The sequence below is a fragment of the Dasypus novemcinctus genome, chromosome 6 (assembly GCF_030445035.2).
Source record: "Dasypus novemcinctus isolate mDasNov1 chromosome 6, mDasNov1.1.hap2, whole genome shotgun sequence".
Lineage (NCBI taxonomy): Eukaryota > Metazoa > Chordata > Mammalia > Cingulata > Dasypodidae > Dasypus > Dasypus novemcinctus.
In genome coordinates this window covers 91038177-91107609 of record NC_080678.1, presented here as the reverse complement: position 1 = coordinate 91107609, position 69433 = coordinate 91038177, and the positions used below count along the sequence as shown (strand labels likewise).

General features: G+C 50.1%; 3 protein-coding genes across 9 annotated transcripts; 2 read left to right on the top strand and 1 right to left on the bottom strand.

Moving 5' to 3' along the window:
* Positions 1-15817: 15817 nt before the first annotated feature.
* RASSF4 (Ras association domain family member 4) lies at positions 15818-56419 on the top strand. 4 transcript variants are annotated; one of them, XM_004466808.3, is made up of 11 exons: positions 15818-15952; positions 26333-26427; positions 28546-28621; positions 40636-40778; positions 42014-42105; positions 43094-43236; positions 47671-47772; positions 48011-48062; positions 48664-48785; positions 49462-49559; positions 50760-56419. In XM_004466808.3, the coding sequence occupies exons 2-11, from the start codon at positions 26366-26368 to the stop codon at positions 50818-50820; spliced, it is 951 nt and encodes a 316-aa protein (XP_004466865.1). In that variant the 5' UTR covers positions 15818-15952; positions 26333-26365; the 3' UTR covers positions 50821-56419. The 4 variants fall into 4 exon arrangements, with proteins under 4 accessions (XP_004466865.1, XP_004466867.1, XP_004466866.1 ...); XM_004466809.5 differs by having other exon boundaries at positions 15874-16194; XM_004466810.2 differs by lacking the exon at positions 49462-49559 and having other exon boundaries at positions 15850-15952.
* Positions 35109-36501, bottom strand: DEPP1 (DEPP autophagy regulator 1). Its single transcript, XM_004466807.5, has 2 exons — positions 36363-36501; positions 35109-35737 (listed from the first exon to the last, which is right to left on the bottom strand). The coding sequence occupies exon 2, from the start codon at positions 35710-35712 to the stop codon at positions 35137-35139; it is 576 nt and encodes a 191-aa protein (XP_004466864.1). The 5' UTR covers positions 35713-35737; positions 36363-36501; the 3' UTR covers positions 35109-35136.
* Positions 56420-56844: 425 nt separating the features above from the next.
* On the top strand, positions 56845-67205 carry ZNF22 (zinc finger protein 22). Of its 4 annotated transcripts, none has more exons than XM_071215896.1 (2): positions 56845-56904; positions 65193-67205. In XM_071215896.1, exon 2 carries the CDS (start codon positions 65278-65280, stop codon positions 65953-65955), a length of 678 nt encoding a protein of 225 aa, XP_071071997.1. In that variant the 5' UTR covers positions 56845-56904; positions 65193-65277; the 3' UTR covers positions 65956-67205. The 4 variants fall into 4 exon arrangements, with proteins under 4 accessions (XP_071071997.1, XP_071071995.1, XP_071071996.1 ...); XM_071215894.1 differs by lacking the exon at positions 56845-56904 and adding an exon at positions 57640-57718; XM_071215895.1 differs by lacking the exon at positions 56845-56904 and adding an exon at positions 58240-58376.
* Positions 67206-69433: the final 2228 nt, after the last annotated feature.

The following is a 69433-nucleotide window of genomic DNA, read 5'->3' as shown; positions in this document are numbered from 1 at the left end:
GTCAGATGCTGGACTTCATATATCCTGCCATAACCCACTAAATGTACTGGGGGAGAGTGCAAACTACAGGGTAAACTATTATCTGTGTAGTGCAGTAATACCCCAAAATGTGTTCACCGAGTGCGATGAGTTTGCCACAATGATGAGGGAGGTTGTTGGTGTGGGAGGAGTGGGGTGGAGGGTTTGGGGGTATACAGGAACCTCTTATATTTTTTAATGTAACTTCTTTTTGGTGATGTATATATCTTCAAAAAAATGCAATATACAAAAATGATGTGGTGGGTGGTGGGGAGTGGGTTTATATGGGAACCTCTTATGATTTTTGTTTTTTAATGTAATATTCCTTATGATCTATTAACTTTAAGGAAAAAAACTTGCATTTGCTTCTTTTTTATAATTTCTATCTCTTTATTGATATTCTCTGTTTGGAGACACTGTTGTACCTTCCTTTAATTCTTTAAATATGGTTTCCTTTATTTCTTGGAACATATTTATATTAGCTGCTTTGAAGCTTTTGTCAAATATGTCCAACATCTGTGACCCCCTTCTTCTTTCCCTACCCTCGGGCTTCTTGTTATGGTTTATTCATTTGTTTATTTGTTTGGTGACTTGGCTGTACTAATTCTGTGAAGTCTTTACCTGCAGTATTCAGCCTCTGATGTCCCTGCTCATTTTTTTTTTCATTTCTTACCCCAGTTACCTAGGAGTTGCCCCTGGGTCAGGATAAGCAGCTTTTTGGGCAAAGATTGTGCTTAAGCCCCTGTGGATTTTTGAGGTTTTATAGACCCCAAAAATCATGTTCTGAGAGCTAATCCATTCTTGTAGGTGTGAACCTATTATAGGTGGGAACTTACTTTTGATTAGATTACTTCAGTAGGGTATGACCCAGGCTGCATCTTAATAAATGACAATCTTTATAAATTGGATGAATCCAGACAGACAGAAAAACAGAGAGAAAAGACACAGGAGCTCATGGAGGAACCCACAGAAGTTGAGAGAGAAAGCCACAGACAGAGCAGCCAGAAGCTGGAAGAGAAGGGAGAGACTGGCAGACTATGACAGAGTCCAGGATAGCCCACAGCCAGTCTTCAGGGAGAGAGCACCGCCTGATGATGCCTTAATTTGGACACTTTTCTCAACCTCAGAACTACCTTGCAAACCAATTAGCCCCCAGTGTAAGAGCCAACCCATTTCTCATATATTGCTTTTGGCAGCCATTAGCAAACTGAAACATCCCTCTTGACCAGATAGAGTGTTACCTTTTACCATTGGATCTGCGGGTGGCATGAATGCTATTTGGACAGTTCAAAGAATTTCAATTTGCCCCACATTTAGCCAAGTATGAGTAGGTTAGATGTTCCCTTTCTGATCACTCTTGAGAAGGCACAGCGTTGGATATGCAGACAGTATTCCAGAATCCCAAGAATGTGTGTGATTTTTCTTTTTGAGCTTGGTTTCCTAGGAAATATTACTGGACAAGTGTTTGGTCAGAGTTTGTGCCTAAGCCCCTTGTGTAGTGAGGCATCTGCCCTGAATTGGTAGATCTGTATGTAGAGTGGGAAATTTGGGAAATGATTTCAAGTCTCCCCATACTTTACTCTGACTGCTTCTTAGGAGGTGCAGTCTAGCATATGCGCACAGCTTTCCCAACACCAAAGGTTGACTGTGATCCCCGGACAGCTTTTCTTGACTGTTTTATTCCCTGATTCTCTATTAAACTTCTGGTTGTTCTGCCATTTTGCTTGTTTCTGCCAGTACTATAGTTATGAGCACCTTTTCAATTGTTCTCTACCAAGCTTTCCATTGTTTTCTATAACTCCCTTATGCATAGAATTCTCCACATTCTGTTATAAATAAAGTCAGATGCCTCAGGTAGAGTTGTGAATTCTACAGCCTTACTGTCACTTTCTTTGGGTAAAACCTCTGGAGCACTGCACAGGAACTGGAGTTGGGGACAGCCATCCACTTATCCTGGAGTGGTACTTCTCTCTACAAGCAGGGACTGGGGAAGAGGGGTAGTACCCCTTAATACTGACTTTCTTCTATCCTATGAGTGAGCTGAGGTAGGAAATTTAAGCCTGCTGTGCCTTGAACAGCTGCTGTGTCTTGAACAGAGTTTCTGATTTACCATCAGGGCTGGATAGGGGAAGTGAACCTCATTTCTTGTTTTAGTTACCCAGGCCACTCAAGCAAATACCATGAAGTGGGTTGGGTTAAACAATGGAAAGTCATTAGCTTATATTTTTGACACTAAAAGAAACTCCAAATCAAGTTGTCTTCAAGGCAGTTCTTTCTCCCTAAAGGTTGTGAAGTTCTGGGGCTGGCTTCTGGCAATCCTTGGCTCTTCTGACAAGGCACGTGGCAGTGTTGCCTGGCCTCTCCATTCTCTTCCAGGTTCTGTTGAATTTCAGTTTCTCACTTCTGTGGCTTTCTTTCTACCTGCCTGAGTTTCCCTCCGCTTATGAAGGATTCCAGTAACAGGATTAAGACCCATCCTGATTGAAGTGGGTCACACTGTAATTGACATAATCTCATCAAAAGGTCCTACTTACAATGGTTTCACATCCACAGAAATGAATTAACTTTAAGAACTTGTTTTTTGGGGTACAGACAGCTTCAAACCACCACAGTCCTCTTGGCTATGCCTGCCTAGAGTAGAACTTATATGACCCAGGCCTGAAGAAAATGAGAAATACCAACATCATATCCCTTTGGGGTAAAGCCATAGCCCTAGACTAGGATCTGGGGGGAAAGGGAGCTTTATGTTCTTGGCTGCACCCACCCAGAGTTGAGTTTACATAAGGCAGAGCAGGAGGGTTTGGATTCAAATGCCATAGCCTCTCACTATTCTTGCCAAGGGTTGGTAGATTTTCTTGAATGAGTGTTTCTCCATTTGCTATATATTCTTAGGATGATTTCCACTGACTTTAAATGATTGGTATTTATAATTTTCTCCAGTGACATGGTTATTTTATTGGGGAGAGGGCACCCCAAGCTCCTTTCTCTGATATTCCAAAAGCCCTGCTCTAAGGTGTCTTTTTTTCCATGACAGTGAAGAAATGGAATACATTTATGAGCACTTGGCCCATCAAGTAGAAAAGACCTACGCTTGAGTCCTAGATCTGCCCTCACTAGCTGTGCGGCCAGAGTATTCTTAACCACTCAGAGCCTCCACTTCTCCACCACAGCAACTCTGGGATCGTTTGTTCTTTTCTTGGTCAGCTCTGATGGGATGCAGGTCCCTCTGTATACACAAGTTATTCTCACCAAGCCCCATCTGCTCCTTTGGCTCAGCGTGGAACTAGTTCCAAGAAACAAACTTTGTCCAAGAAACAAACTGGAGCTTCTGTTCTTAGAGTTCTACCCCATCCTATCCCCCATTAATCTCTCAAAGGAAACATGCTTTTTGGTATATACAATGTAAAAACCTCTTGCCCATCCCCTTATAAGCACAAAATGTCAGGCTTTCCCTGCAAACTGGCCTTTTGGCTTTCGAGGCCCTGGCTGCAGATGGAATCAAGAGCTGCTGACCAGCTGGTGGACAGCCAGACTCTTAACCAACTGGAGAGGGAGGAAAAGGGGAGTGCTCTTAGGAGACAGAGGGACCTCCCCATTGGCTAGAACAAGTTGCTCCCAGAGGACCTAACTGGCTAGCTGAATGTCTTGTCATTGTCCAGAGAAGACAGAAAAAGACTGGTAAGTCATGACCCTTGCATTGGAGAGGAAGGGAATTTGGGGAAATTCCCTTCATTTAAGTAGAACGTTATACCCTGAGTTTCACAAAAAGACAAGGATGTAAGCAGCTGACAAAAAGAAGTACACCAGCTAGAAGTCAGGGTCTAGCAATATAGCCCCATTTGGCTCTGCCAGGTTTGGGACCTTGAATAATTCTTCATATGTAACTCAAAGGGATGAGGCCAAGCTATCTCTAAAGGCCCACCCAGCCCCCAACCATGTACGTTAACAGGGAGCATCTGTCCAGTCTCAGAGCAGGCCCAGGGAAAATCCAGCACTGAATTTTAAGACACACTCTGCAATGTTTGGATGGCACTAGCTGCTGGGAAATTTGCACAATCTCTTAGGGCAGAAAAAGCATCAGAATTGGAGAGGTTGCACTGGGGCTTATCCTGCGGCAGGTAAAAGAGCGCATCCAATGGAATTTTACCATCTAATGGCTATTGAAAGCCTCTGTGGGTCTCAAATTGCATTTCCCTTTAAAGAGCAAATAATTAGCCAAGCTAATGGGCAATTGTTCGATGATTCATCTGTCCCTAAATAGCTACTTCTGTCTCAGGGCACACATGGCCTCCGCACTCAGCCATAAGGTGCTTTCTGAGATGTCCAGAGTTGGGGAGGGGGGGATTGCCCCAGCTCACTGTTGCTTCAGTTTTCAGGAAACTCAGTGAGATGTTTATAGGCCCCAAGTCTTAAGTTCCTCTTTCCAGAGTGGAATATATTCCTTTCTTTCAAACGCAACTGAACCATGATAAACTTAGAGAATAGGTTGCTAGGAACAAAAGTCTGCTTAAATCAACAAACCTCTATTAAGCCCCTACTATGTGGACACACATCATGTCAGGTGCTGGGGTTGAAGGGATGAGTAAGGCATGCTGCCCAGGGTGAGGAGGAGAACACCACAGGGGGGCTGACATGAGGTAGATGTGAGGGTTATAACTGCAAACACTGTGCAACAATGGGGCGCACGGAAATCCAGGAAGGCATCTCAAAGGAGGCAAGCTTTGAGCTGAGCTTCAAAAGTGGGACTAGAATATTATCAGTACATAATTGTACATCTTGGGACAGGAGAAGCATGGCCAAGTTCACCAGCCTCTGAAGGGGATGATTATATTTTCCTCACAAAACGAAGTAGAAAGAGTACAAGGCAAAGAGCTTTCTTAACAATCACAGTAACAACCGACAGCGACTGAGTCCTCAGTGTGCCCCTGGCATATGGGCCTTGGCATGCTCGCTCCCATCTAAGCCTCACCACCTACGGGGTGGGATCTGTTGTGGTCACATTTTATAGGTGGGAATTCAGTGACTGACCAGTAGCTAATAATCAGCAGAGCCAGTGTCCATGCAGGGCCCAGGCTGAGTTCTCCATGCCTTCAGGAGTCCAGAGTCTGAGCCTGGGCCAGAGACCTTCCTTCCCCGTGGCCCCCGCCCTCCCTTCTGGGCCTCCCTCCTTTCATCTTTTGAATAAGGAAGGCTTGTCCAGGATTGCCCTGAGGTTTCTTGGGTCCTTGAGATTGGGTGGGACAGAGGAAAGGGGATGATAAAGAAAGCCGAATGGTGAGGAGCAATCAGCCCAAGCGGTGGAATAATATGCCCCCCTTCTGCTGGCTGCTCCCCCGCTTGGTGGTGAGTGCTATTTACCTTTCCCTCCTTTGTCTTTGTGCACCCATGCCCCGAGGTGATTTTTAATTTGAGCACTAACAACCAAACCCTAAGGAGCCAGAGCTGGTGCCTCCTAGTGCTGTCTGCCCCAGACACATCCCAGAGCCTGGAGCCTGTTATGCTGCTATTGGAGACAGTGTCTCGGTTCTTGGCTATGTTCATAACGGAATTTAAGGACATCTAGCTAGGCAAGGGAGTAAAGAGTTTATTAAGAAATTATAAAAGAGATAGTTACACACCCAAGACAGGGGTATGGGCAGTGCTACAGGGTGAGATACGTGTGTCCCCTCTCTGGCTTTTTAAAAAGATTTATTTATTTATTCCCCCCCTTGTGGCTTGCTTTTTGCTGTCTGTTCTCTGTGTCCATTAACTGCATGCTTTTCTGTGTCTGCTTTTCTCCCTTTGTTGGGTCATCTTTCTGCATCAGCTCTCCGTAGCGCACGGGTCGTCAGCTCTCCACAGTGCATGGGCCGTCAGCTCTCCACAGCTCATGGGCCGTCAGCTCTCCACAGCTCGCGGGCCGTCAGCTCTCCACAGCTCGCGGGCCAGCCTGCCTTCACAAGGTGGCCCTGGGATGTGAACCCAGGGCCTCCCATATGGTAGACGGGAGCCCAACTGATTGAGCCACAGCCGCTTCCCCCCCTCTCTGCTTTTATTTTCTGTCCTTGGGGGTTAGGGTTTATGCTGATTAGAGTGTTTAGGACAAAGAGGGGGAAAATTCATTGGGTGATTTGGTTTCTAGGGGTCTCTTTCCAGTGGAAATTGGCTTCTGACTACTGTCCTTGAGCCCTGAGCTGGTGTGAGGTGTTTATGGAAATATACAGGTGGTGATGGTGGGACTCTTTCTGGTTTTCTCTCTTTCTGTTGTGTGAAAATGTTGCAAGTTACATTCTGATAACACATCTGGGTGGGTGTTGCTACCTGTCTTCTGAAAACTTGTTTGTATTAACTTGTCTTTGTGAGCTAGGAAGCTAAAGGCTGTGTCTCAGGATTTTCTTCCAGGTGGTGCTTGTGTAACTCATTGGGTTGTCTGCCCATTGTCCTTATGTCCCTATTCTATCCTGCCTCCATTCCACCCTGAGAGAGTTGTACACCCTTAATCTTAAGAGGGAGCTGAAAGGCACTGGTCATTCTGTATATGCTTCCTGCTAATTAGGGATTGTAGTCTCTGCCTGATAGGGTGCAAAACTCTCTTGTTAGGCTACTGAGGTTAGGAGGAGGGATACTTGCTTTAATGGTAGAGACTGGGTAAAATTCATGCATGAGCAGAAGTTTGTTTTTGAATGTATTAATCCTGGAAGAGATAAATTGAGTTAGAAGCTTAAATATACAGGGACCTACTAAGAGTAAAGTATCACTTGTTAGCAACAGAGTGCCCCATTCCATTTTAAATTGAAGGTTAGAACACCATACATGTAGAGATGCAATCAAGATCAGGGGTCTGCGGGCAAGGTACAATGCAGCAAGAGGTTAGATTAAAGCCCTTCTGGACAAGGTGGAATAAAGGAATTTAAGGACACACCATAGGTAGGCAAGGGAGTAAAGAGTTTATTAAGAAATTAGAAAAAAGATAATTCTTGGGTGTGGGTCATGCTACAGGGTGAGATGTACAAGCCTTTGGGATATTACCTAGGGAATGGTGAGCCAGAGCAGAGCTGGGACCTCTGAACCTGAGAGCTGTGCCAAGGCCTCCTGCACTGCCCTCTTCAAGCCCAGAACAAGAGCCCCAGCCTCAGCAGTATTTGCCCCTCCTCCATACAAGCATGCTGCAGGTAAGCAATGTCACTTGAGGCTTTAGACATACAACATGAACACCCCAAGTTACCTCCAAAGTTTTCTTCCCTGAGCCTGGGTCTCTCCCTCCTGCTGGCTCACTCCAACTCCTGGGGTTGCTAGAGATCAATAGAGAGATACCCACCAACATGCAGCCATCTGAGGTCTCCTGCTCCACCTGACCCTGGATCTCCTTGGCTAAAGCCCCTGACAGAGGCTGGAGGCGGACTTCCTGCCTTAGGCACCCCCACCTCCACCCCTGACTACTCTTCTTTTCTCCAATGGCGTTTTCAGTTCCAGTTTCTTTGGCTTAGGCTGCACCCACCCTGTGTTCATGGCACATAGCTCTTATTTAGCCAAGGTTGCCTTCCCATTACCCAGAGCCCCTGCCCCTCAGCTTATTTTCATTCTCTTTCACTTTAGACCATGCTCACTCACCAGGAGATAGGGCCCACCCCCTACCCACCTTTGAAGGGACCCACCTTTCCTTTGGGCCTCCACAGAGCTAGAGCAAATTTTGTTGGTGGTCTTCCCAGGAGCACACATGACTCCCAGGCTTGCTGTCGGAGCCTGGTTCTCCTACCTCCTTCCACTTGCCTGCATGGCACGCACCTAGTCATGGTGGGCTCGTTCTCTTTGCAGAGAGTCTGAACCTAGTACTGGCCAATGAGAAGCGAGGGAGGGTGGCCTGGGACCTACTGGGAAATGATTCTTTTCTCCCGGAGTGAGGCTCCCAGGAGAAAACCCTTCCTCACCTTCCATTCAACAAGAACATGTCCGAAGGGTTTTATAGGAACCACCAGGGGAACTAGACCAACCAGCTGAAGATGACAGAGTATGAAGATGGAAAGAACCTGGGTATTTCAGGATTCTTTGAACATTAAACTAATCAACTCTGGAATTACCCATTCCTGGGAATTTTGATTATGCAAGATAATAAAATTCCCTGTGTTTGGGTTTTTTATTTCTCCTTGCTGAAAACATTCCAACCCAGGGAATACATTATTTATTCCCTGTGCCAGGTTTGACTGGAAGAAAATGTCTGATGTCACTCCAAATTCTCCTTTACCCACAGACCAATTCCAGCCCTCTGCCTGCTTTTAGAAATAAAGTTGTATTGGAACACAGCCATTCATTTATATATGTCTAAGGCTGTTTTTGCTTGAGTAGTTGTAAGAGAGACAGTGGGATCTGCAAAAATGAAAATATTTACTATCTGGCCTTTTAAAGAAAATGTTAACCAACCCCTGTCTTAGACATATTATGCCAATAGAGTAGCAAAGGTTTCTCAAAAATTGGCCCAGTTTATGTAGATGTGTGAAAACAGGAAATCCCTGGGGAAGAAAGCACATCTGAGCTCCTGTGGTCTGGGGGCCATACTCTGCTGTGGCATCTGTGCCAAAAGGGACATGACGGGGTCTAAGTTATAGGTCATACTCTCTGGCATAGTATATTGGTCATTCTAATTTCATCCCAGCGTAGTCAGCCGCAGATTTGTTACACTGTGGGGCAGTTTGCAAGGTGAAAATCCAAAAACAATCAAACCCCAAAGGAAGACAAAATTTAACAAGTTTAGCCATCATGTGGCTCTGTCTTTCCTTAAACACACAGGTCTTTAGTTCACAGTTATGTAGGTTGCTGTTTTAGTTTCCTGGGCTGCTCAAAGCAAATACCATGAAACAGGTTGGCTTAAACAATGGAAATGTATTTGCTCATGGTTTTGAGGCCAGAAATATGTCCAAATCAAGGCATCATCAAGATGATGCTTTCTTCCCAAAGATCAGCTCCTCTGTCATATGACAAGGCACATGGTGGTGTCTGCTGGCCTTTCCCTTTTCTTCCAGGTTTCATTGATTTCAGCTTCTTGCTTCTGCGGCTTTCTCTCTGTGTCTGAGGTTCATCCTTTATAAAGTCCTCCAGTAATAAGATTAAGACCCATCCTTGGAAGGGAATGTGGCTCAACTGATAGAGCGTCCGCCTACCATATAGGAGGTCCAGGTTTCGATACCCAGGGTCTCCTGGCCCGTGTGGTAAGCTGGTCCATGTGCAATGCTGCTGCGTGCAAAGAGTGCCATGCCATACAGGGGTACCCCCCACGTAGGGGTGCTCCACATGCAAGGGATGCACCCCACAAAGATAGCCACCCTGTGTGAAAAATGCAGCCTGCCTAGGAGTGGCGCCTCACACACAGAGAGCTGACGCAGCAAGATGACACAACAGAAAGAGACACAGATTCCTGGTGCCGCCTGACAAGAATGCAAGCTGACACAGAAGAACACACAGCGAATGGACACAGAGAGCAGACAGTTGGGGGATGGGGGAGAAATAAATAAAAAGAAATCTTTAAAAAAAAAAGATTAAGGTCCATCCTGATTGAGGTGAACCACACCTAAACTGAAGTAACCTCATCAAAAGGTCCTACTTACAATGGATTTACATCCACATGAATGGATTAAATTTAAGAACAGGTTTTTCTGGGGTACTTGTGGCTTCAAACCACCACAGTTGGTAGGAGATTTGGGAATCAGAGCCAGACAAGTGACTATGATGGCAGATTTGGAGGTAAAGGCAATTCAACTGGTACTTCTTCTTAAACAGGCCAAATCTGGCTTGTTTGTAGACCAGCTTGCCCCTTCTGCCTTGGGATGCTTCACATTCCTTGGACTGCCACATTCTTGGGAGAATAGAGAGTGTGACTGTTCTTCCTTCCAGCACATGGAAGCAGCCGCTTGTACCCACTTGGTTGTTTCCCCTGAGTGCCCGGGGGATGGTCTGTTTTGAAATGCACAGTCAAGGGGCCAAACAAACGGCCCTTGTTTGTGCAAATGTTCTGAGCTCTTTCAAGATTCCTTTTCTTTTCCCTCTGAAAAGTCTTCACTTCCTTTGACTGCTTTATATCCTGCCTTGCCGGGAGGTCCTGATCATTTATTACTTACAGCCTTGGGTCTCAACATTTTGCTCTTCACAGGAATTCTGGCTGCTGAGTAACACCGGCTTCTTTGTGGAAGAAACTCCTTACTTAAGCTTCGTGCTTTCTCCTTTGAAAAGCCTTACCCTTGTTTAAATCCCCCTGCATGCATATCGTATCACGCCTAGTACCCTGCATCGAGCAAAGTCCTGCTGCTTGTTAAGTACATGAAAATACTGAACAACCAAAAGTCAGTTTCTAACATTAGCAAAATTAGTTTTATTGAAAATGCAGTTTGTGCAGAAGTCTTGCATTGCCATAGTTGTTTTCATCTAATTTAAAAGATATTATCAACTCATGGCCATGATGATGCACATTTAAAATTAATTAACCTTTAGCAGCCCTCTGCTGTCAGCATCCCCCAAGAGCACAGCCCAAGTAGAAGGCAGAGGGATCCATGAAGTGTCAACTGATGGAGGGGTGGACTCAGGTCCTAGGGGGGGGTCTGGGAATGCAGAGAAAGCCTAGGGGGTAGAGAGATTCCCCTCCCCAGCCCCCTGGTTTGTCCTGTTGGGTGAACCTAACATAAACGCAAACACAGTAAGGAAGACTAGGAGGGAAGGAGAGTGAAGAGAACATGCTTTTGAATTAACAAGCAGGCCTGCTCATGCTCTCTCCTACCGATTTTCGCGGCATTCCTGCCTTCACGTATGTTTCTGCAGCATACCTGGTTTAGACAGTCACCCTTTTCTCTGAGACCAAGAGGAGAGAGGGCTTGAGCGAGTTCTTTATTCCCAAAAGGAAGTTTCAGCAGTAATTTTCAGCTATATCACTGTATCAGTCAGCCAAAGGGGTGCTGATGCAAAATACCAGAAACTGGTTGGTTTTTATAAGGGTATTTATTTGGGGTAGGAGCTAACAGATACCAGGCACAAGTTACTTCCCTCACCAAAGTCTACTTGGAGCAAGATGGCTGCCAACATCTGTGAGGGTTCAGGCTTCCTGGGTTCCTACGTTCCTGGGGCTTGCGTGACTCTGGCTTCAAGGTTCCTTCCTTCCTGGGGCTGGCTTCTCTTTCCTCTGTGTGCTGACTTCCCAGGAATCCAGTTTAGGTCTTCAGCACCAAATTCCAAAATCAAAACCAACATTAAAATCTCTCAACTCTTTTCTTTGCCATGCCTTTTACCTGTGAGTCCTCACCCACAAGGGGGCGGCAGGGACTGGGTAGGGACTCAACGCCCTAATCATAACTCAAACATGCCTAGGTACAGACTGGCTTCCAAGCATAATGCAATATTTCTTTTCGGAATTCATCAATTATATCAAACTGCTACAATCACTTTTTAAAGTAAGGTCCTCCCACCTAGGAAATACCCTGTACTCAAACAAGTAGCTTCTCAGGGTGGAACACAACAAGCTTCTCTAAAGCATAACCATAAAGGAAAAATACCAATTGTGTGTGTGTGTGTGTGTGTAATGAGAAGGCACTTACTGGTATACATCATTGAAATTTGTGTAAATTTGGAGAATAAATGATCCTTTCTAGCCTGCCTCTGGTATAGATTTTTAAAGTTCCGTATATCAACCAGAAGTTATTATTAATATGCTAAAAAATGGAGTTAAAGAAAACTATTTTACATAGGAAAGAAGAGTAGACAGCATGCTGATTTTTTTTTCTTTTTTTTTTTGAGAAATCACCTGAAAACTGACTGTAAACTCTCATAAGAGAGACTGTAAACTCAAAGTTATGTTAAGATCATGAGTGAGGATGACCTCATTCCTTAAGGATTCCATGAAAGTGAATGGTGCAAGATACATTCTTTAAGTGGCCTCTTCCTGCTGATGGGTTTAAAGCAAAACAAAGCTGCTTGGTTTAAACTCAGTCTTCTAATCAAATATGATCAGATTTCTAATCAAATACAGTCATCTTACTGTTTTGCTTTGCTTTTAAGAATTCTTAACTATATGTTTGGAATCACACAAACTTTGGAAAATTTCTTTTAAAAAGTCATTTGTTTTGAATCTTATGTTGGAGAGAGTGAAAGGCAAAATAAATCATACAAAGCCATCCATAGAAGGCCTTGGGAATTTAATTCAAAATCCCACTTACTGTTTTAAAGGAATGGCCTAGAGAATGGTTCCCATTATTAACATTATTTGTGTTAAAATACATAAACATGTTTTTCAAGACTCAAAGAAATCTAAATGACATCTCAGCAACATGTGTTTGTGCCCTGGCATTTTCACCCCTCGGTTTTCAAGCACCAGAGGAAGAAGGTAATTTCCAGTCTTCTTGGAACAGTGCCTGGTACCAGGGAACCTCAAACAAAGCTGAGCAGGTGTCCACCCCCTTTCGCCACCTTGACGGACAGACTAGGTCGTGTGGGTTCTATCAGCCCCTTAGGCTCCCTTAAGCTTCCCCACCAGCAAACCAAGTTTAAATTTCTTCTTTATGGCCCTTTCTTTGCTGAAAGTGTTGTATCATGAGCATTTTCTTGGCTTTTATGGACATTAGGAGTCAGTCTGGACTGTTGAAAACCGATGACATTTTCTACAGATGTGCTGATGAAGTCATGTTATAAAGAGTGAAGACAGCCCAAGTGGAAAAGGCTAATGCCCTGTTGCCTTAATGGACTCTCAAAGACTCTTTTTATTGGGGTGAAGCCTTAGGGCAAGGAATCTTGCAGAAACTTTGCTGTGGTCTCAGCTCCCCTAAGACCACATCTTTTGCCTTAGAGGTGGATGTTTTGTTCCTTACCCACTCTCCAGGAGCATAAATACATTGTGCCACCAGGGGTCAAATCTCAATTCTATTATTTGACTCACTTTGTCACCTTGGATGGGTTATTTGGCGCCCCTGAATCTGTTTTCCCACCTGTATCCGTCAGAAAGGAAAAGAATCATGCACACATCAAATATCTATTAAACATCGCGATAGTCCAGGCAGAGACATATTTGAAGAAACACAATATCCCTCCTTCAAGGAGCTGGAGATAGAGAAGTGGAATATAAGGCATGCCAGATAGTGCTAAGTGTGGGGTAGGGAGGGCTATTTTAGGCTTTCTGGGAAGAAGGCAGAGAAGGTGATGCATAAGTAAAGACCTGAAGGAGGTAAGGGAGCAAGGCCTGTTGGCATCTGGGAGAGGGGCCTTCCAGGGTACTGGAAGAGCAAGTACAAAGGCCCTGGGGCAGGATTGGGCCTGATGAATGGGAGGAACAGTGTGAACAGTGAAGGAAGGAGGGTGACTAGGAGATGAGGTCAGACAGCTACTAATGGCTCAAAGATCATCCAGGGCGGGAGTTGGCAAACACACGTCCCTGGGTCAAAGGTGATCTGCCGCCTGTTTTTGTTCTTTTTATAAATAAAGTTTTATTGGAACCACAGGCATGCCCTTTTATTTACACATTGTCGATGGCTACAACAGCAAACGTGAGTAGTCATGACAGAGAATGTATTGCCCACGAAGTCTATAACATATATATAACCTGGCCCTTTATAGAAAAGGTGTTCTGATGCCTGGTGTGGTGGTTTGGAGCTGTATGTACCCTCAGAGAAACATGCTTCTAAACTTAACCCATTCCTGTGGGTGTGAACCCATTGTAAGCAGGACCTTGGGAAGCGGCCACCTCAGCTGAGGTGTGGCGCACCTCAGTCAGGATGGGCCTTCAGCCTATTACTGTATCCTGTGTGAGTGGAAGGAAATCCAGGCAACTAAAGCCACGGGAAGCGAGAAGCAGAAGGTCAGGGGCATCCAGAGGAGACAGAAAGGCCGGAAGAGGCTCCATGTGTATCGTCACATGACAAAGGAGCCCAGGTCTAAGGATCACCGGCAGCCGGCCCCAGAATGCCACATTCTTTGGAAAGAAAGCATTGTCTTGATGACATCTTGATTTGGATTTGGATTTTAGCCTCAAAACTGTGAGCCATTAAATTTTCATTGTTTAAGCCAACCCATTGCCTGGCATTTGCTTGAGCAGCCAAGACAGCTAAATCACATGGCTTAAACAAATAGGGATTTACTTCTCTCACATGACAAGAAATCTGGAGTAGGCTGTGCAGGCGTAGTACAGCAGCTTCATGATGTCAATAAAGACCCAGACTCTTTATCCTTATGGTCCACCACCCTTAGTATATGGGTATGTTGTGCCATGATCTCAAAATGGCTGCCAGTGCTCCAGGTATTATGTATATATCCACATTCTGGACAGGAAGGCAGAGAATGAAGGCATCTGTTCCTTTTATCAGGAAAGTAAAACCTGTCTCCAGCCCACTTCAAATTCCCTGCTCCTTAGTGCACCTTCCCGTGGTCCTCTTTGCTCAGAAGTGGGTCATATAGCTCCAAAGGCAATGAAAAGAATTAAGATTGACGTAGTGAATTTCAAATGTTTTAGACAGTCTCCCACAGTAAGGCATGTTTTATAGCACAGCCTAGTACACATAACTGAAACCTGAATAATGCAGTTTCATAAAACACTCTACTATGTGTGCTATATGATAGTTTCTCCAATACTTTAAAAAATACTAGTCACATCATCCACTGAATTAATTTCAGGACCACGGGGCCAGTCCCCATGAATTCACAATGAGAGAGCCAGGAGAGTCCCTTGATTGGTCATCTTCAGCCTTTTGCAGGTGGGGAAACTGAGGCCCAGAGGGGTGACAACTGTAAGGCCACAAGGAAATACATGACAGAGCCCAATCTCTGTACCCCAAACCCAGCAGCTGTAACAACGGTTGGCACAGCCCCTCTAACCGGGGTCTAAGGAGGCAAGTCACACGTGCTGTTCACAGTTAAAGAACTTCTGGAACTTAGGGGGACACAGATTTTGCCTCCTTCAGGATGGAGGGACTGGGCTTCTGAGAACCAGACGGCCAAATGATTTGCCTGGGGCCACACAGAGGATGAGTGTCAGAGGACACGGAAAACGTCCTTCTCACAGAGGAGAAACTGTTTTCCTCTGGGGCAGAGGTTAAGACCCTTTAAAGGCTCCGCCAGGCCCAGCAGGGTGGAAGTGGTGTGTGTATGTGGACACAAGAAATGTTTCTAGGTCCATAGTTTTCATCAGATTCTAAAAAGATTAAAAAACCACGATTTAATGAAACCTGAGTGATTTGTGTTGGGGAGTGGGGGCGAAGTGGTCAGCAAGTTAGGGCGGGAAACTGAGACTGAACAGAAATGGCCAGTGTTTCCACCGGCCCCCGCCCCGCCTGCCCCGCCCCCACCCCCCGGGGACACACCCGGGTTCTGCGCTTTCTTTCCTCTCCCCGGCGCGGGCAGTCCCGGTCCTGGAGGCGGCGAGGAGAGCAGGTGCCTTCTCCGTCCCGGGTGGTGTTCCCAAACAGGAGATAGGCCGAGCGCACTCGGTTGCCCTGGGCAGGGAATAACATCGCCCGCGGCTCCTCTGCAGGCTCCGCGCTCTCCCGGGCCGGTCTCCCCCACCCTGCGGGCCGAGCCTGGGCGGGACGAGGACCGCGGACCCCTCGCGGGCGAGCGCCTCCTCACCCCTCCTGCACCGCCCTGCGCGCGCAGAGCCCCGCGTGGGCCCGGGGCGGGGCGGGTAGGCCAACGAGGCGGGGCCATGGCGAGGGGCGGGGCGAGGCCGGGCGTTGCCATTGGACCGTGCGGGTGAGGGGCGGGGCCACTATCGGGCGCGGGGCGAGGCTGGGCGTTGCCATTGGACCGTGTGGGTGAGGGGCGGGGCCACTAGCAGGCGCGGGGCGGGGCCGGGGCGGGGCTGGGGCGGGGCCGGGGCGGGGCTGGGGCGGGCCCTGGGCACCGGCTCGAGGTCCCCGAGAGCCGCCCTGGGGGCGCAGCTCGGCTGCAGGCAGGAACAGAGTGGGTAGCGGCTCCTGGACAGCGCCATGGCTGGACGGTGAGTGAAGCACGGGCAGGAGAGGTCGGGGGCCTAGTTCCCGCCGCAGCCGCTCGCTCCGGTCCCCTCCTCCCGCCAGCCCGGCCCCGGCGCCCCGCGTGAGGCTGAGGGGCTGGACGGCCCTTGCCCCAGGGCTGCACCGGAGTGCACCGCGGACTTGGGTTCAAAGCTGTGAGCGGGCACTGCGCCAGGCACCGTTTCCAAGGGGAAGGGACTTCGGGGGTAAAACCTGAGCAGGGCAGGTAAGCGCGGCTGCAGGGTACACCTTGGCCCACCTCTTGGCTCATCTCAACCAGTTTCCTAGCAGCACTGATCTTGGAGTTGGGGGAGGGACTCGAAGCGCCTGTGGCAAGCCGCTCTGACTTTGTAGACGGAAAACCAAAGCCAAGATAGGAGCTGGAGTACTTGCTTCGCAATCGCTGTTTGTAAAGGGCTTGCACAGTCTGTCACCCTGTGAGATTGGAACTTTTACCGTCCCCATTTTTCACACGAGAAAGCTGAGGCTCGAAGCATTATGGGGTGGCCCAGCTTTACCCAGATGAATCCGTGGCGGAGCCAAGATTTGAGCCCAGGGCTTGCTTTCTGACTTGAGGTGTCCTGCACTTCCCCCACCTACTCCAGGGCCACCTTGCCCCACCCACTCCTGAGGCCCTGGTCTGCACCTTCTGCTCTGTGAGAGGCCTCAGTGTGTTTATCAGTTGGCACCGCAGGGGAACCAACTGCCTGTGGGAGGGACGGCGCTCTTTCATGCCAGGAGCAGTGTCAGGCCTGTGCCCGTGCTTCCTTAAAGCATGTAAGGAGAATTCGAGAGACCCCACTTCAGAGGAATTAAATAAGGTCACTGCAGTAAGTGAGGGGATTCTGGAATTTGAGCCCGTCCTGTTAAAATCCACAGCTATTAACTTTGCGTTGCAGAGGAGCCTGCCTGCCTTCGCTGGAGGGTAACTAACTGCCCACTACCTGCACTGAGTGGTCAGTCAGGACTTGTTGCCAGAAGTCATAGTTTTTGAAAAAGCTGCAAGTAAATCGGCAGTACATGCAGATTTGCCTGCCCCCTGTTTGTAGTTCCTGAACAGCTGCCACCTGGGTGGAAGGTGCCCCACCCTGGAAAAGAGAGGTGTGGAGAAAGGAGAGGGAAGGGAGAAGGGGCAGGAGAGGAGGAGGGAGAGGAGAGGAATCTCCTGGACTTGATGGAGCTGCTCAACTTGGTCAGGTCAAAAACGTGCTGGCCAGAATTTGTGATGGAGTGTGTTTCAGCACTTTGTCAGGGCATGTAGAGTCTGTTTTCATTAGTTTTTCATCATAGTTCTCTCTCTGTGTAGTGCTGATGGCTCAAGACCAGATAGTGAAAGCGAGGTTGATGCCACAGGTGATGCTGTTCATGCAGAAGCCAGGAGGCAGGGGCTGCCTTTCCACCGGGAGGCTCGGGTGGGTGACCTGGAGCTCAAGGGCAGAGTGACCACCGGGAGGCCTGGGTCAGGGTCAGCTGGGCAGTGACAGGTGGAGAGGCTCCTAAGCCTCAGGCTTGCGTATCAGACCAGGTCTCACGACGGCATAGCCTCAAAGCTCTGATGAGAGGGTCCTCCACAAGGAGCCTGGACTGGGCTTTGGGGGGATCTGGTTCTGATTCTGCCACTGAACCAGCTCCGGGCACAGGGCCCCACCTCGGGTGGAGTCTCCGTATCTGCACCCCCCACACCTGCTGCCCAGGGGAGCCTGTCTTCTCTGAGCCCCACATTTCCATCTGTGGAGGCCCACACTCTCTCCAGAACCCCGATTCCCATTGTCAGTGATAACAGTCAAGGACGCTTCGGGTTATTACTGGTGAGCGCCGTCCGAGGCCCCTTACATCTGTCTCCTCAGCCCGCACAGCAGCCAGAGAGGATGATGATTATTTAACCAACGAGGAACCCAAGGTTCAGAGAAGGAGACAGACTTGCCCAAGGCCACACAGCTAGAGAATTGCAGAGCAAAGTTTTTGAGCCCAGATCCTTACAAAGGCTGGAGTGGTTATCCTGTCACAGGGGACCCTGAAGAAAGTTTCCCTAAACCATTTTTAAGTAAATGAAAATCATTAGGAGGTGGCTGTACTTCCCAGTGTTTCTGCAGTTCGTTCTCTTCTGCCAAAGCGGAACTTGCAGTTCTCTTAGTTGCCTTTTCCAGCCTTCTACCCTGAGATGCATTTCCCAGCGGAGTGATTTGGGACCACGCCTCCCTGCCCTGCCTGACCTTGGGAACAGGAGCAGGCTGTTTCATGGCCCCGTAGCTGCAGAGCTGGGAAGAACCCTCCCAAAACCTGGTTCATCCGAGGCCCGACAGAGCTCCACGTGCACAGCTCACACACCTCCCTTTGCTGCAGGAAATATAGCCCCAGACTCCTCTCTGTGACGGCCCTTTGCCTCCTCTCAATAGCAGAGATTCCTAACCTGGATCTGGGAATCTAGGGGTGCCTGGACCGGGATGCCCTGGGGCCATGTAAGGACGCGTGAATCCACTGGGCAGGCGCGTGCTTGGGTGCAGGTGCGTTGTTCTGGGGAGAGGGCCATCAGCTCTCTAGACGCCGAAGGGCTCCAAGACCCAGAAGCCTTGGAGCCCGCCGTTCCTCAGCTGTCGCAGGGACTGCCCACACAGCTGTCTTTGGCCCCTGGCGCTGGCTCAGGGGATGGTACAGGTGGGGGCAACTGCAGAGAGTGCTCAGCCTGCCAGGACTCTGAAACGGCCTCTTAACCCCCGAGTGTGGGGCCCAGGCCATCGGGGTATTGGCCGGTGGTTGCTCCGAGCACCAGCTCAGCCCCAAAAACGAGGCTGGGGGACACTGTCTCCCTACAGCTCCTCTTCCACAGGCAAGGTTGTGCGTTAGGAGGCGTGCAGGCAGCCTTTCTGCCGAGGTTGCCGTGCCTCGGGCACCAGAGCAGAAAGCAGCGCTGCTGCTGAAGGCGCCTGGGGGAGGCAGTTCCCTGAGGAAGGCTGGCAGGTGGGTGCTGAGGACCCGGCTCTCTGGGGAGAGTGGGCTGCCCCTCCGGAAGGCCCATGCTGGGAGCAGAGGACTGCAGAGGGGAGGGCTAGGGAAAAGCTGGGAGCAGATGAGCCCCGGGGCAGGGGAGGGGAGCTGGCTGGCTGCTCGCAGGGCCCCTCTTCTGCCATCACCTCCCACCTGGCCTGTGCTCCTGTGTCCTCCCAGGTGTCCAGGCCAGACTGTCCTGAGGCTGGGAAAGCGAGGGAGGTGGCCAAGCCAGCGGGGCAGATGAGAGCCAGTGTGGATGGGCAAGAGCGGCAGCTGCTAAATGGCTCCCTGCTGCCCGAATCAGAACAGCTGCTTGCTGGGCACAGCTGCAGAGCTGAGTGCAGTCAGACCCCCCTCCAGCGCAGCTGTGCCCGGCAGCCCTGCAGCTTCTTCTCTGGCCGACAGGTGTCTGGGGGACCCCCTGAAAGGCTCACGGCTCTCAGCGCCTTCCGCCTCTCCTGCTGGCATCCGAGAGCTGTAGCCCTGGGTCGTAGAGCAGGGAACGGAGGTGCTCAGGAATCGGGGCTCTGCCGAACCTTGGAACCTCCTAACAGCTCTTGCTTCCCATGTGACTTTCTTTACCTGCTCAATTTAAATCATGCCTAAAGGAAAAAATAAGGTTCAGAGTTTCATAAAATGTTAAAACCCACGTTACCCAGCTCTCAGATTTCGCAGAGATAACTTAAAGCATTTAGAGTTGGACACCAGTGCAGTTTCCATTTTGCCAAGTAAGGACCACCTAGCGTCTCCTCCATTATTTTACAAATGACAGGACATTGTAAGACTAAGTCAGAAGGACATCCCCTTAAAATTCTTTAAAATATCCTCCCTTTAGGTGCCTGAGAACCCCAGTGCACTGTCCTTCTTTTTGTCACTTTGCCATTGACCCACAGTAACCCAGCTCCTACGACCCTGCCCGCTCTGTGATACGCAGCCCCAGGGCCAAGCTTGGCCATTGCAAGAGCTTCAGCGTCCTTTGTCCCAGACCCCAGGCAGGGACAATAGCGAGGGCAGCCTGTGGCAGGCAGTGGCGCCAACTGTCCTCAGCAGTCGCTGCTCATGCCTGGTGGAGCAACCCGTGAAGTGGAAAGCAAAAACAACTCCTGCTGTTCACTGGGGACAGGTAATCTGGGCCTGGCACAGGGCCACCCTCCCCTTCCTCTGGGGAACAGAGAGTGCCGGCTGCAGCTGAGCTCCCTGGTCAGGCCAAAGGAAAATGGGGCAGAGCAGCCTCCAGCCTGGGGATCTTGGCGTCCTGAGCTGTGCCCTGGGGCTGGGGGAGGGGAGTAGGCTGGACCAAGAGTGCCAGGACCGGTGCGGGAAGCGTCTGCTGGCAGATCTGGCCAGCTTGGCTACTGACGTCTCCCTGTGGTTCTCAGACCCTCGGGGAGGCCCTCGGCCCCCGGCCCAACCCCAGCTTCTGCAGCAGGCTCGCTTTTACCAGTTTGCATATGGGGCTTCTGCCTAGGATTTTATTTAAAGATAAGATTGTGCCACTTATAAAAGTTCAGAAGACACTCCACTAGAGATTCTCAAAGGTTCCACCCAACACACCATTCAGAAGTCCAGGTTTAAGAGGCAGTTCCAGGGAAGCGGATTTGGCTCAACGGATAGGGCGTCCACCTACCACATGGGGGGTCCAGAGTTCAAACCCAGGGCCTCCTGACCCGTGTGATGAGCTGGCCCACGTGCAGTGCTGATGCGTGCAAGGAGTACCCTGCCATGCAGGGGTGTCCCCTGCGTAGGGGAGCCCCATAAGAAGAGCTGCCCAGTGCAAAAGAAAGTGCAGCCTGCCCAGGAGTGGCGCTTCACACACAGAGAGGTGATGCCGCAAGATGACGCAACAAAAAGAAACACAGATTCCTGTGCCGCTGACAAGAATACAAGCGGGCACAGAACACCCAGTGAATGGACACAGAGAGCAGACAACTTGGGGGGGGAGGGGAGAGACATAAATAAAAAATAAATCTTACAAAAATTTTAAAAAAGGCAGTTTCAGGAAAATGCTCCAAATGGAAGAGAAGTCTCAGTTTGCTCTCTTGCCGGGACATGTGTCCCTGTCTCTGTCCCTCCCCCTCACCTTCCCCTTCTCTTTCTCCCCTCTCTCTGTCTCTGTCTCCCCCTACACCCAAACTGTATCCTTCAGCATTTATTTATAGGATGTCCCTGAGTTACATGTTCAGTTCACTCTACAGCTCAACAAGACACTGGGGGTATCCGAATGAATGGGTCTTCTCTACCTTGCCTGGTAAAGGAGTCAAGTCACACTTGCTGTTCACACTTAGAGAACTTCTGGAACTTAGGGGGACACAGATTTTGCCGCCTTTGGGATGGAGGGATAGGGCTTCTGAGAACCAGACGGTCAAGTGATCTGCCTGGGGCCACACAGAGGATGAGTGTCAGAGGACACGGAAAACGTCCTTCTCACAGAGGAGGAACTGTTTTCCTGTGGGGCAGAGGTTAAGACCCTTCAATTCTTGGCCCGGCCCAGCAGGTGGAAGAACTCTGCTGCTGAGGTGAAGCCTTCGTTGCTCTCTCCCGACCCTGCCCTCCCCCTGCCGCCCAAATCTGATGCAGCATGCCTGGCCCTCTGTCCTGCAAGCTAGGCTGGGTACCCTGCCCCCGTCTCGCTCCACTCAGCCATCTGCGGTCGATGACCCTTCTTTATTTCCTCCTTGAGCGTCTCTGGGCAGCTTCCCAGTGGGTGGCACTCAGCATGTTAGTTATGTCCTTCAAATAAGCAGACTCCAGAGCGGGGTTCTTAGCCTTTTTTGTTCCATGGACCCGTTTGCCAGTCAGGTGAAAACCACGGACCCCTTTCTAAGTCCACATTGTGCCGTGCATTATTTCATAAATGTATCACACCCACACCAACACGTCCCCACAAGAATAATGTTTCTTTAAAATTTCAGTTCAAGCTCACAGACCCCTTGTTAAGAACTCCTGCTCTGGATGTAAATGTTACCAAAGCCAAAGCAAAGGAGGCTCCATATGCTATTCAACACAAGGGTTTTCAAGAGTATTATCCGTAGCTCTTGGCGAAGCCTGGACTGGGGGCTCCCAGCCACCCACCTCACTGTCAGCAGAGCAGCCCACTTTTATCTGATTTGCACAAATATTCCATCTGAACAAAGAATTCCACCTTGAGATAATTTCAAACCCACCTGATGTCAATGCTCATGTTGCAAAGATGGGAAAATTAAGGCTCAGATTGGAAAAGACATGCAAGCAGAACCACACAGCTCTTCAGTAGCTCCTTTGGAAGCATCTTCTATTGTTAAGTCCACAGGGCTTGACTTCTAGGGAATTCCACTTATAGGCATGCCTCCTACATAGAGCAAAATGGGCATATTCCCCAAATGCTGCGGGAGACTGAAAGAGTGTAAACTGAATCAAGTCACACAAACGAGCTCCACAAAGTGCGTCTGTCTTGCAAGTGTTCTGTCTATCTGCAGTATTTTACTGTCTGGATTATTTACTGCATTAATGAGGATATTCCAAGTTATGCTGCAGTAACAAATCCCTGAAATGCCAATGGCTTATCACAACAGAGGTTGGTTTCTCTTTCCTGGTTCAACCCAGGGTGGGTTGGCAGAGCTGCTAGTCCACAGAGCCACTCAGGGACCCAGGCTGTCTACTGGGAGCTGCACCAATGGGAAACTGGCTTTCTAGGTCCCCATGGCAGGAGAAGAGAGCTGGAGGATTGCATGCTGGCTCTTCAGTGTGCTGGCATTGCCTCACAGCTTGTTCATCAGAATTATTGTGTGCCCGCTCCCCCCCCCCCCCCCACTGCAGGAGGCTGGGGAATGAGAGACTTGCATGCCTCTGCCACAGCCACCTGACCCTAAGCAGTGGGACACAGCCCTGAAAAGTCCAGATTACTGGCTTTCTGTGAAATACCAGAAGGGATGTCCCTTTAAAAGAGGAGATTATCCCCTAGCTCCACTGACCTATATTTTTCAACCAAGTTGGCTTTCTGGCTCCTGGAGATGTTTACATTTTCATTCTTGCTGCAGATGCACAACTCTGGGAAAGTTTACATCCCCCTCCCCTACTCCCATGAGGCTTCTTGTATTCACTCAATAATTTAACAAATATTTGTGGACCTTCTACAGTGTACCTGGCTTGTGTGTTAGGTGTTTAAAGTCAGTGGTGAAGCCAAAAAGCCATGTCCCTACCCCCTGATCTCGCAGTGCTGGTTGGGGATTGAATTGTGTCCCCAACAAAAGACATGTTCAAATCTTAATCTGTGTGAACACTTTGATGACATAATTATTAGTTAAAGTGTGGACTCGTTTGCGACTAAGATCTTTAAAGATTTTGAGATGAGGCCAGCTGAATCAGGGTGGGCCTTAATCCATTTGACAGGAGGTCTTATAAAGAGGAAATTCAGATGTAGTTGGTGCAGGTTTGACACTGGTAGAAGCCAGGAGTCAGATCCACAGGAGGAGACCAAAGACATTGTCATGTGATGGGGGCAAAGAGACCAGTCAGGGAACTCCAAGGATTATGGTGAGACAGCTCCAGCATGCCACAGACACTGGGAGAAAGCATGGCCTGTTGAGACCTTGATTTTGGACTTCTGGCCTCTGAAACCCTGAGACCATACATACCAGTTGGTAAGCCAGCCAGCGTGTGGTATTTGTCACAGCAGCTTAGGCTAACTAAGACAGGTGACAGTTGTGCCATGAGCCCCAGAAACAGTGTGCACTGATTAACCCAGTCGCCATGGCCTTACCCTGGGCTGAGGTCAGCTTCTGCATTGGAAGTGTTTAAGGAACTGCCCAGAGAGGCCAGAACATCACTTTTTCCATAGGAGAGCCGAGGTGCTGAGGAACTGAAACCCTGTTTTGAAATCGGGGTTGCCTGGCAGAGAAAGATGCAGCTGGAGGCCCCTAGCCTGAGGCCCCAGGGGCCATGACCTCCCCCCAGGACGGGGTCTCCCTCGCTCTGGAGCGAGGAGAAGGGAGGCATTTAGGGGATGGTCTGTGGTGGGGTGAATTTTGACCCCCACCTCACCCCTCAAAAAAACCCCCACAAATCATGTTCAAGTCTTAACCCACATTCCTGGGGTGGGAACTCATTTGCAAATAGGACCCTCTGAAGATGTATTACCAGGTAGGCTGGAACTCATTTGTGAATAGGCACTTCAAAGATCCTGTCTAGATACGGCCAAACTGAGTCAGGGTGGTCTCCAAATGTATTACTGGAGACTTTAGAGAGAGAAGCCTGGAATTGGGGAAAGGCCCAGAAAGAAGCCAGAAGTCAGCGGAAACCTGAGGAGCAGAGAGAAGAGAGGCATCGCCAGGTGCCAGAGGCAGATGCAAGCCCAGGAACCCCAAGGAGTGCGGCAAGCGAGCACCGGCACACGACAGATTTCGGGGAGAAAGTGTGGCCTGTTGAGACCTTGACGTTGAACTTCTGGCTTCCAAAACCATGAGATAATACAATCCTGTTGTTTAAGCCAGCCAGTGTGTGGTATCTGTCATAGCAGTCCTGACAAACTAAGGCAGAGGGTGCTGGAAACCCAACTCCCTCAAATCATTCCTCTTCTCCATGCCAAACACGACCCCCACTTCTGAAATCAAATGCTCCTCCAGGACTGATGCCAACAGAGAAGGCTCATCATGTGTGTGGATATCATCATGCTAAGAGGGTACTGGACTGGTCAGAACCCGAGGGGACATAACACTCTGCAGAGATGGTGGAATTGAATCTGTGGACATTAACAGGGACAGCAGTTGGACCTGACCTTGAACCCTGTGATGACCTATGCACAGATACAGGATGGGAAGATGTGGTTGATCAGGGTGAAGAGGTACTGGCATTTTGTGACTGTGTGACTTTGGGCATGCAGAGGCAGACCTCTGTGGTGAGAAGGATGGATTTGGACCCCAGCTGTGCCCCTCCCAGTGGTACTTGTGATGGTTAATTTCAAATGTCAGCTTGGCTAAGTGGTGGTATCCAGTTTGGTCAGGCAAGCACTGGCCTGCTTGTTATTGAGAGGGTATTTTGTGAATTTTAATCATTTGTCAGCTGATTGCATCAATGGCTGACTGCATCTACAATCAACAAAGGAGATGGCCTTTAGCAATGAGAGACCTCTCATCCAATCAGTTGGAGGCCTTAAAGAAAGAACTGAAGAAGAATGTCTATCTCTACTTCAGACATCCATCTTCTCCTGGCGAATTCAACATCACCTTTATTCAAGTTTTTAACTTGTGACTTCTTCTGAGGAATTCAGCATCATCTTCATCAAGTTTCCAGTTTGTAGCTTGCCCTAAGAATTTGGACTTACCAATCCGCATGGTTGCATGATCTAATTCCTTTTATAGAGAGAGAGACAGAGAGAGAGAGACCCTTTCAGTTCTCTTTCTTTGGAAAACTGACTAATACAGTACTGAACCCTGCAGACTTCTGGCTGCACACTGGAGGATGAGAATTACCAAGTGGGTTGGGGGTCGAGTGTGTGTGGTGCTTTTAGCTCCCTGCCCAGCACATCAGGGGCCTGAATCAGAGTGATGAGCAACAGAGAAGCAGGAGCCTGTAGAGAAGATGCCAGCAGGATGGAGCAAGCTCTGCGGGATTCATCCATCAAGAAATGGAGCTGTGGAGGGCTTGAGAAGTTCTTAAACCTTTTGAGGTTGTGAATGGGAAGAGCTAGAGTGTGTCACGTGTGAATCCACTAATGGTCCTGTAGGAGAGAGATTAACTCATTGTACAGATGAGGAAAACATCAGGGACTTTAAGTCTCTTGTCCAGAATGAACATGGAGAAGGGGTTGAGAGAACAGAATCTGGGGCTTGACCACTGTGTTTGATCAGTGGCTTAGCCACTTGCTAGCTGTGTAATCTCGGGAAAAGAATTTACCCTGTGTCCCTGTTTCCTCATCCACAAAATGGGGATATAATGACACATCCGTCATAAGGACTAAAGTAGATAATTCACAGAGGGTGCTCCACCCAGTCTTGGGCATGCACTGAAGACTCAGGTCTGATCTCTAGCACTAGCACGGCTGGCCCAGACGTTCCCACTCCAAGTGCGCCATCGCACGCTCTACAGAGCTTTGCGGAAAAAACGGGGGAGAGAGAAGCCATCATTAGGTTTGTCCTCACGGCAAGGAAGAGAGCCTGGGGGTCGGCACCGCTGAGGAGATCGTCCACGATTGCCCAGATCGTCCTCCTGGGGTTACGGAGGATGATTCTGGGAGCCGGGGACCATCGGCCTTGCAGTTCTGACCTGGCCCCGGGGAGGGGAGCCTGGTTGCCAGTCATGCTCCCAGGCAGTGTGGGTCCCAGGACGTGTCGGCAGGGCTTTGTGTGCTGGGGCTGCCACTGCCCCCGACTTACCCAGCTGTCCCCTCTTCTTCCTGGCAGGTAACTCCAGGCGGCAGAGCAGAGGAGGAGAAGATGAAGGAAGACATCCCTCCCAGCTCTCATGTGCCCGTCAGTGACAGCAGGTCCATTCTGAAGTAAGCCTTGGTCTGCAGGGGATGGGGCCTTGGTGCCGGCTTCTCTGGGCATCTTTGGGGAGGGGTCCCCAGCACCTTTCTCTAGGTGCGGGGGTGCGTCCCTGGAGTCGGTGCTGGGAGGCTTACTTTCGGAGCTTCTCTATTTGGAAATCAAGGTGCTCTTTGGGGTGAGTGTTTGGCCCCAGCCACCTCCGCCCCTTTGAGCTTTGCTCGGGCCCGGCCTGGGCGTTTTGGCTTTGAACCGAGACTCTTGAAAATGCCAAGAGGCCAGCCGGGACTGCCTCGAGACAGAGTTTAATTTATTTAAAAGCTAGAAGAGTACTAACACTTTCATGGTGTTCAACAGTACAGAGAAAAGGAACTCAGAAGTGTTTTTGAGTTTTTAGTGAAAAAAAGTATATTTTATTGACTTGATTGTTTTAACTTTGCTTATTTTTATTTGTGTGTGCTCTGCCTCATTGTAAAAAATATTCAGAATATTCTTCAATATCGTTTTTGACCTAAAGGGAAGTATCTTCCTCATTTCACTTGCCTTTTTGAGTCCTGAATCAAAATATGTTCTAAACTTGGGCAACTCTCATCCAACCTGAGGACAAACCAGCCTTCTTGAAGTAGACTGCTTTTTGCTGACAACCTTCAGGCTAGGGTCTCCCTACCAAAGACACTGAGGAAACAGATATATTGTCTCATTCCTTTGTGCCATTTCACATCACTGCCCCTAGCATCATTTTCCTTATTTAAATTTTAACATAAAAATAAGTTAGTGATATTAAACATAATTTTGAAAAAAGTCTGAATCATAATCATAACAAGATTCATTATACTTACATATGTTTTCTGATAATTTTATGCTCAGCTTTTACATACTTTTAGCATAGTGAACACACATTTTGGATCATGTCTTTTTTTTTCTAAGGAGGTACTGGGGATTGAACCCGGGACCTCATACATGGGAAGCAAGCACTCAATCACTTGAGCTATTAATACATCTGCTCCTCATTAATCCTGTCTTTTTAATACCCTTGAATTCTAAGTCATGGCCCCTGTTGGTTATTATTATCCCCAAAATACACTGTGTCCAGCCATCACACACTGGAGCACTCGAGTGGGTTTGGAGCATCAGATGTTTTCTGTTGTGCCCCGTGTCCCCTGAATGTGGGCTAAGGTGCTACAGGAGAAGGTTCTAGAACAGTGCTGTGCAGCAGGGGAGCTCCAAGCCACCTGTTGCTCCCAAGCACTTGGCATGGGGCCAGCAAGGTGAGGCTAGCATAAAGGACCCACTGATTGTGAACCCTTAATTCAAAATAAAAGAATGTACAATGTCTCGTTAATCATCTTTTATGTTGATTACATGTGGAGAGGATAATGTTTTGGCTATATCGAGTTGAAGGACCTACATTATTAAAACTGATTTCATCTGTTTCTATTTTCTTTTTAAAAATGGCTGTGCACATTTCAGATTGCCTCTGAGGCTCTGATCACAGTTCTGTGGGACTGTGCTGCTCTGTAGAATTCAGCCTGCGTAGGAGGAAATGGCCTGGGCTCTGCCCACCAGCCAAGGCGTGGCTGTGGCTTCCTCCCTTATGCTGGGAGCTGTCATTTAGGTGGAGGGGCTGCTTAGGACCACACGTATTTTACTCTTAGCACATCCCCTGCATCCTCCGACAGAACTCCCTGGAGAGTCAGGAGTGGGAAGAGGCGGGCATGTAATGGAGCCTCACAGCAGCCACACGGGACCCTTGGAGAAAGCAGTGTGGGAGTGAAAGCAAAAGCCTGTACAATGCTTTCACCCTTTGACCCAGCAATCCAAGCCTGGGGATTTATTCTGAGGGAGTGACGCAGTGATAAAGTCTAAGCAGACTGTCCCTGGACTGCGTTCTGCAATAGTGAATGTGTGGGAAACTCCCTTCTGTGGCCTGTCTATGGGTTTCAGTTCCTTCTCAGCCCCTCCCTATGTTATCTACAAAGTCCCACATATGAAGCCCACTCTTAAAACTAAAGGGCAGGTAGGATGCTGACATAATCGGATGATGTGGGAAACTGAAGCAAGTGGAACAAAATGATTTTCTGAGACCTTGTCCACACCCCAGGAGTCCCTGTGTGTCTTTACCTTCTTAGGTCAGAGCTCCTAAGCCTGCTAAAAACCTACAACTGCTACCATGAGGGGAGAAGCTTCCAGCTAAGACACAGAGAGGTAAAGTCTACTTTTTTCTTTATTATTACGGTCACCATTTATCCTGGTTTATTGTTTCCAGTAATTATTAATGCCATTCCCTTTGCTCTCAGAGGGTCCAGTTTGGATAACAAATTATGTGGTCACTCTAGTTATTCACCCCCTGAGCCAAGGGCTGGGATACCAGCAGGCAGGATATCCCCCTTGAAGTCCTGCTAAGTGGTGCCAAGGACCGGAGCCTCCCGGTAGGAGCTCCAAGCAGGTCAGGTGCACCTCATGGCTCCTCCCTCCATCCTGAGCTTTTGTCCAGGTGAATTGCTGGGAGGTCAGAGTTTGAAGAACTCTTAGAGACTATAGATGAGTCCTTCCGTCCCCTCCACGGCACACATGAGGAGCTCTGCAAGGGCCTGAGCTTGCCCGAGGCAGCGGGACGATGAGGGAAGGCTAGGGTCTGTGCTTGCAAGTCTGAACAACCCTCAGAGGAAAGCCCGGCTATGGTGGAGGGGTTCCCAAAGAAGCCCTGTGGTTTCAATGGGGGTGGCGAGTCTGTAAGTGGTTGAAAGTCCCTCACGTTGCTGCTATGTAATCCGGCCTGGCTCTTGGACCCCCTTGGTGTCAAGGTGGCCATAGCAACCTCGCTTTCCCCTCTTACCTCCCTGAGCCACGTACTTCTTTCATAGGACTCCAGCCCAATGTGGGACTTCCCTCCATGGGCCTTTCCCTTCTACCTCCCAGAACTTCCAGAAGCTGTGTAATTAGACCAGTCGGCTTAGCAGAGAAAACTAGGCTTCCCTGGTACATGGGGTCTGTCATGCCCAATGCCATACTTAATGCTTTCTGCAGCTTCTTCATGCACTCCTTGTCTCACTGCATCCTCACAACGCTGCAAAAATCGGGTTTTCTGGTAGCAACCAACAACTCCCACATCTTAGTGGCTTAAAACAGCAGAGTTTGCTTCTCACTCATACCACACGTCCAGTGTGGGCCAGCAGAGGGGACCAGCTCATGGTCACGATTCAGGGGCCCAGGCGCAGACACTGCAGCAGCCAGGGGGGAACGTGGTTTACAGCTCTTAATCCAGAGGTGGCACATTCTAGCAAGCATTTTACTGCCCGTGCCCAGCTTCACTGGGGGTGGAAGTTCACTGCCCTGTCCACCCAGAAGGAGAGTGGAACTGAGGGGTACCAGTGGACAGCCCCTACGGCTTCCAGGAGCACTGATGGCTTTGTCTGGAAGCTCCAACGAGTCAGGCGCCTTTCCCCAGCTCACACATCAAGAAGTTTCAGAGGTGGAATGCGAAAACCTCTCTCTCAAAGTTCAGGCTCTTTCAACTTTCAGTTTAGTCCTCCGTTGCTTCTACAACCCCGAGCATGGGAAGGGATTTGTCCGAGGCCCTCCTCTAGGCCAGTGGTTCCCAGCGATGCTCCGTGCCCACTGTGGAGCTCCCAGGAGGTTTGGGGGATTAGCTTGGGGGCAGGTGAGACAACGAAGATCCTCAGGGGTCTCTCCACCCCCCACCATAACCAGAGCAGAGCAGGGGACCCTGAACAATTTAAGTGGAAAATTAACTTTTATTGCTTAAAAAATGAAAAGTTTGAGAATCCCTGGTAGGAGTTTCTCATCCAGCCTAAGCAGTTGGGGGCACTCCGCAGTCCCTCCGCGATGTCTCCTTGCTGGGAACGGCCCCGGTCACCCTGTTCTGGTGTTGAGGCCATCAGCTTTAACAGCTGACCCTCCTCCCCAGACCAAGCCCTTCCCTCCCCCAACAGCTCCCCGGCCTTGGGAACCCCCTTTCCCCACTGGACGGAGTGGAGTTCACATCCACCCCACTGCCAGCTGCCACCGATGTCCCAGGGCAGTTCTCACCTGTCTCCTCCTTCCTCGGTGTTCTCACCTGGAAAAAGAGGACACTGGCCTCCCCCAGGGCTTACAGGTTCAGAGGCCAGCAAGAGGGGCAGGGGCCCACGGCCTGGCACCCGCCCAAAGGTGGCAACTACCCTTGGAACCCAACCCATTGTTGCCACGCAGGTCTATGGGCTCAGGATGGCCCGATCCTTGCCGAGTTTCCTGTGAAATCCCCGATGCTTAGAACACCATGTGGGCTAGAGAAAACGTGTCCGCAGGCCACAGGCCGCCAGGGAGATGCTAAGGGAAGGTCCAGCAGGGCCCAGGCTGTGGACGTACATGCTGTGCAGGTCAAGCAGAGCCACCACCTGGCCGTGACCCAGAACCTCTAGGGCAACATGCCTGGGAACCTTTGTCGGGGCACTTTGCCCCTTCTTGAGCTAACTCGATTCGTTTTTTAAACCCAGTGGCAAAGCTTTCATCTTGGGAAAGGCTTTGTGTTGGTGATTTCAGCTCCTTGCACAGAGGTGGCCTCCTGGCCTTGCATCCAGCCCACCCAGGTATGAGGAGGGTCAGCAGCCTCCCAGACCTTCCTCCTGTTCCTGAGGATGGGAGTGAACCGTTCAGGGCCCAGGGACACCCCCACAGAGTCTGTCCTGGCTGAGGCCAGTCTGCTTATTAGCTTCCCTGGTTGGGTTATTCTGACAGCCACGCATCCGTCCACATCAGGAGGGCTAACCCCAAAGTCTGGGCAGTGGGGTGTTTGCCAATCCATGGTAGGGTGGGGGGTGGGCAGGAACCCATCCATGATGGCATCAGCCTGGCCAGAGGGGCAGACCCCGCGCTCCTCCTCTCCCTGTCCCCTTTCACTCCCCAAACGGGGCCTCCCGCAGGATGGCTTGTGCCCCATCCCCTCCGTGCTGCCGTGCGGCCTCCTGCTTCTCACTCGTGCCATCCCCTTGGCCAGGGTCGGCCTTCTCTGAAACCTCCTCGTCGCCAGGCTGAGACCCGGTGCCCCCGGCCAGTCCAGTCTTGCCTTTGGTTTTGCTGTCTCTTTTCTTAACTGTGCGGTCGGCCGCTCCACGCAGGGTGGGTGCCCTGCCTGGCCCCGCATCACCATGCCAGCTCAGCGCCACTGAACGACTAGCCAGCAGGGCTGGCCTGGGGCGGCTTAGGAGGAGTCCTGAGCTCCAGCATGCCCGGCAGATTATGGGGTGAGGGGGAGGTACGGGGCCGGAGGGGTGTGGATCTGTGTCGCTGAGTGAGCCACTGGCGCCCACTTCAGGTGTGGGCGATGCAGACATGGGGTAGCGTCTCTGGGCCGCAGGAGCTTAAGGACCCAAAACAGTGGTGGCTCTCTGTGGGTTTCCCACACCAGCGTCAGCTCCACTGGGGAATTTGTTGGACGTGCACATTCGCAGGTCCCCAGTGCAGACTTACCGAGTCAGGAACTCTGAGGCTGGGGCCTCCCATCGGCCCTGTCACAGCCCTTCGGGGATTCCCACGGAGGGTCAAGTTGGAGAAGAACGTGTCTCTGAGCTCAGCGCGTGGGGAGTCCCCAAGATAATTGCCTCTGTCGGAACAGCTGTGTGGGGAGAGGGGCTGGGCGGCCCCGGGCCGTGCCCTGTGTGGTGTGGGACAAGTCCTTCCCTGGGGAGGAGTGGGGGGATTCCACAGGGTCCCCGACAGCCCCTGCAGTGGGAAAGGAGCACCTTCTAGGCTGGGGATTTTCCTGTTTCCGAGCCCAAAAGAGGATGTGAGGCCATCTCTTGATCTCCAGAGAGACAGCAGGAGCTTCCAGGGACTTCCACAGTCAGAAGAGCCAGGGGGTGCCAGCCCAAGGAAGCATGCCATCCTGGGGGGTGACAGCCGCTGTGAAGTGTAGGCCGGCAGGCTGTGCGGCAGGGGCTTCTGGCCATGGCGCGCAAGGCCTGGGGCTTAGCCCGCTCCTCAGGGAACCACCAAGGCCGCTGGCCCACCCCGGCCCCGGGCCCAAGCCTCTGCAAGGTCTCAGACACATACCTGGCTCTTCCTGGGCCCCGGGGACCTCGGCAGCCCCAGGTGCGGGCAGGTGGGGGGGAAACTGAGGATGCCCCAGGCGGCTCCAATGCACCTGGCCCTTTACTTCTTAAAATCTCGAAAGACCTTTGAGACACAGGGACAACTCTTGCCATCCGAGTTCAAGAAACGCATCCCCGATCCCGGGGTGGTTTGTAACACGGCAACACCGTTTAAGCATTATGCTCTAGAGGTCTTTAGCATCTCTGCGGGATCCCACAACAGTTCCCAGGGACGCAGGCAGCTGTTTGCCACTCATGGTCCCCAGGTCCCCAGATCACAGCTGGCACAGCTCCTCTCTGCTCTCTCTCCCCTGTCCAGCGGCAGCTGCAGCCACGAGCTCTGCAGTCTCTACTGGCCTGGAGAGATTAAGTGTGTCCCTGCACAGCATTTCCCTGCAAACCTCCCAGCCTCCGAAGGGTTAGGGGGAGGGACTCTGCCCTCGGGCAAGCTGAGGTGTTAGCTTCCTTCACTGCAAACCTCACCTTTGGGATAGTTCTGCTTGAGTGAGATCTGCAAGCACCCGGGAGCAGCCATGCCTGTTGAAAGGAGCAGGTTTTAAGCAGGTTGCTTACTCTCCAGAAGGAAAAGGGTGCCGGCCTGTCACTAATAGTGTGAGCAGGAGGAAACCGGCGCCCGCCGGGCCCGGGATCTGCACCCACCCGCCCCACGCTCGGCCCTGAGGTGCTCGGGGGCTCCTCCTGGTGGCCGTGAGCGAGCACCACATGCTGTCCTGCCCTGCAGCCCCAGACCCTGCCGGGCCTGGGAAGTGGAGGGAGGGAGGCCTCCGCTCTCAGAGGCCCCGCCCCGCGAGGGCTGCCCACCCCTCCTCGAAGACCTGGAGGCAGCAAATGAGGACCCATCTCTAGTCTTCTGTCATCTGGGAGAGGATGCTTCCCAGCCTGCTCCCGGGGAGCTTGTGTGCTGCACGCCGTCCTCAAGCCATGACTGCGGAGACCGGCTGGTCTCTACGGCCCCTTCCCCAGGGGGACGTGCAGCAAAAAGAAGGCGAATCTGGGGCTGTTCTGTCCTGTCAGAACTTGAGATACGCCAGAGGCCCCTTCCCCCACCCCCCCCCCACCCCTTTTTTTGGCAGCCTCTGAAGGTGGCACTAACTTCCTTTGCACCAGCGGTGATAGTAGCTGAGGTGCCCGGAGCCCAGGGGTCTCCCCACCCCTGCCTGGCCTCCCTAGATGTGGTGGGAGCGGTTTCCGACCATGGGGGCAATCAGCAAACATCACCCCAGTTGCCAGACCACCTGCCTCTGACGCTTTCGTGCTGCTTCAGGTCCAGCGTGATCAAGCCTGGTCTGTCCTGCCACGTCTCGGTCGTGGGCAGTTCCCACCACCCCAGGACACTGGCTAGAGGCTACCCCGGTGCATTTACTATAGAAGGAAGGAGACCTGCAGGCTTGAGCTGACCAGAGCCCAGCAGGCTGTGACGGATACCATGTATTTGTACATAGTGCTTGTACTTATAATGACCTCTGAGTTTAGTCGTCCACTTTCCCCCACCGCTGCGAGATTGGAAGGCTCAGCACTGGTGTGCCCACTTTATAGATAAGAGAACTGAGTACCTTACAGGTCTGAAACTTTTTCTTAGTGTGTGATTTACATTCTGCCTCCCCACATATCACACATAAAAGAGGACAAACATTGGAAAAGTCCAAAGCAATTAAAACAGCCGAAAAATTAGAGATTGATAGTCAGGACAGTTCACAGAACAAGAGAGTGGAGGAAACACACAAGACTGCGTGAACTTGGCTCTGAGACCCCTCCCCTCTCTGAGCATTCTCCCCGACAACCAGCATCAGCCAGTTCTGGCCCCACCCAAGGGAACAGGGAGGGTGGCTTCAGGCCTGATTCCTTTGAGTTACGAGGTCTCACCCTGCTCTCTGAGGGAGAGGATCCCCTCTCCCCATCCCCACCCTCACCCCGACCCTTGCCAGACTCCTGTTGGGTCTTAGGATGCATGGAGGGAGCCTGCCTTCCGGTGGGACACTGCCCTGTGCTGACCATGCCCCACCCAGAGGAGGTGGGGAAAAGGGGGTGGGCACGGGCCCCAGGTCCAGGCATTGGCACCTGCGGGCTCGGCCCCTGCGGAATTCTGTACCAGAACACCTGGTGCCTTCCGCTGGGCTCATCCCAGCCCAGTAGGACATCAGGACTTGGGGACCAGACTCACTGGGGGACCCAGAGGGAAGGTCGCCCCATGCTTCTTCCCAGGCCTCGGGGACCACCGGCTCCACAGGCAGGGGCACGGGACTGACTTGGGCCAGGGGCGCGCTCTGAAGCCACCTTCCCTCCCGCCTCCTCCCCCTCTCCTGTGTGGGCTGAGGATAGGTGCCCCTTATCCCATGCTTGCTTGGTCGCGTGCTGCCCCATTGCCTTGTCAGGCCAGCCCTGGGGGCAGGGACTATTAATTACCCCTGCTGACCCTGGAGGAAGCAGAGGAAGAGTGACTCGCCCAAGCCAGGAAGTAGCAGAGCAGGTGGGCTCCTGCCCGCCACATCCGTGAAAGCGGGTGTCCCCCCCATAGACCTGCCAAGGACAGCAACCCACCCTGGGAAAAGGGGGCAGGCAAGACGAAGGGGAGCCCGGGGAGCTCGAGCTGGAAGCCTTTATTGGGAGGGGTCAGAGTTCCTGGATGGCCGGGAGGTGTGGGTGCAAGGTCCTGAGGAGGCTGTGGGGACGGGCTCTGTGGGGGAAGGCTGAGGCACGCTCGGAGCTCGGGGGCCCATCCCGCGGCGGTCTGGCCGGAGGGCGCCCAGCCGTCCTGGCCTTGCCAGGATCCATCTGTCTGCGCAGACCACAGGGGCCAGCAGTGGGGCCAGTTCTCCTCAGTGGGCCCTTTGGACTGGGCCGCTTTTCCTGGGACTCCCCAAAAAGCCAGTCCAGGGGGTCGGCAGAGCCAGGCCCAGGCGGTGGGGGCTGCTGGCCACTGAAGTGGGCAGTGATGTCCTGCAGGGATGTGGCAGGGCGGCCCTTCCTGCAGGCCCGGGCCAGCCGGTGCGGTCTGCCGGGGCAGCCCCCCGCCGGGGCAGTGTCCAGGGCCGAGGCGGGCTGCGCCAGCTGACAGATGGACCTCACATAGTCGTCCAGGCTGGGCGAGGGCGGGGGCTCCTGCAGAGGTCCTCCAGACAGCCTCTCTTCCAACGTCTCCTGAATTGTGGGCAGGTGGGCCACGGAGATCAGCAGCCGGGACCGCATCACGGTGGGGGGAGGGGCAGGCAACCTGTTGGCCAATAGCAGGTGGGTGGTGAGGGGCTGTGCAGCTCCCGATGCCCCCGCCCTCGGCCCCTCCCCATCCTGAGCCCTGAGCCCACGTCCACTGCGATGGGCCAGGAAAGACAGGGCTGGGGGGCGGGGTGGGAGACTGCAGACTGCTATCCAGAGGTGCAAGTCCCGCAGGCAGAGCTGGACCCCTGGGGCCACTCTTCCTGCTAACGTTAGAAACCCCCATGCTTCAGACATTGTCACTGCTATTCCTGAAGAACGTGTCAAATAAGAAAACTCAGACTATTGGACTTGGAGTCAGAGGGAGCTGGGGTTTTAAATCAGGGTCTGCCACTTACGACCTGTGACCCAAGGCGAGACACTCGTCTCTAAGCCTCATCTGGTAACCCGGCTTAGCCTTCCCTGCCTCTCAGGGATGTCGTGAGCAGCAGTGAGATGACACCCCATGTGAAATGCCCTGAAAAGCTGTAAAGCTCCACTGATGCCCCTTAGCGTCACTGCCAGGAATAGCACCATCCACTAAGGCAACGGAGAATGTCAAGTCCAGGCTGAGAATCACCCTCGAAGATAAAGCAAAGCCTTTTTGTTTTATCTCAAACCAGAAGTCAACTGCCTTCTCTTACCTGTAGCTGAAGGGTCCTGGAGGAGCAGGAGATGCTGGGCTCCTGTGGTGGTCAGCAGGAAAGCTCCAGAAGGCTCTGGGGGTCGAGGGGCCCAGGTCTGGAGTCCGTGTCGAGGGTCAGATTCCTGGGAGGAGGACGGTGAGGACGATGGGCCAGCCTGCCCAGCGGCTGGAGGGGAAGGCTGCTCCTGGAGCCGCTGGCTAACCTCGCCGCCCGCTGGAGGCATTTATACCACTCCACCAGCCATCAATTACTGTCACATGGGCCAAAAATAGCAGCGCTCAGGAAGGGCTCGGACAAAAACAGCTTGGCGGGCGGGGCCAGCCCAGCTGCCAGCCGGGAGCGGGTGTTTGAGCCTGGGAAGCTGGGGGTTGTTTACACTGCAGGCAGGGCTGGGAAGAGGTGGCCACCGCCCCGGCCTCCGCAGCCCACAGGGCTCCCTCGTGGGCCCCGTGAGTCCCAAGGCTCTGCTATCACCATCTGTTTCCCACCCTGTAATCACAATTGCACCCCATGACCCCAGCACTCGGGCCTTGTGTCCCAGCCGGGCTGTACGAGGAGAGCCCCTGGCCTGCCCCTGTGAGGAGTGGGCAGGGCCCTGGCGACCCTGAGGGACAGCCATGCACTGCAGCCCCCCAAGGGACTGGGTTTCCCTAGGCCTGCTCTGAGCTCCACCCCAGAACCAAGACCAAGGGCCAGGTCTGGTGCAGGTCGTACCACGTACAAGGTGTGGACTTAAAAGGGACGTTTAGTTATTTAGTTGCTCAACAGACCTAATTAGTGTGACTGCGTGCCCGTGAGCGTCTAGGTACAGGCACGATAGCAGTGGACAAAGCCATTGTCCCCCTGGGCTTAACTTTCTAGCGCGGGAGACAAGGACCTAAACGGAGGTGCATCATGGTTGCAGGTGCTAGAACGGCTTGAGAAAAGCAAAGCAGGGGGCTGGGATGGAGGGTGTGGGGCTGGGACGGAGGGTGGCAGGCTGCCATTGTGGGTGCAGGGCCGTGAGCGGATGAACGCAGGGAGTGGTGATTCAAGTGGAAATCGAGGGGTGGTGTGCAGGGAACGGCGCCTGCTAAGCCCCTGCCTAGTCCCGGGGACGGGTGTTGGGGCCATGCACGAGGGACTGGGCCACATGGAAGCGGGGGTCCAGGAGCAGTCGCAGACTCCGGGTTTCCACCCAAGTGAGGCGGAGGCCACCGAAGCACTGGACAAGGGGAGACGGTCTGGCTTCTCTTTCAAAGGATTGCCCGGCTGCTGTGCCCATGTGGGTTGGGGACTGGCTGGCAGGGCATTTGGGGAGCACCTGGGGAGCATGCCAGGGTGGCCAGCCAATGCAGGAGACAGCAGAGCACAGATGGGCAGACTGGGGGAAGGTCTTTGTAAAGAGGGATGCCGGGCACTTCTCAGACACCCCAATCTTTCACCCAGCACCCCCCTTCCCCCAGCGGAGCAGGGGAGAGAGGAAGCCATTCAGGTGGCAGCCGAGCCCGCTGGCCTGGCTGTTGGGTGAACCCGGGAGGGACTGCCTGGTCTGAAGCACCCACGTTTTGGGTGGCATGTTCCACGGGGGGCAAGGTGTACATTTGGGATGCCGGTCAGGATCTCAGTGAGATGTCAGCAATTCCAACCTCAAAGGCTCTTGACATGCAGATGCTTTTGTACAACCTTTGTCTGTTTTCCTGGCTTCCTTTGAATTTATTTTATTCCCTCCCCTGGTAACTTATATTCTATATTGTGGTTATGAGCTTCTTATTCTAATTATTTCATATAGCTGAGATTATACAACATATAATAATGTTGATTTATTAACAGCACACTAGCTAATAGGCTGAACTGAGGATGGGATGTGTTCATTTGGGTGGACAATTGAGACTATAAGCTTGAGGCCCCCTGTGAGGATGGACAGACCACCAGGGTACAGAACCCCTGGGTTCGAGTCCTGCCCTTGCCTCCAGGAGGGTTTCTGCCTCTGCCTGATTCAGGCCCCCAACAGGGGAGGGGCTGCATGACAGCCCGAGGGCCCCTGCTCTGACATCAGCCCAGGCCTCCCCATTTCAGAGGGCCAGGCTCGGTGGGGGTGTGTGTGGGAAAGGGGCACTTTGGGACACACATCTTGCCTTGGTGGGGATACCAGGCCTGGGCCACTTGGAGCTGGCTGGTCCCACTGCAGCCAGCAGCCTGCTGACGGCCCCATGCTCTGCCAGACGCCTCCCCTTTTCTTCCCAGTGCCCGAGTGAGCCCTCCCTGCCCCGTCCCCACATTGCCAGTGTCCTCAGAGTGCTGCCCCATGGGGACTTGCAAGGCCTGCTGCTCGGCACACCCGACCCTGGTGGCCCTGCCTCTCCCCCAGGGTGGTCAGTGCTCTCTGGCCTGGCTTCTCCTCCTGCTGCTTCCCACATGGCTGCCAGTCTAACCACTCCCCTTCCCCACCCCAAACCATCCCAGGAGCCTCCAGGGCCCCTTCTTTCCTCTAGAATAAATTACCACTTCTTTGGCAGCAGGTAGGGCCCACTAAGGAGGTGGCTTCACCCCGCTGTCTAAGCTCTCCCAAGGCTTCTTCAGACCGATCCACACTTGCCACTTGCTGCCGCAGCACTTGCAAGGAAACGCCCTCATCTGTTTTCACCACCTTGCACTCCCTTCTAGGACCAACTCCTAAAGCTCCGAAAACCCCTCCTCCAGGAAGGCACCGTGACTGCTGATGGAAGTACCCCCGTTTCTGACCTGCCTTAGACAGAGGGCGTGCCTTCCAGGCAACCGGTGCCCCTGCTGGCATCGGAGCCCCTCGAGCCCCCGTGTCTCCTGTGCTTCTGGAATGTGAGCCCCGCAGCGGCCAGGCCGTGCCTGCTTCCTCTCCCTTCTCCCGGGGTCAGGCTGGGGTGGTGTGTGGTGCCCCCGATGAACGAGCTGTCCTGACATGCGAGGTGTTCCAGGGAGCTGGGGCAAGGGGCCCTCTCTGGGGTCATGTTACGGTGAAGAACCAAGCCCACATTGGCTTTGCCTGCCCTCCCTCCGGGACCTTTAGCTCCCGCAGATCAACACACGCCTTTTCCTTTCTAGGGAGGGGTGCAATGTCTGCTGGCTTAGGCATGTGTTTGCTGCCTGTACAAACATCAGTGGTTATCAAAATTAGCTCTGATTCTTGTTTGCTTCTTTTTTTTTTAAGTGAATGGAGTGAGGTCATATCAGAAAGCTGTGTATTTTTGATAACCTTGAACAGATAAGAACCATTTTCTCTGGGAATTCAGGGCATTTTAAACTATTGCTAATGAAGCATCGAGTCGACGCGAGATGGGACAGCTCTGTAAACCCTACGGGGGATAGAAGGGCATCTCCACAAGGTCCCTCTTCCCGTAGGGTTTTCAATGCCAAAGAAGAGAAAAAAAATGGACTCTGAGAATCTAAACGTTGCTCGAGGTAGCAATGGGGCAATGATGTTTAAAGTTCATTGCCAAAAGACCGGTATCAAAAGATTAGGGACACAGAGCTGGAGGACCGAGGCTCAGGGGAGAGGGGGGCTTGTGAGGTGCCCGGCAGCCTGCTTTGGGGGTGCAAGAGAAGCAGCCAGGCCAGGGCTGGGGGGGTGAGGGGGTGGCACAGAAGGCCCTGGACATGCTCTCTGTTAGATACAAGCCTGAATCAGGCCAGAGAAACCGGAGTAAGGATGCCGTCTGCAGACCTGGGGAAACTGAGGCTGGTTTGGGAGCCGGGGTTGAGGGCTGCCGTAGTTATTCTGAGGGTGCATGTTCACTGCTGGTGGGGTGAGTGGGGGTGGGGAAGGCAAGATAGACCCCCAGGAAAGAAGCTGCTTGGGGAACTGGAGGTGGGTGGAACCCACTCTGTGGCATTCGTTGCTCATAGGAAGGTCATGGGCGGGGGTGGGGGGGCCGAGCCCTCTGGCCTGATGGGCACCGCCGCCAGCCCCCAGCCTGGCCGGGCACATGAGGGGCTCCACAGGTTGACGTGCCTCCCTGCCAACAGCCCGCTCCCGCGGGAGGCCTGACTCAGCCCACGGGTCGGGGAAGGGCACGCCTCAGGCTTCCTCTCCTCGGGCTGCGCAGCACGTAGAGGCTCATGGCTCCAGCGCCAGCCCTTTCTGGGGGTGGGATGGGAGCTCAGGGATGGGCGGGGGGATGTTTGAGGGACGGAGGGTCTGGGGGTCCTGGACAAGGGGCCGGGCCCCAAAGAGGCATGGAGAGGGTGGGCCGAGACCCCAAGGGGCTGGGGGCTCTGGGTGAAGAGACTGATGGAGTGTGGGGGCCCCTTGCAGGAGGAAGGGGTGCTGATCATCGAGGGGCTCCTCAACATCTCCTGGGGGCTGCGGCGGCCCATCCGGCTGCAGGTGCAAGATGACCAGGAGCGCTGGCACCTGCCCTCCCCCATGTGGACGGCCGAGCTGCCCGGCTACAACCAGTGAGTGTGGGGCAGGCGGCCTCGGAGGACACTGCTGCACCCGAGCTGGACTGTCGGGGTGCAGGGGCATGTCCTCAGCCTCAGGGTGGGAGCAGGAGTGTGACCCGGCCTGGTCACCAAGCCCCCGGGGAGGGATCCATCACTCGACATGAGACCCTCACCCCCGAGTGGTCTGTCATGCACACAGCTGGGTTCTGGGTCCCTGCCAGAGAATGTTTCGGGGCTTCCCTCACCCCCAGGCATGCTTCACCATGTGCACTGAGTCACCTTGTCCGCAAGGAGAGGGGGCTAAAGCCCTCTGCCTGCCTGAAATTTCTCAGCCTCTCCTGTATTGTCTTGAGCATTCGCTCCAATTTAGCATTCTCCTGCTCTGCAAAGTTTTTGTTTCAATGTCAGAAGGAGGTTTCAGTTGGGAGAGATGATTTCCTACCTGTGGTGCCATTTCATGGATTTTTATCCCACTTTCCCACTAAAAAGGAGCAGTTAGCTACTGAATTCTACATCTAGCAAATCCTTTAAAAAGGCAACAACTGAGAGGAAAAAAAAGTTCCCCTTCAAAGATTCAAGTAAAGTGAATGCCCCGAAAGAACTTAGCATGTCGATGCCCCATGCCACACACGCTGGCGTGAGTCCACGTGTCCGTGGCCTGGTGTAGCGAGCCTGGAGATGCAGACTCAGAGCATATCAGGCTGGGCCTCCTGACTGAGGCTGCAAGTGCAGTGGTGCCCTCCGTGTCGTGCCCCAAGGCAGAGGCGGCCTGTGGCAGGCAGGGAGGTGAGGCTCTGGGCGCTGTGTCCCGAGGGCGCTCCGCACGGTCCCTGTCTGCCCATCTCCTACACCATCACGTCGCAGGGCTGCAGACGTTTCAGGTGTGCCCGTTGCTTCTTAGCCGGATGCTAGCTGCCCTGCCTGGGGGCCACCCCATTTAAGCTGCCCATGCCCAGGACACCCCACCAGGCCTGTTGGAGCCTGGAGAGCCCTCTGGCACCCAGCCCCAGTGCTGGCCTGGTGTCCAGTGACATCCGGGGCACTCAAGTCTGCAGGGTCAGTTCACCCTCCTTCCGGCCAACACTGGGGAGGCTTCTCTGGACTGTTCTCATTGGCTTTCTAGGTATGAACCTGCTGCCTCCCTGAGCCTTGCCGTGTTCTGCCCACGGGCAGCGGCCTCTTCCCTCGTGCCTGGGGTGTCTTCTAGGCCAGCAGGCAAGCTGATTCCTGTGATGTTCTCTTTTCAGAAAGGAGGCCCCTCCTCGGGGTGGTGGGGACGGCGCCGAGGAGCCACGCACTGGGCCAGTGCCGAGGGCGGAAGGTTCCAGAGACGGTGCCGGTAAGTGGGGCCCACGGGCCGCCCAGGGTGCGTCCCGCCCCGGGATGGGGAGGAAGGGTTTCTCAACGGACCGCGATTTCCAAAGGTCAGCTCCGTGAGGCGGCAAAGGGCGCCCTTGTCAGTGGCTTGCGTCACTGACACCTGCTCAGAAGGAGGAGGCCCCATAGGCTCAGGCCCACCCATGCCCACCTCGCTGTACGGACGAGGAAGCTGAAGCTCACAGGGGTTACCCAGCTTCTCGGTGGCCCGAGCCTACCCTTCGTGCTGCGTCATAGAAATGAGAGGACATGGGCAGCCTGTGGTGGCCGGCCGGCCTGCCTGCTCAGGCCTGTGGGATGTCTTCCTCCCACTCTGGGATCCATCAGTGCTCCCAGGCTCTCTGCGCCCCCTCGGCATGTGTGACGGGGACTGCAGGACAGGGCCGGCCGGTGCCCGTCTTAGATTCTGAGGGCTGCCCAGCAAAGGTCCACGTGCCGGAAGCCGGAAGGCTGAACCCTGTCGGGGAGAGCCCCTGCCTGGCTTCTGGTGGGCTGTTGGCCATCTTCGTCGTCGCCCTGTGGCCTTTCCCCCTGTATCCCCTGTCCCCTTCTATAGGGACATCAGTCACTTTGGACCAAGGGCCCCCTACTCCAATGTGACCTCATTTGAGCTTGCCTAATTCCATCTGCAACGACCCTCCTGCCAAATCAGGCCACATGCGGAGGTCCTGGGGGCCGGGGGTGAGGACACTTCAAGCCCTAACTCTGGGGGCAACTCGCCCCAGATGGAGCCCGAGAGAGGCCCTGCGGCGGTGCCACTCACTCAGGCCTCGCTGGCCGGTGTCTCCTTCCGGAGCTGCAGAGTGGGAGCCCCCTCCCCCCACGGCGCCCCGCCCCCATCCCAGGGACGACACGGATGCACCCTCCAGGCAGCGCCCACCCCCGCCGAGAGCCCCGACACCGCGGCCTAACCACGCCGGCCTGACCCCGCCGGCCGATTCTCCCCGCAGAGCCCCTCGGGGAGGACGAGGCACCACCGCTCGTGCGGACACGGAGCGACGTGAGCTGCGCGGTGCAGCGGAGGCCCAAGTCCGAGGCCCAGCGGCTGCGGCGACACCGCTTCTCCATCAACGGGCACTTCTACAACCACAAGGTGACGGCCCAGCCCGGCCTCCAGCGGCCGGCGCCGGGGTCCTGCCTCCGAGGCTGAGGCGCGGGACCGGCCTCCAGCTCAGGTGCAGCCGGCACCCACGGCCGGCTCGGCGCTTTCCTCTCCTGGGGAACTATAGCTGACCTCCTTTTAACTTGCTTGTTTCCATCTGTAACGACCCCATCCGAGTAAGGTCCTATTCTCAGATATTAGGGATAAGGACATCAACACATTTGGGGGGGGGGCACACAAGTCATCTCATAAAACTGCCCTAGGTGCCCCAAGACAGAGACCGAGAGCGTCACCGTGTGACTTTGTGACATTGGAGTCAGCCCTCAGGGTGTCACCTTACCAGCCTGCAGTGGGTGTTTGTCATGTGCTGATGAGAAACTGGCTTGAGAGGTTCAGCAGCTTACCCAAAGTCACATCATGACCCTACAAAGGTTATATTATTTCCAAAACTGCCAGTCCATTCTCACAAGTCCCATGGATTCCTGGCAAGTCAAGTGTGGTTGACAGAGACAGTGATGCCAGATTTATCTTCACTAGGCAATTAGTTCTATGCAGTTTTCGCCAGAGCAGGACCGATTGTCCCGTGGGAACATCATGAGCCGGCTCCCTTTCTCTCTTGGCAGAGGCACCTCCCTAGCTTGAGGGTGCCTGGGGCTGCACGGATCTGCCCCCAGAGAACCTGGAAGGGTCCTTGTTCCCAGTCTTTGGCCTTTTGTCAAAGGATGAATTGTCCTGACCTCAGGAAAAGAGCTCTTTCCCCAGATGACCTCATTCCATCAGCACACTGAGCTGTGAAAAGAGAAGTCGATTGTTACTATAAATGGAATGGGTGGTGGGCCAGGACCTGAATAGAGTGTCCTGTAATAGGCTGTATCCTGCCACACTGGGAAATGAAAGCACAGGGTTCCCAGTTTAAGCAACTTCCCTTCTCTGTGGGTGATGACTCAGAAGGAGGAGGCATGGGAAAGAGTAGTCTCGGGTCAGAGCTGACCGAGCAGGTAGTAGAGGCGAGGCCTGCCAGGGGCCCCTCAAGCCGTGCTGGGGAGGCCCCTGGACTTCAGGCAGGAGAGTTCAGCTCAGCAGCAGAGGGGCCCAGCTCTGCCTCCACACCCTGCTAGGTTTGCAGTAAATGTCAATGCACAGCAACAGGGTTACCTCTGCTAAAGTCCAGGAAAATTCAGGAGTATTTGAAAGAAGAGTTTCCTGAAATAGAGAAGGGGGAGTTGGGGCTTAAGTAGAGATTTGGAATGGCTCCTATCAGAACCCCAAATATCACTTGGTCATTCTTTGTATCTTATTCCAAGAGTGGTTTAGCCCAGAAAGTGTTAACTAAGCACCCCTCATTGTTAGGATTTCAATATATATCTATGTGCCATTTTGTTGCATAATTAACAAATTTAAAAAGAGCACCTGCAAGGGCTTAGGGACAGTCCAGTTCTGGAAAAAAAAAAAAAAAAGAGGAAAGGAAAGGAAAGAAATCTTTTGCTCCATGGCTCAAGGCCCAACCAGTGGGACTTCTTGTTGCATTCCCATCCCTCAGGGCTCACTCATCAACAGGAGGGATGCCCAGCACAGTGACATTTAAGTTATGGCAAGTGTCACGGGAACGCGGTGTATGTCAGAGCAGTCTATAACCTTTGAAAGGAAGAGAATCTAACTGCCAGGCTCTCACCTCACAACCTCTAATTTGCACTTTGAACCATCCTGCAGAAGAGCTGCTCATTCAGCCGCTGACACTGGCTGTCCTGCCTTTGGTTGAGTCAGGAGGCTTTTCCCCATAATAGCACTGACCTGCAGAAAGTGAGTCCTTTCTCCTAGCAAACTGACTCACCTTCAGGGCGGGAAGTAATATCTTAGGCATTTTGGAGAGTTCATTCCTACATCTTGGGCGAGAAGAACTATTCAAAAGGCCTCTTTCCTCTCTCTCCTCTTCCTTTATATCCATACAAAATTAGTGTCCTTAGAAATTATATTTAAAATTAAAATTACACAAGTCATAGGTTACAATTTTTTTAAAAAATTCCTAGAATGAGAATATCTGATTTGCTCACCTGACACGCTAGTTGTGTGGATCAAATGAGAAAATGTACACGAGAGGTCTCTAGAAATCATAAAATACGTAAACGTTCTGCTTGCAAGGGGCATGGCTTAACGGAACCAGTCATAGATTTGGAATCAGAAGGAAAAAAATGCCAAAAATTGACTTCCTGTGGTAATTGTCAGTCATTTTGTTCCAGGGTTGTTTTTTGTTTTTTCTTGAAGACTGTGCAATATTACCTCAGCTCATCTCTTCCCGAAACAGTTCTGGGTCAGGTGACTATTGGTCTGACTTCCCGCCTGGGTGAACTTTGTACCTGTCCCCAGGGATCTGACGGGGGCTGTCGGTTCAGATGTTGTCCATCAGAGAGGAGTTCAGATGTTGTCCATCAGAGAGGAGTTCAGATGTTGTCCATCAGAGAGGAGTTCAGATGTTGTCCATCAGAGAGGAGTTCAGATGTCCATCAGAGAGGAGCCGTCTGTGGTTAAATGGGAGCTCAGCCACGGCACCTCGGCTCTTACCCGGTGTCCGCTGGTGTCATCTGGAGGAAAGGCTTGTTTGACAAGAACTTTCTCCTCCTTGGAGCAGTGGCTCCTCTGTTCAGCTCATATTTCTTGGGGTTCAGGGTCTGATTCGGAATGGTTTCTGTACAACCCCAGCCACTCCCCATCTCAGCTTGGAGGAGGCAGTTCCCAGTTGGAGTCGGGCTCTGGTGCATCTGGCCCAGTCCAGCTGGGGTCACCCGGCAAATCCCTGAAGTGCCCTTGAGCCTCTGTGCCTCCTCGGGAATGCAGAGCTGGGGCGTAGAGGAGGGAGAGTGCATTTGAATTTGATTTCGGGAGTCAAGGAGGCATTTGCTGCCGAGAAGAGGGGATGTTTCCAGTAGGGGCCTCACCCTGGCTGGGAGGCCCAGCTGTGAGGGGACAACCTGGGGTTTCGGGAGTCACGTGGCTGCTCCTTTCCAGGTGCCCCTGGCCAGCTCTATAACCTCCCCAAGCCTCAGGTTTTTTTCTCAGAAAGGGGAATTGTTACAGCTACTTAAAGGACTGTTGGGATGAAATCAAAGTTTGCATGTCAATTGCTTAGCAGGTTTAATGTGTAGCTAGTGTTTTATTGAGACATACTGTGTGCCAGGCAATTGCAGGTTCATCTCTATATGGTGTCTCACAGGCAAAGGCAAGACACCTGCGAGAACGTTATGTGTGCAAAAGTAATGTCAAGGAGCCCCATGTGGCTGTAGCATGGGGTGCTCACGGGGAGCTGGGTATCCGGTGTACGTTACCAGAAGAGCCATGGGTGGTGTTGAATGGGCCCCAGGAAGCCATCTGCCATAGCTTGCCAGGGATGCTCTGACAAATGCCACTCAGTGGGTTGGCTTAACAACAGGAATCTGTTGGCTCACGGTTTGGGAGGCTAGTCAAGGTGTTACGATTCTGCCCTCTCCCTGAAGGTGGAAGCATCCTGGCGCTGGCTCGCTCTCTCTCCTTCTCTCTGCCCTCCTGTCTCCACTGCCTTCGGACCTCTGGCTCCTGCCTGTGGCTTTCTCTGATTTACCGTAAACGGATTTCTTCTGCTTAGAAAGCCCTCCAGTAATCCTGAAGAAGGCCTGCCCTCATCAGCTGGGCCACCCCTTAACTAAGCAGAACATCTTCACGAGCTCCTATCTATATATGAGTTCACACCCCCAGGAATGCGGGTTAAGACGAAGGACAGGTCTCTCACTGGGGTACATTTTAAACCAGAACTGTGCTGTAACACAGCGCTTCTCAAACTGGATGCACAGATAGCGTCCCTGGTGTTCCGCTCAAAAAGCAGATTCTGATTCAGGATGGGGTGGAGGAGGGGGCCGAGGGTCTGTGTGCTGCTGCCGCTGGTTCCAACCCCACGGGAAGTGGCCAGGTGTCCAAAGGCTGTCGCTATATCAGAACGGCTGAGCCTTTAAGGCCGAGAAGCAGGTGCAGTGGGAACCGAGGCCTCAGCTCATTCAGGGCTGGGAGAACGAAGAGGAGGGGGCAGATTTGAGAATGTTCAGCCTAAGAATCAACAGGCACAGGATGATTTAATCTATGGATAGAGTGAGGGAGAGACTGTAGCCCCCATCCTTTGTGAATTACTCCCACCTTAATACTGGTTCCTAAAATCCAGAAAGCTGGCCCTTATACAACGTAGGAATCTTCCTTGTGGTATTCAGGATTCGCCCTCTTCACAGCTTCCCCAGCACCCCTAGAGCTGGGGGCAATGTGCCCGGCACAGGTGTGTCCCCAGACCCCAAGCTGCGGGCTCACCTGCCTCTGAGGTCCACGTGGCAGGGTCTGGCTGACAGTATGCTCAGACCCCTGTGTGCCCAGCGGGCCTGACCGGAATTGCCCCACTCCCTCCCCACACAGACCTCTGTGTTCACACCCGCCTATGGGTCCGTGACTAACGTGAGGGTCAACAGCGCCATGACCACCCTGCAAGTGCTCACCCTGCTGCTGAACAAGTTCCGGGTAAGGGCTGCGCGGCGCGCCTCGCCCTGCATGTGGTGGTGGCGGCTTCGCCGGGGTGAGGCTGGCGGTGGCGGGGGTGGGGCTGCCCCGTGACGCCTCTGCTGAGCTGGCCTCTCTGGGACTTGAAGCCAAGAGGGGAGGGTCCTTAGGACTTGGGGGTGTGGTATTAGAAGGCGCCCCTCTGGGTCCCTCTTAGCGCCACAGGCCGTGACCTGACTTCCCGTTCCTGCTCCTGCAGGTGGAAAACGGCCCCAGTGAATTTGCTCTCTACATCGTTCACGAGTCTGGAGGTATGTGTCTGGCTTCGTTTTTGGAGCATCTGGCTAGCTCCATGTTCCCTGCGTCTCTCTGAGAGGCCCCAATGGGCTCGCCATGGCAGCCCCACAGAGGCTTTCTCCTTGCCTTGTTCTCACTGCTTCCCTCCCCGCCAATGTGTGTCTCCAACACAATCCCAGGACCACGGGACATCTCTTTCACAAAGCCACCCTAAATTGTATGGGAAGCCAGCTGCAACTTCCTCCAGGAAAAGGACTGGTTCTCCCACTCAGGGCAACTCAGCCGGGGGGGATGGGTGGGGGGTGCGCAGGTGAGGGTGGGGGATGGGGCGCTAGCGCCAGCGCCGTCTGGAGCTCCTGCCACCCCACCCCTCAGTTTCGGGCAGGCCCTGCCTCCCATCTCAGCTCCCCCCCACTCCTAATCCCACCGCGAGCTGCACCTCGGCCACGTGGTCACGCGCTCCGGCGGAGCACCTTCTCAAGCAGGTCTCCAGAAGATTCCCTGGCACCCCCCACGACCGTTTCCTCCCACGTTCCGGTGCCGCTTCACAGAGAGGGCATTCTTATGTCCCGGGAAGTGTGCAAACCACCTCCCCATCCCACCGCCCTCCTCCAGAGAGGACTAAGCTAAAAGACGGCGAGTACCCGCTGGTCTCCAGAATCCTGCACGGGCCCTGTGAGAAGATTGCCAAGTTATTCCTGATGGAGACGGACTTGGGCGAGGAGGTCCCCCACGAGGTGAGTGGGGGCTGAGGCAGGGGTCCCTGGGGAGGGGCTCCGCGGGCTCTGAGGGCCACCTCTCTGCATACTGAGGCACAGTGCCCACCGGCTTTACCAGGGGAGGGCCGCAGGAGACGGTCAAGACCACGGCCCCCACCTTTTCTCCTCGGGCAGGTGAGAGCTTTTCCTTCTTCGCAGTGTGTGTGCCTTGTTGTGTAAGACCCGCACGAGGTCTCCCTAACTCCGAGGGGACCAGGGTGTCTTCGGTCTGAGGCCTCCTCCGTCCTGGCCGGTGCACAAAAAGCTCGTTTCCTAACTCCTCCACACGGGAAAAGCCTTGGGGTTTGGACCCCACGGGCCGGGGCTGTCTCGTGCCATTGTTAGAAACGGTGGGATTCCCGGACCCCCCCCCCAACACCCGGTGTGACTCTATTTCACCATTGAATGCTTTTCCTTATATTCAGCGGATGTTTCCTCTGGGGAATAATAGTTGCCTTTAGCTAAGAACGGGTTCCCACCCACCGCTCCTCGTACATAATAGAGCAGTGTCGGGAGCAGGGAAGAGGGGCAGCGACTTCCACCAACACAGGACAGGACGTGCTCCGAATTGGCCTGCCTGGCAGCCACACGGACAGGAAAGCACGTTTTGGGGCCTTTCATGTAAAGCACATTAAAATGTTCTTGGATTTTCTAGGTCGCTCAGTACATTAAGTTTGAAATGCCGGTGCTGGACAGTTTTGTTGAGAAATTAAAAGAAGAGGAGGAAAGAGAAATAATCAAACTGACGATGAAGTAAGCAGCACTGCAAAGGCCAGTCGGGGCAACTGAACCTCAGGGGCAGTCCTGCAAGGCAGGGAGAGCCAAGGCCACGGCTGGCCGGGGCCTGTCCCCGCACGCACCCAGGAGTCCCTCGCACAGTGCGGGAGGCGGCTAAGCCCTGGCTCCCTGAGTGCCATCCTCGGGATTGACACCAAGCTGGGTGGCAGTCTGCCAGGTGGGCAGGGACCCCGCCCTGACTGCCCTCCCAGGGTCAGCCTCTCACTGGCACAGCATCTCCCGTGCTGCTAAAAGTGGGCAGGAAAGTCCGTGAGCCGGAAGCACGTGGTGGACAGGGAGAAGGGGTGCTGGCCAGGTCTGTACGTTCTGATGGTGACACAGCTCCAGGGAAGCAACCTAGGGAGACCCTGCTTAGTGCAGGCCCACGTGGGCTGGGGCTTTTCCTTCCAGTGGGAATTCTGAGCCTGCAAAAAGGCAGCTGCTGTTGTTCAAAATCCCGGCCCCGGCTGATGTTTCGTACAGTGGGCAGGTGAGCAGGTGTTACCTGTCAGCCGGGGCCTGGGCCTGGCTGGGCTGCCATTCCCGGTGATCGGTTTATCATTGTGCAGTGTTCCATTTGGCAAGGGGGATGCCAGAGGGGGGGCTTGGAGGGGTACTGCAGGGGTGTAGGAAAGAAAGGAGGAAGGCTGCTCTCTGGGAGCACCTGGGTTGGAGGCCTGGTTTGGTGGAATGTTCCTCAGTAAGTTACATCCACACCAGCCCCATCTTTGCATCAGGCCGACCTGGGGGTCAGCAGAGACCCCAGAGAGAGGAAACAGGTCCCCATGCTGAGTTGCGTGTCACTGCAGGACTTTAGAGCTGGAAGGGAGCTGGGGCTCGCCCAGTCATTCTGTCCAGGACCCAACAAGGAAACTGAGGCCCACAATGAACAAGGTTGCAGCACAAGCAACGGCAGAGCTGGGCCTTGGGTGCAGGCTTCCAGGTTCCGGCTCTGCTGCCTGTCCACTCCAGTATGTGCTTGTCCACGTTGTAGGGTCGTTAGAATGGAAATGGCAACATTCTTCTTTGAAGCCCAGAACGTCCCACAGCCCTGTCTAAGGACTCCTCACGGTCATCTCGTGGGCGGGGGCCGGGTCTTCCCTCGCTCTGCACCCCCTGCCTGCCCCCACCAGGCTGAGAGAGTCCTCTGGGCTGTGTGTGTGTGTCACCCTCTAGGTTCCAAGCCCTGCGTCTGACAATGCTGCAGCGACTGGAGCAGCTGGTGGAAGCCAAGTAGCCAGCCAGTGCCCCCCTCTTCTGAAGCCCTCGAAAGCCCCCACACACTAAGTCCTGGTGGCTGGTGGCCTGCTTACGGGCGGTCCCTCCTAGGAATCCAGCACCCATGCTTCCTACCTGTCTAAACCTCAGTCCTGTGGATTCCTCTGCCCCTAGCTCTTGGCTCCAGGAGGAGCCCGCCACGTACTGGGTGGTGTCCACGTGTGAGGCCAGCCCAGGCAGCGTGGAGCCCTGCAGCTGTGGTGCCAGCCATGTTATGAGGCTCAGTGGAGTGGCCAGTCCTGCTCACACCACGCCTGTCCTGACCAGCAAAGCAGCCTCTGGGCGTGAGCTCCACTTTCCCAGTGCCTGACCCAGAGCCCCCGAAGGACCACAGAGCCTCTTTTCCTTTCACGTCCATGAACCCTGAGATCCGTGTGTGCCCGTCACATCGTGCTACCACCCCGGAACTTTCCTTCCTGGTCACCAGCAGGTATGGAATGTGGCCCTGCTCCCAGCCGTCACGTCGCCACAGCGACCCTGACCTCCAGGCCTCAGACGTCACCCCCGGAGCCTCGCTGGGGGCACAGGGGTCAGGTCAGGAACACGACGGCACATGCACCCCTTCACTCTGCAGCTCTGTCTCAGCGTCATCAGCAGACACCAGCGAGAGTTCTTCTGAGGGGCTCATGGCAAGAAAGTCACCAGCTGGATCACGTCGAGCAGGTGTGGCCACGGCATTGCAGAGCCGCCAGCTCCGTGTCGTCGCCTCTGTCCCAGCCGCCGTGCGGACCCCCGTGGGCCTCTTCCCTTCCTCCACTCTAGTGGGCTCTCCACTCTTGGTGCTTCCCTTTAGAGGGGCACTGATGAGGAGAAATGGGTTTGGGGAGAAAGGGTTCTGAGTTCCCTGGGGCCAGTCCTGAACAATCTCTGTATGTCTGCAGATGGAGAATTCCTGGACTGAGAAAGCCTTTGCAAAACCAGGCAGCAGTTTACTGCAGGCACTCAAAGTGTTGATCCAAAACAAGAACAAACCCAAGACCCAGCTTCTCCCACTGGGATCTGTGGATGGTAGACTGAGAGTAGATTTAGGGCAAAGAGCCAGAAAGGGCTCAAAGACGGGACAGAGTCTCTCTCCACTCCCGGCAGAGACCCTTCCCTGGCGCATAATGAGCAGAGGCTCAGCCAACATGCAGGTGGGCCCCGCTCGTCCCGGTGAACTTCACACCAGGATTCCCCTGACCCAGCTCCCTCATCAGACACCCAGAGCGATGCTCCTGTGGGCCTGTCATCTTTGCTCTCCTTGGGTAGCACCCATTTAGGTGTTCAAGAAATGTGCTAGGAAAATGCTTCCTTTTCTTTTCACTTACGTGTCTCCACCCCGACCTCTTGCTCTACCCTCTGCACCTCTCACCCTATGCGTGTGTTGCCATATTTGACAGAAAAGCCAAAGCTGAACCTCCAGCCCCCTGCTCTTAAAGCAGATGGGACCCAGTGGTGGGTTGAATTATGTGCCCCAATTTGGGCATGGTCTTCATCTTGATCCACGTTCCTGTGGGTGTGGGCCCGTCGTAAATAGGACCTCTTGAAGATGTTTTTTTTTTAGGTAAGGTGTGACCCAATTGCAGGAGTGGGGTCTTAGATTCCTGGAAGGCTTTAATAGCAGGCAAAATTCAGACCCAGTCAGCGAAGGTCACTGGGAGAGGCAAGAAGACAGCCGGAACCCAGAAGAGAAAGGAGAGGACGGGAAGGGACAGGAGGCCAAGGAACCCGAGGACTGCCAGCCAGCCAGGGCGCTGCCTGCTCCGGGAGGAAGCCAGCCTTCCCGCCTCGAAATGAACAATAAGCCCCGCTGTTCAAGGCAACCCGCTGTGCGGTGTTTGTCGTAGCAGCCTGGCAGACCAAGTCAAGCCCTTTGTTTCTGTGCATAGCAGGGGATTGGTATGGGCCTGAGAAGAGAAGCTGCCCTAGGACAGAGCAGGACTCAGTGGTAGGGCCTAACAGTGGCCTGGACAGTGATAGCATCCCCCAGCATCGCAGCAGCTCAGCCCCAGGCTGGGCCTTGGCAGGGGCTCTCGGGTGGAATGGTGGCAAGGCCTGGCAGAGGATGGGAAATGAGCCGAGTTAAAGCGCCCCAGGTGTTCCACTCCCTACCCTGTATTGCAAACCTGACCCAGGGCAACCGGCCGTGCCTTTGTTCAGCATTGGTCGAGTGGCTCCCTTGTGCCGGGTCCTGAGCTGGGCCCTGGAGGGACACACAGAAAACAGGATCCAACTGTACTCGGGCCTCCTCATCAGAGAAGCCAGGGTAGACACCGGGGAGTATCAGGGTGCCCGCTGAACAGAGTGCCTAGGGCCCCCGGGAAGGAGGGCTGAGGACGAGCTGGCTAAGAGTGCGTTGTGGCATTCCAGGCCAGGGAGAGACACCTGCCAGCCAGGGGACAGGTCAGGGAGCCCCAGCACTCGGAACAGGATTCTTGCCGAGCAGGAGCCCCTCTGTAAGAACTGGTCCTGTGTCCTCATTTTAAGCAAATTATTACACTATTATTTCTTGGAAGTCTTTTTAGATCAGTGGCACTTTTGAAATAGGAATTCTCAAAGCTAACTTTTGAATATTATGCCTAAGAAAAATAGCCAGGAAGCTACGCAGAGAAGGGGGAAATGTACAGTCCCATAATCATGTGAGGAGTTTACAGATATTTTTATCGATACCCTCTTTGGTTTTCAGATGTGTTATGAAAAGCAGCTGCTTTGGTTCGCCCCAGACCCTCCCTGCTGGACTCAGAGGTCTCCTGCTGGTTTCTGTGGGGAGCCCCAGTTTCCTTTTTCCTCAGAATTTTCACTATTTCTCATGTGCACTTTTACTCATTACTATCTCAGGTCAGAAAAGAATTAAAAAATAACCCCCCTGTCAGAAAGTGTCTTCTCCTAAAACAGGGCTGTCCTGCCAAGCCAGGCCTCAGAAACCAGAGAGAATAATAAACAGTGCAGTACAAACTCAACAGGATTGCAAAAGAAAGGCTCTACTCAGGAAAAACAGGGTTGTTTGCCCAGAACAGACTGCCAGAAGGGATTAAAAACAAAACACAACAGATTGTTTTTCCCGCAGTGATAACCATATGCAACCAGCTTGGAGTGTTTACCAGAAAGTGGATGAAAGACCTTCCGAGTGTCAAAATAAAGCTAAGCGGTCACCCAGGACACATCTGGCCCCTTTGTCCCAGGGACACAGGCCAGAGGCTCACCCGGGCTGCTTAGGGTGATTTGTGGAGCACCTGGCAGTGCACAATGACCCCCGTGTATGGGGGTGAGCAGCACAGACACCCGGCAATTGTAGGGTCTGTGGCAGGAGCATTCTTACCAGGTGCAATGGGTGGGGCCGCAGCCCACCCCCCTACTGCTGCCCCCCACCTCCTACCCCTTAGCCTTCCAGCTGCCATCAGGGAGGAAGCTGGGTCAGAGCCAAGCAGTTCCAAGAGTGAAAACAGCCAGGTGCACACACTACAGCTCAGCTTCAGAGGCCACGATCTTCTGGGAGATGGCCAGCTGTTTACGTGCCCCACGGCAGCTTGGCGCGCAGCATGGGGTCTCTGCTCCCTCCTGGCCGGGCTGTCACAGGGCTGTTTTCTACAGACTTAGAAATGGGAATTCCCAGGGCTTCCTTTCCCAGAGAGGCCAAAGGAAACAGAAAGCAAAGTCCCGGGTCAGAACCCATTGTTCAGGGGCCTTGTGCCGAGGGGCCCCTTCACGGGCGATGGGGAGGTGGACGCTTGTGACTGCACATGGGCCACCAGATCTGCTTCTGCACTGGGTCTGGGATCTGCAGCGGCCTCTGCTGCAGAAAGAGGGCTTGACTTGGCGTGTGTCTGCAAGGAATTGGGGGCAGGGGACACAGCCCTAGTAAGAGGAAGCTGCCTGGCCAGGATTTTTTCTCAGCCCAGGAGCCTCTTCTTTCTCAAATGGGCCCTTCAAATACCACCTGGTTCATGGACACACTGGCCCCTTCTGGCTGCAATTTCCACTAAGGGTCTGACTTCTTGGCCCAGATTGTCCAGAAAGATGCATTCTTACTGGGAGAATAGCCCCACCTCCTCACCCCTCCCCCTTGTGCTTTGTAAGTATCACATGACCATTTTCAATAATTTAATTTGTTTTAAATATAACCTGGAATTGTATATGAGAGATGTGCAGTTATTTAGAGGTTGAATGTAGGCTCGGGTCAGAATGTCTAGCTTCAAAGCCTGGCTCAGCCACTTAGAAATGTACATGACTCTGAGAAAGTGATTTTTCTCAGTGCCTTCATCTGTAAAGTGGTTCCTATCTTGTAAGGTTGTTGGGAGGTATATTAGTCAGCTTTGCTGAAGTAACAAACACCACCAGAAATCCTCAGTGGCTACAGCAGAATTTGTTTCTCTCTCATGCTACCTGGCAGTAATGCTGGTGGCTACAGATTGGCTTATGTGGCTCTGCTCCGCTAATCTACTTATTCTGGGTGCAAGACTGGAGGAGCAGACCCTGCTTGCTGTTCTGGAGGCAGAGTGAATGAGCATGATTCCAGGCAGAAAAGATGATGCAAATCTTCTGGGACGTAGTATGCATTCACATGCAATTAGCCAGGGCAAATCACAGCCAAGTTCCACATCAGTGGGCTGGGATTAACTTCCTCCCGTGGCAGTGAGCAGGGGTGTACAATCAGAGAGCAGTGCATCAAATGCTCAGGAGCAGCTAGGCCACAGGAGTCTTGAGAGCTGACAGTACCTGGCACGCTGTAAATATTCAATAAGTGCTGGCTTTTTTATACTAAGTAAATAAATTGAGGACATGAAATCTTGCCTGTTTTCTTGCTCTCTCTTTCCCACCCCCTTGCCCCTTCTTCCCCAGTCTTCTTTTCTGGCTCTTACTTTTCTTCATCCTTACATCCAACTCTGACCACTCTTGGCCACCCACACCCCTTTATTTCCTCATACAGTTCTCTCTCTCTCTTCCCCCCCCCCCTTCTACACACCTGTGGGCCCTCTGTGACTGGCCCAGTTGTTTTCAGGTACTGGGAATAGGAATAATTCACCTTCATTTGGGTCAGGGATAGAAGTTGGTTTGAATGACTGTCTTACTATCAAAATATTCCTGGATAAATTTTATTTTATTATTTTGATGTACAGATACCGTAGTCTCAGGAGGTCATATTTGCTCTGGAAACTTTTCCAAAATCATTTCTGGCATTTCTGACAACTGTCTTGCTCCCCAACCCCCATTCCCCCATCAACAATGTATAATAACAATGTAATGATAAATGTAAAAACAATGTCTCATATTTCTTATGTTATGCATTATATACTGAGTACCTTATGTTATCTCATTTGTCTTTACAACAATCCAGATATCATCTAGATTATAGAGTTTACATTCCTTGTCCAGACCTCAGTCAGTTTCATGCTTTGCAGGGACAACTCCCTGCAGAGCAAAAAGCCCCAGCTTGAGAGTCTGAATCTTTGATGTAACCTTGCTGTGTTAGTTTAGGCAAGTCTCCCTCTCTCAGCCTCATTTTACTGGCCTATAGGACAGAAATGATGAGCTCCTGCTTAATAAGACGTACAGTAAAGATGAATGATACTTTCAACAAATATTTACTGAGTGTTTATTGCCTGCTGAACACTGTTCTTGCCCTGCAGATCCAGCCAAGACAAATGAGACAGAACTTGTCAGGCTGTACATGTCACTGTAAGGCTTTTATTCTAATGAGGTGGGAAGACTTTGGAGGGTTTTTGAACAGATAAATGACAGAATCTGATCTGGGATTTAACATGATCATTCTGGGGCAGCAAAGTGAATAACTTTTGGGAAACCAGTGAAGAAACCAGTGCAAAAACCAAACGGGAGATAATTAGCAGTTTAACAGAGGTCATGGTGGTAGTGTTGAGAGTGGCTTGATTCTGGATGTACTTTGGAGCTAAGGCCAACAGAATCTGCCAATGGATCGAATGTGAACTTTGGGTGGAAAAGAAGAGACAACAGTGACTCAAGGTATTTGACCCGAGCAAGTGGAAAAATGGAATGGTCATTCGTTGATGGGATGAAGACTGTTGAAGGCACAGGTTAGGAGGTGAGGGTAAGTCTATGTAGAGGCATCTATGGTTTGGAATGTCCATTAGACATGCAAATGGAGATGGTGTTATAAAGTGAATATACAAGCCCGGAGTTTAAGGATATTTGCAGCCCACAGGCAGACTGGAGTTACCCATCAGGGAGCCTTCAGCGTAGAATCGGTGCTTGAAGCCACTAGACTGGAGAAGTACTCCCCAGGAATTAAGAAAGTACAGGAAAGAGAAGAGGCCAAGTTAATGGAGCAGTAGCCCGTAAGGTAGGAGAACCAGGAAAGATGCTTACTGGAGAGAAATGGGGGCTTATGCTGAAAATCCAATGCTGCGCCTTGCGCCTTTTACAAAAAACTTGCACAAATTTTCTCTCTAAGCCTTGGTTCCCTTGTCTGTAATATGGTTATGATAGTCCCATCTTGAAGGATTTTCGTGTATCACAATTAAATAAGGTGACTCTTGAAAAATATCAGGTACAGGTTAGGCTGTCAAAAAGCATAAACGGTGCTCAATATTTGTGGGAAGCAGGAAGTTTCGAGGTTGGGCAGGCTGGTGTTTAGTTTTAAAGCTCTGACACCGTCCTCGGTTAACCGGCCGTGTAGGGAGGCCTGCCCCAAGCGAAGAGAGCTGCTCGCGAGTTTGCTGGCCCTGAAACAGGACTCCCTTCGAGAGCTGAGAGTGGAAAACAAAACAGCGAGAAACCCGGCACAATAGAGTGCCGCCTCGCTCGGTTCCTAGAGCGTCCGCGGCGCCGCCGGCGCAGCACGTGACCCGCCCTCGGCGCGCGAGGGGCGTCGGGAGAGCGCGGGCGGCGGCCGCGCGGCCTAGGTGAGAGGGCCTCGCGCGGGGCCAGCGGCCAGGGCGCTTCTGCCCGGCGGGTCGGGATCTGGCCAGCGCGGGGTGGCGCGGCCGGGGGCGGAGGCGGCGGGCCAGGCGGTCTTCTGTGACCCGGGTGGGACCCGGGCTGGCGGGGCGGGCGAGCGGGCGGCCCGGCCTGTGAGCAGCGGCCCCGGGATTGGAGTGGAGACCCCTCCTGGGGCTCCCCCGGCCAGAATGGGCAAGTCTCGGGCCGGGACACTCCGTCTTTGCACCTTCCATCACACGGCGCGGTTGACTAAATACACAGAAAACGCTTACGTGGCACAGGCTGTTCTAAATGATTAATATTTATATTTTTTAAATTTCCGAAATCCTGATGATCTAAGTGCTTTTATTATCTCGAATTTATGTGTGAGGAAACTGAGGACCCATTGCACTTACCCGGAGTCGCACATCTCGCAGCAACTCTCTCCGCGGTTTACCCCAGCACTCGCATCCGTCGAGCAATTAGGCTGAGCCGCGCAGGACTTGGCGTGGAAGACGTGGCAGCGAACACGATTTCAGCCACCAAGAGTGCAGGCTTTGGAGGCAGACCCATAGGACTTGGGTACCTGGCAGAAATCGTTTACTCGCTGAGTGTCTCCGTTTCCTTAAATTTAAAACGGAGGTAATTGCATGAGCAAGCACAGAATTAGATAAGATAGCACAGTCTGCCAGATGGGCTACGTGTGTGGTGTGGTTTTCTCACCTAGGTGGATTAGAGTTAGTCTCCGAGTTTCAAAAAAAAAAAGTTCTTTTTCCTAATATATAAGTATCATTATTAAATTTTAAACACACCATGTTTCTGACACAATGTCCGTTGTGTAGTAGATATTTGCTAAAGTTACAAACGCATACCAGGATTGAACCAGCACCTCCTATGTGGGAAACAGGTGCTCAATCACCGAGCTACACCCGCTCCCGATACGTTTTTCTTCAATTTTGTGTTGTATGCAGTTTGCTCTTTATGTTACCGTAATTACAGTAAGTATACTTATTAAATATCCAGATAAAATCCTGAGCCCTAGCAGGTCTGGAGTCTCAATTACATAGTAAGATGAAGGGCTGGCAAGAAAAATAATGTAATTTGTATTTTCATTTACTTGTTTTCTGTGTATGCAAAGACCCCCAGTGTAATTATTCTCGTTTTAAAGTAGTTCCTTGCAGAAGAGGTGTCGTTTCTACTTTTTGGTTATTTTTGAGTAAATGCTGCTAAAACATTCGTGTACAAGTTTTTGTGTACACTCAAGTTTTTATTTCTCTTGGATATATATTTCGAGGTGGGATTGTAGGATCGTAGAGTATTCTGTGTTTAATTGTTTCGGAAACTGCCAGACTTTTCCAAAGCAACCACACCATTTTACATACCCACTAGCAGTTTATGAAAGTTCTGATTTCTCCACCTCCTTCCCAACACTTAGTGCCTGAATTTTTCGTTCTAGCCATCCTTCTGAACATACAGTGGTATCTCGCTGTGGTTTGATTTGCATTTCCCTGATGATGAATCACGTTGAGCATCTCTTCATTGCTTATCAGCCATTTGTATACCATGCAGATTGATCAGTTTCAATCCTTTGCCCATTTTTTACTTGGCTTATTCGTCTTTTTATTATTGAGTTGAGTGTACTTTATATTTCTGGATTTAAGTTCCTTATCTCATATATGATTTGTAAATATCTTCTCCCATTTTCCAGGTTGTCTTCACTTTTTTTTTTAAAGATTTATATATTTATCTATTTATTCCTTCCCCCTTGCAGCTTGTTCCTTTTCTTTTGCTGTTTCTTCTCTGTGTCCACTCGCTGTGTGTTTTTTCTCTATCTGCTTGTCTCTCTTTTGTTGCTTCATCTTGCTGCACCAGCTTTCCACAGCGCTCGGGCCAGCTTTGCCTTCACAAGGAGGCCCTGGGGCAAGCCCAGAGCCTCCCATATGGTAGACGGGAGCCCAGTGATTGAGCCACAGCCACTTCCCTTGTCTTCACTTTTTATTCTCTTCCATTCTGTGAGTTGTCTTTTTACTTTCTTAGTGGTATCATTTGAAGAACAAATGTTTTTTAATTTTGATAAAGTCATTTGTTTTTTTCTTTTGTTGCTCATGCTTTTAGTGTGTCATATATGACTCCTTTGCCAAATCCAAGGTCATGAAGATATACTCATATGTTTTCTTCTTGTTAGAGTTTTAGCCCTTACATGTAGGTCTTTGATGCACTTTTAGTTAAATTTTGTATATAATGTGAAGTAAGGATCCAACTTCATTCTTTTGCATGTGGATATACAATTCTCCCAGCACCATTTGTTGAACTATCTCTTCATTCTTCATTGGATGATCTTGGCCCCCTTGTTACAAATCAGTTGATTTCTAACAAGGGGGGGTTGTATGGATTTGTTTCTGAACTCTTAGTTCTGTTTTGATCTGTATACCTGTCTTGTGCCAGTACCACACTGTATTTGTCACTATTGCTTTATAGTAAGTTTTGAAATTGGAAGTATGAGTCCTCCTATTTTGTTCCTCTTTTTCAAGATTGTTTTGGCTGTTTGGATCCCTTGCAATTCTATGTGAATTTTAGAATCAGCTTATGAATGTTTACAAAGACAGCTGGATTCTGGTAGGAATAATGTTGAATTTGAGATTAATTTGGAGAGTCCAATTGAGTAGATATTTACATCTTAACAAGTGTTAAGTCTCCTGATCAATGCACATGGGATGTTTTTGCAAGTACTTAGATTATTAATTTCTTTCAACAATGTTTCGTAGTTTTCAGAGTATAAATTTTGCACTTTTTGTTAAATTTCTTCCTAAGCACTTTATTTTAATGCTACTGAAAATGGAATTGTTTTAGCTTCATTTTTGAGTTGTGCATTAGAAGTATAGAGAAATACAGTTCATTTTTTATACTGATCTTGTATCTTGCATCCTTACTGAACTCATTTATTAGTTATAATACTTTTTAAATGGATTCCTTGGGATATCCTATATACAACATTATTTCTTTTTCTTGCCCAATTGCCCTTGCTAGTCACCTCCATATAATACTGAGTAGAAGTGGTAAGAGTGGACATCTTTGTCATCTTCATGACCTTAGGGAAAAGATTTCAGTCTTTTACCTTTAAGTATGATATTAGCACTGGTTTTACAGGTTGAGGAAGTTTCCTTCTTTTCCTGGTTTTTTTTAATCATGAAAAGGTTTTGTATTTAGTCAAATGCTTTTTCAGTGTCTGTTGATATGATCTTGTGATTTTTGTTTTTTCAGTATTGATTTGATGTTTACATTAATTGATTTTGGAGTGTTTAACCAACCTTGCATCCCTGGGATAAATCCTACATGGTCATGGTGTATAATTCTTTTTATATGTTGTTAGATTTGTTTTGCCACTATTTTGTTGAGAATTTTTATGTCCATCTTTTTAAGAGATATTGGTCTGTAGTTTTCTTGTAATGTCTTTGTCTGGTTTGATAATAGAGTAATACTGGCCTCATAAAATTAGTTGTAAAGAGTCCCCTCCCTCTGTATTGTTCAGAAGAGTATGAGGAATTGGTATTTATTCTTGAAATGTGTGGTAGAATTCAGTGGTAAAACCCTCTATGCTTGGACGTCTTTTTGTGTGTAGTTATATATATTTTTTACTCTAATTCAGTCTCTTCATTTGTTACAGGTCTATTCAGACAATTTCTTCTTGAATCAGTTTTGATATTTTGTGTATTCCAGGGATTTTTCTATTTTATTTTAGTTCATAGTTTGGTCATAGTATTCTTTTATAGTCCTTTTTATTTCTGTAATGTCAATAGCAATGTACCCTCTTTCATTTCTAATAATTTGAGTCTTCTCTCTTTTTGATCTTTTCAAAGAACTGGGTTTTGGTTTCAATATTTTCTCTATTGTCTTTCCATTATCTGTATCATTAACTTCTACTCTAATCTCTATTATTCCCTCCCTTCTTGCTTGCTGAGGGTTTAGTTTGCTCTTTTTTTAGTGTCTTAAAGTAGAAAGGTTATTGATTTGAGAGCTTTCTTAATATAGGCATTTACAGCTATAAGTTTCCCTCTAAGCACTGCTTACACTGAACCTCATGAGTTTTGATATTCTGGGTCATCATTTTCATTCATCTGAAAGTATTTCTAATCTCCCTTTTGATTTCTTCTTTGAGCCATTGGTTATTTAGGAGTGTTTAATTTCCACATATAGTGACTTTTCCAAATTTTTTTCTGCTATTGATTTCTATTTTCATACCATTTTGGTCATATAATATACTTTTTATTTTTCTATCCTTTTGAATTTAATGGGCTTTTTTTTGGGATGGCCTAGCACCTTGTCTATCCTGGATAATGTCCATGTGCAACTGAGAAAAATGTGTATTTTCTTGTTGGGTGAAGTGTTCTCTAGATGTCTGTTAGATCTAACTAGTTTAAAGTGTTGTCCAACTCTTTTCTTTCCTTGTTGATCTTCTGTCTAGTTATTCTATCCAGTATTGAAAGTAGAATATTGAAGTCTCCAACCGTTATTGTTGAACTATTTCTCCCTTCATTTCTCCCCATTTTGCTTTATTTGTTGCTCTGTTATTAAAGCATATATGTTTATAATTATTATATATTTTTGATGAGTTGACTCTTTTATCATTATAAAATGGCCTTTTTAAATCTCTAGTAATCTTTTTGGTTTGAAATCTATTTTGTTTGATATTACGACCAACATTTATGTTTGCTGTGTCCATATGTTTTTTCCTATCCTTTTAATTTAATCAAATCGTTGAATCTAAAGTATGCCTGCTATAAACAGCATATAGTTGAGCCATGTTTTTTTAATCCAGTCTAACAAGATCAGCCTTTTGTTTATTTAGTCCATTCACATTTAATGTTGTTATTGCTATAACTGGATTTATGCCTGTCATTTTACTTTTTGTTTTCTGTATGTTTCATGTCCTTTTTGTATCTCCTTTACTGCTTTCATTTGCATTAAGTGAACATTTTCTAATATAACATGTTAATTTCTTTAAATTTTTTTCAGTTTTTTTAAAAAATTTTTTATCATTTCTCTGAAGTCTATCATAGAGCAACTTATCAGAATCTTATTCAGATTTATACTAGTTTAATTCCAGTGATACATAGAAATATTACACCTATATAACTCTATTTTCTTCTCCACTTTTTGTGATACATAGTTATATTTTATGTATATGTATAATACAATGTTATACTATATGTGTAACTTGGGTGTTATTCACATTACATCTACTAATGTTACAGACCCAGCAATACATTGTTGTATTTACAACCTGTAGTCATTTCCTTAGCCCAGTACAACTTTGCTCCTACCCCCCTCCTCTGTGCTGTTATAAATATTTTACATATATATTACATTTTCACATGTTATAGTCCCAATACATTATGTGCATATCTTATGCAATTGCTTTTTAAATCAGTTAAGAGAAAAAGTAGATAAAATATTCATTTATACTTTTTTAAAAATTTCATAGTTACTTTATTGGTGCATCATGTTTTTGTTTGTTTTTTATGGATTTGAATTATGATCTGGTTACTTTGCTTTCAATCTGGAGAACTTCCTTTGTATTTTTGAAAAAATTTTTATGTAGGGTCTGCTGGCAACAAATCCAGTTTTTGTTTATCTGTGGAAGTCTTTATTTTACCTTCAATTTTGAAAAATAACTTTCCTGCATACAGGATTCTTAATTGACAGCTTTTCCCTTTGAGCACTTTGAATATGTTGTCCCATTGCCTTATGACTGAAAAGTCTGTTGTTACTCTTACTGTGTTTCCCTTGTAAGTAATGAGTCATTTTTCTCTTGGAGCTTGTAGGATTTTATCCTGTGTGACTTTGCAGCATTTTTACTCTGAAGTGTCTGTTTATACATCTCTTTGTAATTATCTTTCTTCAGGTTCTTAATCTCTCTGGTACTTCCATTACACATATATTGGTCCACTTAATCGTGTTCCACAAATCTCTGATGCTGCTTTTTTTTTTTTCTTTTTTTTGGAGGTATGGGGGCTGGGGACTGAACCCTAGACCTTGTATGTTGGTTTTTTCATTTGTTTTGCTTGTTTGTTTTTTGTTTTACTTAGTATTTTTTTTCAGGAGACATTGGGAACCATACCCAGGATCCTCCCCTGTAGGAGGTGGGCGTTCAACTGCTTGAGACACATCTGCTCCGATGCTCTCTTGATTTTTCTTACTTTTTTTCTCTTTTTGCTTTTTAACTGCATAATCTCTATCAGTCTGTCTTTACATTCACTTATTCTTTTCCCTGTTCAGATCTACTGGTGAGCTTCTAGTGAGTTTTTAATTTCAGTTATTTTATTTTTCAACCTCAGAATTTCCATTTGGTTTGGTTTCCTGATTTCTGTATATTTATTGATATTCTCTATTTGATTTGACATTGTCATTATATACTTATTTAATCATAGTTTTCTTTAGTTTTGTGAACATGCTTGTTATGGGTACTTTAGTCTTTTTCTGATAAATCCAGTATCTGCTCTTACAGGCATTTTCTGTTGCCTGCATTTTTCCCAGTGTATGGGTCATACTTTCCTGGGTCTTTGCATGCCTTGTGATTTCTTGTGGGAAACTGGACATTTTAGGGAATATATTGTAGCAGCTTTGGGTGTTAGTTCCCCTCATCCCTTTTGGGGCTTGTTATTGTTATTCTTTTGCTTGTTTAGTAAATGGCCCAATTATTAAACACTTTATCCAGTGTTAAACCTCTGGTGTTTCTACTCAGGGTATAGCTTCGGGTGTGCCCATAATCATCCTGGGATAACAGTGGTTTTGATGGAACCTGTTTCCTCTCCCTCTCTTTCTCTGACCACACCCAGCTGTTAGGTTCCACTAATTTTTGACTGATTGCTCCATTGTTTCCAACATTGGTCTAAGGCATAAATTGTTCCCTAGGCTAATCTAATCAAATCCTAGCTTCTTTAGTCAAATTCTCGGAGTCATTTCTGAGGTCAGTGTTTTGTTTTTGTTCTGACCCCAGGAGGGCTCTTCCCAGCTGCCTTACTCCCCAGTTCTCTACTGCAAAAGTTGCCTTTCACTACAATTTCCACTCACCTTGAGAGAACCCCAATCTCTCCACCGAATTCCTGGGACTTAGCCTCAGCAACAGGTAGCTAGGAGCAAGAGGAGAATCATTGATTTCCTGCTGCTTATGGGAAGAAAGCCCTCCAACTGGGAGCTGGGGGAAGAGGGAATTCTTGAAGGTCACAGTCTGAATGGAAACAGGCAGTTTGGTTCAAATGTCACAGACTCACCCTTTGTACCTAGTTTTTCTAGTGGAAAGGGTCAGTGAAGTTCCTCACACTGTCACACCAGTAATCCCTTCTGTTGAATACAGTTTTTATTTAAATATGTAGTTTTCATTAGGTTGAAGAGATATTAAAGTTGAATAACTACCAGATAAGTCTATAATTTGTGTTTTATTGTTTCTCCTACACACAGAAAATTCTGACCTGCAAACCAAGGAAGTGAAGTATTAGTTCAAAAGAAGACAGTAAGTCTCTTAAGAATAATTTGGCTCTTCACCATGAGGTTAGGAAAACCTAAAGGGGGGTTTTCTCGGAACTCAAGCAAAGGGAAAGCCTATGAGAACCAGCGCAAAACAGCACGGCAGCGGCAGAAATGGGGAATGGTTGCTCGATTTGATTCAAGCTGGAGTAGGCTGAAAAGAAGCTTGGATGAGAAACCTTATAAATGTACTGAGTGTGAAAAGAGCTTTAGTCAGAGTTCAACTCTTTTTCAACACCAGAAAATCCATACTGGAAAGAAATCCCACAAATGTGCTGATTGTGGGAAAAGTTTCTTTCAGAGTTCTAATCTCATTCAGCATCGACGGATCCATACTGGGGAAAAGCCCTATAAATGTGATGAGTGTGGAGAAAGGTTTAAACAGAGCTCAAATCTCATTCAGCACCAGAGAATTCATACCGGAGAAAAACCGTATCAGTGTGATGAGTGTGGCCGATGTTTCAGCCAGAGTTCCCACCTCATTCAACACCAGAGAACCCACACAGGGGAGAAGCCCTACCAGTGCAGTGAATGCGGCAAGTGCTTCAGCCAGAGCTCTCATCTCAGGCAGCACACGAAGGTGCACAAAGAAGAGAAGCCTCGTAAAACCCGGGGCAAAAATAACAGGGCAAAACCTCACTTAGTAACGTCTTGGAAAGCTGGTAGAGGAAGGAAGACAGTGGCTCGCCTCCGCTAAGTAAAAGGTACTGCTTCAGCCCTCTTCAAAAAATAAAAAATAAAATGGATTATCTTTCAGAACTGGAGATAGTTTATAGTAGAACACTTAAATACTGCCTTGTTTTTCTAGCATGGAGCCGTTGGAAGTAAATGTTATTGGACTGAAAGAAACTACATGAGTCCAGCTGCCCTCATTTTTTTTTAATGTGACATGAAGCACAGAGAACTGCAAATTTGTTGTGAGAGAATACGAGATCCCTTGACCTCTTTTGAAATTACTTCCTGCCTTCATGTTTTGATGACACACGAATGAAAGTGTAGGAATGTGCCAATGATTCCTCACTTTTAGGACTTTCTGTGGAAGGAGTAATTAAATAAAAGGGAGAGGAGATTAATTCCATTAGTTTTGGAGTTCTGCCACTAATAAGAGTTGTTAGATTGTAAAGTTTTGTAGTGTATTAATCAATGGTTTATAAGTATGAATTGGAACTTCAGCTTCTTAAAATGTATTCAAGTTCATAGATCTTTAATCAACATGTATCATTGTTGTACGTTAGCTTTCTTTTGTTTCTTCCCTTCTGCTTATGAAGTTATTAAAGAAGTAGAATTTCCATTTTTCACCGATTTCTTTGTAAGAGATACATGAAGCCAAAGTGATAACTGAGTTGGACCACAAGTCTCGTATTCCTGCTAACACTATTCTTTGTGGTGGTGTTACTGCTGTCACTTGTTTTCTAGAAGTTGGGGTAGATTGATGTTGCCTCATCCCCATGCCCTTGACCTTCTTTGTTACTGTCTTGTGCTCTGGCAAACTAAGCCAACCTTTAGATTTACATGGATAAATAATTACACTATATTTCACTAGCACAGTCTCAGCTTGCTTCTTTTTAATTAAAAAAATCTGCAATTTATACATCTTCCTGCTTTTCCCTTTAAGAGTTATAGATAACCCTGGTTATCTTAAACAAATACTTGTTATCAGCAAAAGTCATTTAATTTACTGTCTGTGCGTTGTGGCTCCTTTAATATCCAAGTTAACTTCTTTGGCATTACAGGAATCATGTCTAGCAAACCTGTTTCTCAGCTTCCATCAGAACATTGTAAGGTTTTGGACATTCTGATTGACTGGCAGTTCAGGTTTTGATTTCTATTGAATATTAAAGTTCTTGATTTTTTTTTTTTTTTGGTATCTTTTATAATCATATTAGTTCCTGTTGTATTAATGACAATTATGCATAAAATAAAAAATTGAATATTTTGCATAATAAACCTTCTGTTTATTTTTCTCCTGGGAAATTTTTCAGTGACTTAGACAACAGATCTAAGATCACAGCATTTGGAAGAATCCTTGTTTTTGATTTCCCCAAATGTGAACTTTGCCCCCCTCCTGGCTTTGCATTTGAGTGCAGGATCATAGAACTTGGCTTTGTAGACAACAGTTTTATCCAACAGGATAGCCACAAAGTGTGTGGTAAGTATGAGGTGATTGCAGTTATCTTTTACAAAAGACTTGATCTTTGCTTAGCAGGTGTCCTTTTGCTCACAGCTGAAGGCATTTTGTAGCGGGAACATGGCTGTGGGGGCCCTTTGGGGGATCCATCATCAGTGATATTTATAGCAGCTTTGTGTCTCATAGACTAGGACTGCTAGTCTTAAATTCATGAATTTGCCCATCTGACAGGTCCTGCAACCAAAAGACCTCTGTATATTATTAGATCTCATAGTTGACATTTTTATTCTGCATAGACTTTTAATTCCTCTGTAAAAGTAAGGCACATTATACTCATATTTTGATGTACTCTGTTTGCCTATAATATGTATTTCCTCTTAGAACCCTAAAACAGGGAACAAGTAGTAATAATAACATTTATGATGGCCTTCTCTGGTAACTAGCATATGGCATATAGCCTTATGGTAGTGTTGTGAGCATCTTATGAGATAGAAAAATCACAGCTGCTTTAAGTGAATGAATTAAAGGAAATGCTCCACTCTTAGACATTAAATATCAGTGTATTGGGGGTCTGGTAGGTTCTGCCTCTTTGAATATGGCCTCATCAGACAAATATTCTGTCCCCCAATATTCTGAATTTCTAGCAAAAATAAAATTTGCCAAACTCTGAACCTCTTATTCTTCTGATAGGCTCTTTATAGGACCTCTGGATGTTTTCTTTGCAGGGGGAAAAAAGCTTTGAGGTTATTTTTAAGAAAAGTATTAATGAAATTTCTTCCACCCTAAAAAATGAGTAATGTATGGTGTTAAAAGTCACTTGGCTAATGTACCACACTAGTGAAGGATGTTATTAATGTGGGAAAGTGTGGGAGGGGAGGAGTGGGGCATATAGGAATCCCTTACATTTTTTATGTAACATTTATGTAATCTAAAGCTTCTTTAAAAATAAATAAAAAATGTTGAGGTGAAATAATGACGTTTTAGGAAGGAGGAACATGACCCTAAATGAAGTAATGTAAATGTGAAAGATATAAAGTGCAATGGAAAAGGTAAATATATGAATCTATATTTTTAAAAAGTCACTGGCTCCCACATTCTTATTCATTTATTCAGTCGTTTAATAAATGTGATAGAGCACTGATCCAGACAGTCTTAGCTTCAAGAAACTCAGGTTCAATGGGGAGTCGAGTACAGCAATTGAAAAACTCGGTAGTCTACCATAAAGCAAGCATAAGGTGCTGTGGTAACCCAGAGGGGACCTCTAATCCAGTAGTTCTCAAAGTTCAGCCTACATCAGAATCCCCTGGAGGGCTTGATAAAAGCATTTCTGGGCCCCTTCCTCAGAGTTGTTTATTCAGTAGTTCTGGGCTGTAGCCAGATTATTTGCATTTCTAAGAATCACTCAAGTGATGCTCTAGTAATGGCTCAGAACTACACTTTAAGAACTGTGGTAACCATTACTGGGTTTGTGTGTGTAGGGGGGGAGCAGGGGTAGTGCTGCTCTTATATAAAATGATGTCTAAGACCCACTTGATACTAGCTTGAATGAGGATAGATAAGATTTCATGGTGAAGACTTTGTGTCCTGGCATCAAGCTTCTTGGATTTGCATCTTGGTTACGCTGCTGAATAACTGGGCAGTTTGATTCTTTGTTCTGTAAATCATGGATGATAACCTGTCTGGGTTGTGGAGGGAATTAAATGAGGTAATGCAGGTAAAGTTTATCATAGAGCTGGGGATGTAGTTTATAATTTATTAATTGTTGACTTAGGTCACCAGAGGCAAAAGAACTACTGAATTAAATATGAAATGGTCAGTGTCAAAAGTGTTAACTCCCATAAGTTTACTGTTGATTTTCTTTTCATTTTGGCTGAGTCAAGACTTGGGGAGAAAGGGCAAGAGCCATCTAATACATTTCTAAGGAAAACTTAATCCATAAGAATTTTTTGACAGGTAGTGTAAATGCCTCTTCAAAATAGAAGAACATAGCCACAAATATAGTATTTATTCCCCATGTTAGGGAGCAAAGTGTTCTTTCAGGGCTTCA

What these genes read in the sequence shown, in the direction of transcription:
- RASSF4 (XM_004466808.3), top strand. Translation starts at nt 26,366, where the DNA reads ATGAAGGAAGACATCCCTCCCAGCTCTCATGTGCCCGTCAGTGACAGC. An exon ending in GGCACTTCTACAACCACAAG is followed by an intron (nt 43,237 to 47,670) that starts GTGACGGCCCAG and finishes CTCCCCACACAG; the next exon opens with ACCTCTGTGTTCACACCCGC. An exon ending in ATAATCAAACTGACGATGAA is followed by an intron (nt 49,560 to 50,759) that starts GTAAGCAGCACT and finishes GTCACCCTCTAG; the next exon opens with GTTCCAAGCCCTGCGTCTGA.
- DEPP1 (XM_004466807.5), bottom strand. Translation starts at nt 35,712, where the DNA reads ATGCGGTCCCGGCTGCTGATCTCCGTGGCCCACCTGCCCACAATTCAG.
- ZNF22 (XM_071215896.1), top strand. Translation starts at nt 65,278, where the DNA reads ATGAGGTTAGGAAAACCTAAAGGGGGGTTTTCTCGGAACTCAAGCAAA.